The sequence below is a fragment of the Bombyx mandarina genome, chromosome 23 (genome assembly GCF_030267445.1).
Source record: "Bombyx mandarina strain Sakado chromosome 23, ASM3026744v2".
NCBI lineage: Eukaryota > Metazoa > Arthropoda > Insecta > Lepidoptera > Bombycidae > Bombyx > Bombyx mandarina.
Genome location: NC_143229.1, coordinates 7,058,671 through 7,130,759, shown reverse-complemented (window position 1 = coordinate 7,130,759; position 72,089 = coordinate 7,058,671). Strand labels below are relative to the sequence as shown.

At 39.1% G+C, this 72,089-nt stretch overlaps 1 protein-coding gene, 1 long non-coding RNA gene and 1 pseudogene across 2 annotated transcripts; 2 read left to right on the top strand and 1 right to left on the bottom strand.

Annotated features, from left to right (window-relative positions):
• Positions 1-11,656: 11,656 nt before the first annotated feature.
• Positions 11,657-57,621, bottom strand: LOC114245633 (uncharacterized). The gene is made up of 5 exons (XM_028177877.2): positions 57,435-57,621; positions 26,815-26,941; positions 21,736-21,881; positions 20,072-20,213; positions 11,657-13,602 (listed from the first exon to the last, which is right to left on the bottom strand). The coding sequence occupies exons 1-5, from the start codon at positions 57,469-57,471 to the stop codon at positions 13,389-13,391; spliced, it is 666 nt and encodes a 221-aa protein (XP_028033678.2). The 5' UTR covers positions 57,472-57,621; the 3' UTR covers positions 11,657-13,388.
• Positions 19,524-20,357, top strand: LOC149500141 (uncharacterized). The gene is made up of 2 exons (XR_016325150.1): positions 19,524-19,647; positions 20,149-20,357. It is a non-coding gene; the product is annotated as an uncharacterized LOC149500141 (long non-coding RNA).
• A 1,262-nt stretch (positions 57,622-58,883) lies between the features above and the next one.
• Positions 58,884-64,342, top strand: LOC149500140 (uncharacterized; annotated as a pseudogene).
• Positions 64,343-72,089: the final 7,747 nt, after the last annotated feature.

Genomic DNA, 72,089 nt, shown 5'->3' with positions numbered 1-72,089 from the left:
TGTCCTACTTCACAAATTGGAACTTACAACTCTTTCACGAGAAAAAGGCAGGATCTTTTTATCTATCCGCCTGGGCTCACAAAATGCCTACCCACTCTGCGTTTTTTGATGTGTGGCGATGGCGACTCGAAAACTTCGACCATTGACCTTCATTTTTATTTTTTTTATTGCTTAGATGAGTGGTCGAGTTCACACCCCTTGAGATATGAGTTCTAAGGTCTCAGTATAGTTACAACGGCTGCCCCACCCTTCGAGCCGAAACGCATTCCTGTTTCACATAGGCGGGGCGGTGGTACTTACCCGTGCAGAATCACAAGAGGTTCTACCACCAGTAATTATGCAAATTATATTTTTGCGGGTTTCATTTTTTATACACGATGTTATTCCTTCACCGTGGAAGTCAATCGTGAGCATTTGTTAAGTACGTAGGTATTTCACTAGAAAAATTGATAATCGCCTGCGGGATTCGAACACCGGTGCATCGCTAATTTTTTTCCCTTCCCAAGCTTTAGTCTTGAGAGGCTATTTCAGCTCCTCCTTGACATGTAGGCGAGCTTACGGGGCTCAAACCGGAGTGTTGCTAACATTGGCCCTGGCAAGAGCAGTGCTTCGCAGAATCTAGTGGAATCTACCACCGGGTCGGAAGCGCGACCCACTGAGAATTTTCGGCGAGAAACTCAGTGGACTGTGTCTATGGGTTAATTTAGTCGCCGAGCCCTTCATCCCAAGCGACGGGCTCGGCGAGGACGGTAACCGATGCTTGAGGTACCTAAAAGCACCTTTAATGGATCGGGAGGATCCGTAATGACGTGCTTAGGGCGACGTCGACTGTTTACCATTTGATCCACAGGATCGGGTATGTAATTACCTGTGGCCACGTCAAGAGGGTTTTTATGTCGTGCCGCCTTGTCAAAGTGGCGCAATGTAAATACGTACCGACTGAGTCAAGCTCCAGGTCATCGTGGAATCGCTAGACACGAATGCACCGGACGTCTTATCCTTTATGCCACGACGATTTCAAACTGATTCTTCGAGCAATGTGCCCTACCCACTGGCAACTTCAATCTCGCAATCCTTCCGGCTATATCAGTTGATTCTACGAATCTCAGGTTATTCTCGAGATGAAAACGATTTAAACATGTTGTAATCATATCAGATCAATATTGTATATTAGATAGACTACGAAAAAAAAAAACCAAATTGACGTATTTTATCATGTGGCTATTACGGGAACCGCTTTTATTCGATCTTTTTTACCTTAATAAAATTTCACGTAAAATTCGTATTGCGAGCTTTTAATTTATTTATATATTATACTTCATGTTTTTATCTGAATTGGCGGACTTGATTCCTAAGGCATTCTCTACCAGTCAACCAAAGATATATTTGTAAGGAACAAGTCACACTGGGTCATCTGGCTCTAAGCTACTAAATAGATCATGAAATAAATAGAGCCTTAATACATTTAGAATTAAATTGTGGTTATCCGTTTTACCGTACTCAGTTGTGCTTGGACGTGGAAAATATGCTTTTATTATTTTTCTTAGGTTTCATCATAAAATGTAATGTAAAAAAAAAACGAATCGACTTAGAAGCTTTTACACGACACAAACAAACAAACCTATACAAATCTCAAGGTCAGTTGTTTTAGTGGTACATACACCTAGAAATCATCCTCCTTTGTGATATTTCTCTTACGGTAGTTTATAACAGTATAATAAAACTTGCATGGAAACAAATTCCGTACAAAGCTTTCTCAATACCCGTGTATTGTTTAAACTAAAATAAAATACTAATAACTAACTTTTTGCATGAATTTTGTACACACGTTTTGAAATTATGTTCCAGTGTATCAACAAAATTAGCACTAAGAATCAACGCCATGCGAACCTTTTGTCTTGCTTTTATTGTTCGAAGTATCTCCTTTGTATAATTTAAATTAAGGTCTGATTTATTGTGAAAGGGTTCTGTATATTGTAATAATTCTATAGCACCTGTTTTTAATTCATAAAATATAAGATTTATTTAATTTAATGCATGGAGATAGTGTCACAAGTAGTAGCGATGGATGTTAGATTTAAAATAGTAAGTCACATTTATTAATATTGCTTAGTGAACGAGTTCACAGGTATCACAATATCAATTCCTCCACCTATCTTAAGACATGAGGTCGAAGTTTCAGTTGTGTTGTATAACATATGTCTCATCCTCCAAACAGGAAAACATTACGGCTTAGCGCTAAAAATAGGCAGGATGGTGTCACTCTCTCAGACAAGGTCATCATTCCGATAGAGGCACCCGTCACGTGCGGACGTGCTCATCGACCACTCGATTGCCCGGCCTTTGTTCGCCCGGCTTTTGTTAGCCCGGCCATTGTTCGCGCGGCCTGTGTTCGTGGTACATCTGCCGACCAAGTGTTTTTTCTGGAAGTTTTTAATTGTTTTGTTTCCTTTTGTTATTTCTGTGTTCGTGGTACATCTGCCGACAAACTGCTTTCATGGAAGTGCTTAATTGTTTTGTTTCTTTTTGTTATTTCCGTTTTGTTGTGTTTTTTCTTTGTCCTGTAGTAATCGTGCCGCATCGCCACCTGTGTTCAATAGAACCGCTCAGGTCCGAGAAGTTGGGGCCTCGCCGCAAGGCGAGTGTTTTCTAAGACCCAGGGTAGCCCCACCTGGGCACGTAGCCATCATGGACGCTGTATTTGCGGAATTTCTCCGGCTTCGCTACCCAAAGCTCACTTCCGAGTTTCAGGCCTTCAAGGCCGATCACACCGCGAGCCCTCTCGTGGACTCCGCCGAGCTCGCTGCTCCTGCGTCGCCTGTACCTGCGTGCAAAGCTTCTGCATCGAGCACCGCAGCCTCCGTCGTGCCTGCCGTTCCCGCGTCGCCTATACTGGCGAGTAAAACTGCTGCGTCGTCCGCCGTGGTCACCGTTCCAGCAGCGCGATCATCCGCGGCCTCCTTCGCACCCTCCAAAACACCTACTCGTAGGTCACCTGCGCCCGCCTCCTCGTCCTCCGACTCTGACTCGGAGATGGAGGTCGACCTTGCCCCCGCCTCATCGACGGATGGATTCACCCTGGTGCAAAAGGGTAAGAAGCGTGCCGCGGAGTCTCGAGCTCCCGCGGCCGCTAAAATTAGCAAAGCCGCGAACGCGTCGCGCCCCCGCCCTCAGACTCCCGTTGCGTCTCCAGCCCGTGCCACTCCGTCGCCGCGTCCGGTGGCACAAAATAAAACCCAGACCCCTCCCCCGGTAATCCTTCAAGAGAAGGCAGCTTGGGAACGAGTTTCCCTGGCCCTTAAGGCCAAAAATATCAATTTCACGAATGCCCGTAACCTCGCGAACGGCATTCAAATTAAGGTTCGAACACCCGACGACCATAGGGCCCTCTCTTCTTACCTCCGTAAGGAGCGTATAAGTTTCCACACGTATACGCTCCAGGAGGAGCGCGAACTCCGTGCCGTTATACGTGGCATCCCTAAAGAGTTGGATGCCGAGATCGTTAAGGCCGACCTTCTCGAACAAGGCCTACCGGTTAACTCCGTACACCGCATGCATACAGGCCGCGGAAGGGAGCCATATAATATGGTTCTCGTCGCCCTCCAGCCTACCCCCGAGGGTAAGCAAATATTCAACATCCGAACGGTCTGTAGCCTTTCCGGAATCGCAGTCGAAACCCCACACAAGAAAGGCACACCTAGCCAGTGCCATAACTGCCAATTATACGGGCATTCTTCCCGTAACTGTCACGCGCGCCCCCGATGCGTCAAGTGCTTAGGCGATCACGCCACGGCCCTATGCACTCGCGATCAAAAAACCGCGACGGAACCGCCTAGCTGCGTCCTGTGTCGAACACAGGGTCACCCCGCAAATTACCGCGGATGCCCCCGAGCCCCTAAAATAAATCGACGCGTCGCCCGCCAAAACCGCCTCCGAGCTTCCGGCCCAGACATCAAAGCCTCGGCACCCTCTGTGTCGCAGGCTAAGCCAGCGTTCGTTTCGGCGCCGGTGCCCAGTGTCTCGGCCTGGGCGAAACCGCTGCCGTACACGAACACGGCTACAACTCCCTCCTCCGCGATTCGTCCCGCCCCCGCGACTCGTCCCTCTCCCGCGACTTGCCCTCCGACCGCGTCCGACAATCTCGCTTTAGCGATCGACTTCTTTCAGTCGATCAACTTTGAGCGCGTTAACGCTTTGGGCGACGCCATTCGCGCTGCCTCCACTGCACAACACTTTATCGCCGTTGTGCAAGAATACGCCGACGTATACGCGTCATTAAATACGTACGTCCTCCCCTCACTCCGCCGGTAATCAATGGCGTATATAAGTAGATTAAAGCCCCTATCCGTAACGATAGGATTTTTTAACGCTTACGGTCTCGCAAATTTAACGTGATCAGGTTTCTGACTTTTTGCGTGACCATCAAATTGATATCTTTTTAGTGCAGGAGACCCTACTTAAGCCCACGCGCCGTGACCCTAAAATCGTGAACTATAACATGGTCAGGAACGACAGGCTCTCTGCTCGTGGTGGTGGTACCGTCATTTACTATAGAAGAGCCCTGCATTTCGTCCCGCTCGATCCTCCCGCGCTCGCTAATATCGAAGCATCAGTATGCCGAATCTCACTGACGGGACACGCGCCGATCGTTATCGCGTCCGTTTATCTTCCACCGGATAAGATCGTTCTAAGCAGTGATATCGAGGCGCTGCTCGGCATGGGGAGCTCTGTCATTCTGGCGGGCGACCTAAATTGTAAACACATCAGGTGGAACTCACACACTACAATCCCGAATGGCAGGCGGCTTGACTCGTTAGTCGATGATCTCGCCTTCGATATCGTCGCTCCGCTAACCCCGACTCACTACCCGCTAAATATCGCGCATCGCCCGGATATACTCGACATAGCGTTATTAAAAAACCTAACTCTGCGCTTACACTCGATCGAAGTAGTTTCAGAGTTAGATTCAGACCACCGTCCCGTCGTTATGAAGCTCGGTCGCGCTCCCGATTCCGTTCCCGTCACGAGGACTGTGGTGGATTGGCACACGCTGGGCATCAGCCTGGCTGAATCTGATCCACCATCGCTCCCGTTTAACCCAGACTCTACCCCGTCTCCTCAGGATACCGCTGAAGCCATAGACATCTTAACGTCACACATCACCTCGACATTAGATAGGTCATCGAAACAAGTTGTAGCGGAGGACTTCCTTCACCGCTTCAAATTGTCCGACGATATTAGGGAACTCCTTAGAGCTAAGAACGCCTCGGTACGCGCCTACGACAGGTATCATACCGCGGAAAATCGTATTCGAATGCGTGCCCTACAACGCGACGTAAAGTCTCGCATCGCCGAAGTCCGAGATGCCAGATGGTCTGATTTCTTAGAAAGACTCGCGCCCTCTCAAAGGTCTTACTACCGCTTAGCTCGTACTCTCAAATCGGATACGGTAGTAACTATGCCCCCCCTCGTAGGCCCCTCAGGCCGACTCGCGGCGTTTGATGATGATGAAAAAGCAGAGCTGCTGGCCGATACATTGCAAACCCAGTGCACGCCCAGCACTCAATCCGTGGACCCTGTTCATGTAGAATTTGTAGACAGTGAGGTAGAACGCAGAGTCTCCTTGCCACCCTCGGACGCGTTACCACCCGTCACCCCGATGGAAGTTAAAGACTTGATCAAAGACCTACGTCCTCGCAAGGCTCCCGGTTCCGACGGTATATCCAACCGCGTTATTAAACTTCTACCCGTCCAACTCATCGTGATGTTGGCATCTATTTTCAATGCCGCTATGGCGAACTGTATCTTTCCCGCGGTGTGGAAAGAAGCGGACGTTATCGGCATACATAAACCCGGTAAACCAAAAAATCATCCGACGAGCTACCGCCCGATTAGCCTCCTCATGTCTCTAGGCAAACTGTATGAGCGTCTGCTCTACAAACGCCTCAGAGACTTCGTCTCATCCAAGGGCATTCTCATCGATGAACAATTCGGATTCCGTACAAATCACTCATGCGTTCAACAGGTGCACCGCCTCACGGAGCACATTCTTGTGGGGCTTAATCGACCAAAACCGTTATACACGGGAGCTCTCTTCTTCGACGTCGCAAAAGCGTTCGACAAAGTCTGGCACAACGGTTTGATTTTCAAACTATTCAACATGGGCGTGCCGGATAGTCTCGTGCTCATCATACGGGACTTCTTGTCGAACCGCTCTTTTCGATATCGAGTCGAGGGAACCCGCTCCTCCCCACGACCTCTCACAGCTGGAGTCCCGCAAGGCTCTGTCCTCTCACCCCTCCTATTTAGCTTATTCGTTAACGATATTCCCCGGTCGCCGCCGACCCATTTAGCTTTATTCGCCGACGACACGACTGTTTACTATTCCAGTAGAAACAAGTCCCTAATCGCGAAGAAGCTTCAGAGCGCAGCCCTAGCCCTAGGACAGTGGTTCCGAAAATGGCGCATAGACATCAACCCAGCGAAAAGTACTGCGGTGCTATTTCAGAGGGGAAGCTCCACACGGATTTCCTCCCGTATTAGGAGGAGGAATCTCACACCCCCGATTACTCTCTTTAGTCAATCCATACCCTGGGCCAGGAAGGTCAAGTACCTGGGCGTTACCCTGGATGCATCGATGACATTCCGCCCGCATATAAAATCAGTCCGTGACCGTGCCGCGTTTATTCTCGGTAGACTCTACCCCATGATCTGTAAGCGGAGTAAAATGTCCCTTCGGAACAAGGTGACACTTTACAAAACTTGCATAAGGCCCGTCATGACTTACGCGAGTGTGGTGTTCGCTCACGCGGCCCGCACACACATAGACACCCTTCAATCTCTACAATCCCGCTTTTGCAGGTTAGCCGTCGGAGCTCCGTGGTTCGTGAGGAACGTTGACCTACACGACGACCTGGGCCTCGAATCTATACAGAAATACATGAAGTCAGCGTCGGAACGGTACTTCGATAAGGCTATGCGTCATGATAATCGCCTTATCGTAGCCGCCGCTGACTACTCCCCGAATCCTGATCATGCAGGAGCCAGTCACCGTCGACGCCCTAGACACGTCCTTACGGATCCCTCAGATCCAATAACCTTTGCACTAGACGCCTTCAGCTCGAGGAGCAGGCTTAGGTACCTCGGTAACCGTACTCGTCGAACTCGACAAAGAGTTCGCCGTGCAACCTAACCCATGAATCAGCTCGCTGAGTTTCTCGCCGGATCTTCTCAGCGGGTCGCGATTCCGATCCGGTAGTAGATTCATTCGCGAAGCAGCTGCTCTTGAGTTGTTAGGTCTCCTTCGGAGGCGCTCGGGTAGCTGTTAGCAAATCCCACCCCTCCTGGCTGAGCCTTTGCTCGCCCACCTGTCTTGGTGAAACTGGAAAGGCCTCCGGGCCACCAGTAATCCTTCAATCATAAAAAAAAAAAACAAGGTCATAGCGCGCCTTACCATCAATAAATCGTACAGTCAATATAATTTTTTACCTACTTATTCGTTAAATATATTAGTATTTGTTATTGATTCAATTTTAAGGAACTTCCGATGGAGCAACCCTGTTTAAATGATTACATGAAAATATCATATTTTTTAGCCCTTCAAAAGCACAAATTTATTCCATATAATTTTAGTATGTGCTTGTGAAAGGTTCAGTGATTCACAAGTTATATTTTAGCCGAATCATATGTTGGATAAAAAGGTTCGTTTAAACTTTTATCTCGTAGCTTTACGTAGAAATAAAAAAAAAATGTTTTTTCAAACTGTCAATTTGAGATAGAACCTTCATGGTTTGAGATTTTTGAGTAAAACTTTTCAAGTGGTAACTAGCCTCTAAACCTAAACCTCTTCTTTTAAAAAATGTACTACATTCGATTATCGACTTTTAGTTGTTTTGTTTCTTCAGCTTAGACAAGAAAGATGGATACATCGAAAATTCGAGAGATTTTTGGATACGGGTTCCGACGCGGAATTATCGCTGCAGAAACAGCTCGCAATATCAAGGTTGCGTTTAGAGAACTGCTAATAAACGCTTTCGTGATGTAAATTTTGATTTGAAGAACAAACCACGTGGAAGATGTGAATAACAATGAACTGAAAGAGATGGTGGAAGCCGATCCGAGGCTAACTATCCAGGAATTAGTGGCATGGCTTAACGTTACCTTACCAACAATATTGACTCATTTGCGTCAAATCAATAAAATTAAAAATATGAAAAATGGGTGCGTCATCATTTGACTGATCTGCAGAAAGATACGCATGTTGAAATTTGTAAGTAGATTCTTTACGATAACCATGAGCGAAAATTGCAATGGTTGACCCCAGGCTAAACGCCGCAACAGTGTCCTAAAGCAAAACTTTGCAATAAAAAGGTAATGGTAACTGTTTGGTGGTATCTGCATGGTGTTATTCACTATAGCTTTCTCCGATCTAGTCAAACAATAACGGCAGATGTCTACCGTGCTGAACTCCGAACAATGATAGCAAAACTTGCAGTGAAACAGCCCCGACTCATGAATCGATCTTCACCATTATTGCTGCATGATAACGCGAGATCTCAAACAGCACGAGAAACCGTTTTAACTCTACAGGAACTGCATTTAAAAACCATTCGTCACCTTCTGTATCCGCCTGACCTTGCTCCAACCGACTACCATTTTTTTCGTGATTTGGACAATTTTCTTCCTGATTAAAAGTTTTCTTCCCAGGAGGCAGTACAAAATGCTGTCACACAGTTTGTAGAATCTAAATCACCAGAGTTCTACCGCAAAGGCATAAATGACCTTTCTATTAGATGGTAGTAGTGTATGCATGGTATATATTTTGATTTAATAAATGTCTTAAGTGAAAAAAAAAACAAATTTCAATTTTTCAGTACAAATCGGAAATTTCATACTTTAACCCCTAATAAAAATAATTCAGTTCAAATTGAATTCATGGGTATCATAAGTCAACTATTAGGTATAGTTAAGGGAAGGTCTGTGAACCCTTTAATTTCGGAGATTCCGCTAAGGGTTTCAAACTTTGATCCCTTTCAAGAGCAACACTCTCATATGTTTTATTCATAACGTTACCCGTACACGTTCTTTGGAAAATGCCAACTTAATATTTAATTAGTAAAAAACTGGTTTATTTATTTATTTCGTCTTATACACTAAGACTTCAACACAATTATCATAATCGCATTATCTGTTGCAGGCTAAACTCTTCTTCAAATTTCTTATTCTAAAATTCTTCGTTATTCTATTTTAACTTGAAAATTTTATCAAAGTTACAACTATGTACTTAGCGTAAATTACTTTTATAGTTTGTGTATGGAATTTAAACGTTATGGCCTTTCGGATTCTTGATAATCCCGTTCGAAATGTTTGGAACGTCTGAGTCAACGCAGGGAGTTTAGTTTCTATCTATGTTTAGTACCGTATGTTTCACGGAAAGTACTCTAAGAAATTGTTAGAGATAATCCATGAATTCTTTTTACCAGCGCACTTCCAGCCACCACAGCAAAGTTGATGCTATCTGGAATCGCTGCGTTCTTTTACAGTGTATTTGCAGATATCTTTTCACCACGTACGATCCTGATCTAGAATTTACTTCCCACTGTGGTGTTCCCAGAGCGCTATAACATGTTTTTTTTCAAACGAGGCGGCTAGCGGAGAGTACTTAGTTTCAGACAGTGACTCAGCTGTGCCCCTGTCATTGTCATTGCCAACGTCCAGGAGCGGTAAACACTCACCATCAAATGGGAAGTATGCTCGTTTACCTACAAAGGGAATAAAAATAATTACATTAACAAAGTAAACACGCACTCTGGAATTTAAATAAAACAAGTAAAAGCGTTTTTGTACAAAGCAATTCTTCGATTGTATTAAGCACTTTTTTGGAAAGAAGAAAAAATCGGTAATCCTGATTGTTCTACTAAGGATAACAGGCTAACTGTTTAATATATTGAATTGTCATGGGTCCTTTATAAGTATGCTAAATTTCGAATTAGTGCGACGATTTGAAGGGTGTCACATATTATGTCCGTTATATATGTACCTACCTACTAACACACGTATGAAGCTAATAAAAGTTTTAAAAATAAGTATTGTTAATTATAAAATTTCTTAGTTCAATAAATGTAAGCCGTGAAACGAATAAATTAGAAAAATACGACGTCAGTTCAGGTTACGTGATCCAGGAACCAGGACTTTGATATAGTTCCAGTTTAAAAAATACATTATCATACAAAGTAAATATGTGGCGACGATATGAAGCCGCTCGTATATCTACCACCAACAATGAAAGCTTACAATTTGGTTGGATTCTTATGCCAGTCGTAAGTTTTAATAACATTATTTTTGATCTTTTTTTAATTAATTTTTTGTATTGGATAGTCGGCAGTGCTCACGGTGCTTACTTGGTGCAGCCTATAAACTGAAAGGCTCACGGTAGAAATAAGTAGGATGGTGGTACGGCAAACGCATTTTGGTTTGAACGATGGGGTAATCGGTATGTTATTAAAACATCCACCTTGTATGTCAGGGCGGATGGCGGTAATCGTTTTGTAATGTGTAAAGAATACTGCTGTATTCTTACCTCTTAAAATCATATGGGCCCCGAGCACTTCTGCCTATCTACAGTAAATTAAGTCAGGTTCCCTTTTAAAAGATTTTTAAAATAATTAAACACATTGTCACGATTATTTCTCTCCTGAAATGAGTTAAATTTAATTAGGATCAAAAATAAAGTTCGTAATTGGACATTATTAGCATAGAAACTTTACAACTTGAACGGCACTCATCTTTCTGTTTGTACCTACTAGTTGAAATCAGTATTAGGCTTAAGCCGAATGCCAGCCTTCGTTCGTTTTTTATGGATATGTATCTCTCGGAAATTTAAATTAAGTTGTACTTTACAATTTAAAACAGGTTTATTGACTAGGTTCGGTTTTCTATTGTATTTTTTTTTAAAAGTACAGTGAATAATTTATCGTGTTTATTTTATACTATTATATTGAATACTTTTCTTACATAAAAACTGACAATAAAACTATTTTTAAATAGTAAAAAGATTCGTACAACATAATTCGATTTCTTCTCTCAATTTAACTGTAAGCCGGAAATTCAAATTACGGACTAGTTCATTTCTACCATTTTATTATCTAAATTAATATTTGGTTATTTTTAGTTTCTGATAAAACAAAATAACATCATAATATACGCAACTAGCACTACTAAAAATAAACCTGAAAACCAATATAGCGTGATATTTACCGAAAACGAATATTATTGTCCACAGTTACAACAATAATATCCTTAGAATCACTACCAAGATCAGTTCCAAGAAGATTATTTGTGCGATTCATGGAAATGTAATAGCAGAAACGATGCTCGTCTTTGTTTTGGGCAAGTTTTCAGATAAAATGAATATTTCACTTCAGCTCGATTTGATTAAAATCATTGTAGATCAAAATTCTACAAAGTAGACTAGCACTTCGGCCTGGCTAACCATTTCAAGAGCGTCTTGGGAAACTTTAAAGACACTCAAAGAATATTTCAGTAAAACAAAGTTTGATATGTGTACATGTTTCATATATGTCCTTCGGTCCAAGCATTTTGGTTGGAGCAGAGGTATCATATTAAAAATAAAAACACGGCTTAATTTCCTCTTTAGTTTATTCGTGTTTCGAATTCTGTTCCTTCGAAAAATAACAATTTTTGTCCCAACGGGCGAGAAGTCGTCTAGATAACACTTTTGGAGCGTTTTTAAACAATCATACAACTTACACAAATATTTCGATATTATCGTGATCAATATCAATTTTAAACAGCTTAATATTTATTCTTTTGGAACAAATTCTACAAATGGCAAAAGTCGATAGAGTAGTTCTAAAGTACATAGCAAATTTTGCTACATAAGAAACAAAACAAATTGAATTTACTATCTTAATCTAATATTAATAACGAATTTATTACATGTTTTCATAACAATCTTGAATCGCATAAATGACGACTAGAATCCAATATGTTTGAACATTACTAGGCTGTATAAATACAAAACCTTAGCTGGTAGAAAGAACAAGTATAATTCAATATAGATCACTATCGGAGAATCGGGAGATAAAACATTTCCACTAAGTAAAGTTAGCAACCGGCCCAAAATTGTTCTGCAACTTTATCTAAGGTTTCAGACAAAAAAAATCAGATAAATTCTATATATGCTGACTATATAAGGGCAAAAGCAAAAGCAAAAAAAAAAACTACCAGTTTACAAGACAATAAGAGCGGGAATACTTTCGGAAAAATTAATATGGTAGGGAAAAGGATTTTTATGTCAAGATTGTTGAATCTACAACCTAATGACTGATTTATGTTTTTATAACATTTAATTGATTATTTCATAAGTTAGGCTTGATAATCAGCATTGGGAAATATGTAATCTTCTTAATATTGTTTTATGTAAGAAGAATATAATAAGAAAAAGGTAAAATAAATAATAATAGCCGTGAGCTTTTTCACCCATCAAAGCAATAAAAAAGGATGTGTGGTGCCGTGGGATACCGAATAGGAACGAAGCTCCTTATTATAAAAATATTAATTTTAAGTTCTATTCAAGGTATAAAGAAAATAAAACTGGAGGTTTCGTTACAACCTACCCTCATTCGGTAGCGTGCGAACTTATTGTGGTACACTTCATTCACGGTTGTTTGCATAAGAGTTAGTGCACTGCGCAAACGAACGTTCTGAAATCATGGTCAATGAATGATAAAAAAATATGTTATTTTTTGTACGTTATTACAAAGTTAAGTCGTACACTATGTGCATTACTAATAAAAATCTTACGTTACGGACGTTTTTTCTCGGTTAGGGTACCCCTCCGCATCGTCCCATAAGGAACTTCGTTCCAAAATGCGTGTACTACTGCTGATTGATCTATATATTCGTATCATAGCACTAATAATAAATAAGAAACACATAAATCATATGACTAGAAATATTTTGTTTTGCTTTACATATTTAAACAAACTTTTTTTTCCTGCAAATTTGCCTCCGAAGTATTCTGTAAGCTTACCATAATAATTAGACTATACGACTAGTGATTGATAAAAATGCACCCTTAGTGGGAATACATGAAATAACTTTTTAAATTGATGTACACACATACATATATGAGTATTAATTTGATCTAAGTTTTTGTAATTCATTTTAACAATATATTTTCACGCCTATTATACATATTTTTATATGGCCGCCAACGGAATGGGGCTCTAACGTTCAATGACGATATCATACGTCACAGCTTACAATTTGCATCTTTAAAAAATTGCTCCCATCTTTTCCGCATTCATCCCTTTTAAACCCACCAGCTGCTTCTGATAAATCATGGATTTCCTCAATGTTTAAAATTAAAATATTGGAGGGTAAATTAAGTAACTTAAGGCGGTGAAAAGTGGTATAGAAAATGACGGCGCTGAGGCAGCACAGCGTGCTCTGGGTTGGTAATTGCAGGCCGCTATGTCCTGGGCTAAGACCCACGCCATCCGTCTAAGTAAGGTGCTTCCTCCTGTAGAGCAAACACGGGCCGCGTCTGCTACGCACATCACGAATGCGTCGCGAGCACTGCAAAGAAATATTTAAATCGAAAATTACACCAATTACTACAATTATATATTTCTTTTTTTTGTGTTCTCAAACAATAAGTATCCTTGAATTTATATACGTGTGTTTTCCAAGGGTTATCAATCAGTTCTAATAGGGAATTCGTGTTTGTAAGTAAACCACTCCAACTACAAAAAGCGGAGAATCTCAAAGACGATGTAACGACTACAACAAGGATTAGAACCTATCATTTGATCTAAGTTGGTACGCTATCTACTCGGATCGCAGTTAAATATAGACTAATTAAATAAGTCGTAACACGCACGACAGAACTTAACTCGTGAGAACTCAGTGTGTGTTTGAGTGTGTTTCAGTCAGCTAAAATCACGTGTATATTAGCATTGGTTTAAGCCGACTAGTTAAAATGAAACGGGTTCATATGAGTACCTATACGGTTTTAAAAAAATTTATAAGAAAATGTTTATTAATCGATGAATAAGTAAATCAATGGATTTATTCATAACTTTTGTTTACAAAACAGAGTTGATTCTCTGCAATGCTCTTTAATATGCTTCTGGGCAACGACAATAGCCCGACGTCGAGAACAAATACTGGGAAAGCACAAAAGATGTTGGCACTTACTTAATAAAATTGAAAATCCTTGTTGAATGAAGTCAAAGTCCCTTTCATCGACTATCTAGCAATACGATTTGTTTGTAATGTATCTTAACGATAATTGTATTCGATTTAAACCAAGAGAATGGTTAAGTCAACATGAACACTCCGCCCGCGCCTGTAGTCAGCAGAAACAGCTTCTTTTGTCTTTGCAATAAAGGTGAAATTTATGAAGATTTCATTTTTTGTTGTATTCATTTGTCGAAATAAGTTGAACAAATTTTTTATTGCTTATCTTGTTCTGACGTATTTAACTGAACGAACAGCCCAAGGACACTTTTGTTGAGTAATTTCCAGGCTGTCATCGAATATTTGAAACAATTAATAAATTTCTTTATGCATGAAACTCCTAAGGAATTAGATTTTTAAGCTATCTGTATGGAGTCAAATGGATGAAGCTGGTATTTGGGAGCCCCGGCCCAGAGATGGGAGCAGTACTCCACGCGAGGCCATACTTGTGCTTTGTAAAGCAAAAGCCTTTGTCCAGGCGTGAGGTACCGCTTCGCTCTGTTGAGGACTCCCACCTGATGTTAAGTGGTTACTTGAGCCCAGATACATTTACAACTTCTTTATTTGTTTGTTTTATTGCATAGATGGGTGAACGAGCCCAAGGCCCACCTGATGTTAAGTGGTTACTGGAGCCCAGATACATTTACAACTTCTTTTTTTTAGATAGATTTTATCGCGGGCCTTGAGCGCGGCGATCGAATCATGAAATTCCGTAACGAAAAAAACCTTACACCCATCACTCCGCCTACCATGTAGCTCGCGTTCAACACATTCACACGTTGCGCTTGTGTAGTGTTTGTGAATAAGCGCGTGGCGTGACGTCACACTGCATGCGCATCATGAAAAGTCTACCCATCTCTCTCTCGCGCGGTCTAGCTTATGAGTGTGAAGGGGACAGTTGAGACAGTGATAAAAAATACTATGCAATAGCTTTACCGCGGCAGTTCCCGAGTGCCACACGTTTTCTTATTGTGATTTTTATGTATCTTTAGCTTGTGATGTGTATTGTGAGCCTAATAAAATAAATGAAATAAAAATGAAATGAAATAAATAACGTTACAATTTTTAACGTTATCTACTTTTTTTTTTATATTACATGTTGCGGCTTGTTATACTCATTGTGGGACACCGTGTGTATTAGTGTCCATAAATACTCATGAAACATCTAAGCATTTAAGTACATTAATAGGCAATCCAAGTGATTTCCAATAAATTTAGAACTTTTCACGATAGTAGTATGAAATTTGTTAGGACGTGCATAATTAGAAACAATTTAGTAGTTCAATAGTATTTTATAATTTTCAAATTAACATTATATTCTGACATATATCAGTTCGCACAGACTAATCATAGATAAGTTTGCTCATCGAACTTTACCTTATTAACACCTCCCCTCAAAGTCGTGAGCTCTTAACTACAGACATCACAGACAATTATGATTATTCCATCATTCCTAAATTGTTCATGCATTCATAATGCTTCGTCCCACACAAGCCCTTGGTCAAAATATCAGCAGGCATTTTGTCTGTACTCAAGTATTTCAAATCAATCACACTCTGTTCACACATATCTCGAACAAAATGGTGTCTAACATCAATATGCTTAGTGCGAGAATGATAGCTTCTACTCTGTGCAAGCTTCATAGCACCCTGGTTGTCATTAAATAATGTCACACAACCACATTTTACACCAATATTATTTACCACATTTCTGAGATACATAGCTTCCTTAGTTGCTTCAGAAAGCGCCAAGTACTCGGCTTCTGTGCTCGATAATGCAACGGTACGCTGTTTTCGTGCTTCCCAGGTAATTGGGGCACCTGCTAAAATAAATGCAAAACCGGAATATGACCTTCGATCAATCGTATTTGCACCCCAGTCTGCATCAACTACACCAAACAATGGTACACCTGTCCTCTCATACATTAAGCCGAAAGTTGATGTACCTTTCAAATACCTCAACACTCGCTTAGCTGCCTTCCAATGCTGTACATCATAATTAGTGTTAAATTGGCTTAAATAATTTACAGTATAAGCTATATCCGGTCTGGTAGATACAGCCAAATACATAAGGGCACCTATAAGGTTCTGGTAAGGGTACTGACTCATAACATCATTGTTTACACTGTTGGGTTTTTCTAGTTTAACGTTCACATCCATAGGTGTTGATATAGGTTTACAATCACTCATACCATAACGCTCTAATACTTTATCTATATACGCACCTTGCTTTAAATACACTCTATGCTCCTTATCACGTGAAAATTCGATACCCAAACAAGTACTGATTTTGCCCATATCCTTCATTTCAAAGGAATTAGATAACTGATGCTTAACATCATGCAACCACACCTCATCATTAGTAGCTAGGATAATGTCATCTACATAAATAGCAATTAACATCATTTTTTCATCCCTTTGCGCAACAAACACACAAGGTTCTTGTGGTAATGCTTCAAAACCAATATTCTTCAACCTTCCTACTAACTTTTTATGCCACTGTAATCCTGATTGACGCAAACCATACAAATACTTCTTTAACAAACACACATTATTCTCACACTCATTCAATGTTTCGTTTCAGCGTTTAGCTGTATGAAGTATATTCTTATCTCTTATAATATTTCTTTTTGATCCAATATTTTGGTTTGCTAGTACACTTTCTAAGACATCTGATAGTTTATCTGGTATTTCCATGAATACATTTTCTTCGAGAGTAACATTCAAGTAAGCTGTTACTACATCCATTTGATGCATCTCTAATCCTAACTCAGCTGACACTGCAGCTATGAGTCTCACAGATGAAGACCTAACAACAGGAGAAAAGGTTTCGTAAAAATCCTCCCCTGGCCTTTGAGAACATCCCTTTGCAACAAGCCGTACTTTCTTCCCTGTATTCTTTGTTTGAAATACAAATCTGCTACCAATCGCTTTTCTATTTTTCGGTCGTGGGACTATTTCCCATGTAACATTCTTTAATTATGCCAAATACTCGTCTTCTAAAGCCCTTCGCCATTCAGGTTCGTCATCAGTCTTTTCTATTTCTTTCCATGTTTTAGGTTCCATAATCGCAATTCCAGCTGTCGTTTCTTCATTATCTACTTCATACTCCGATTCAGTTTCACTCTCTGTACTGTTAGTAGCTGGTTTATACTCTTTGCGCGGTCTTCCCACTAAGCCAGTACGAACTATCCTTGGTCTTCCTCTCCCTCTCATGGGGTTTGTTTTTCGATCTTCCTTCTTCTGATCATGTCCTTTCAATTCAACGACTATCTTCGAATCATCAAAACTCTCTTCTTCATCATTTCGTATTTCTTTATACTCATGACAGAATGCTGTCTCGTTCATAAACTTCACATCGCGAGAAATGACGATCCTTCTAGTCTTAGGATCATGTATTCTGTAAGCTTTAGACTCAGTATCATAGCCCATAAATATTCCAAGCTCTGAACTTGATTCGAATTTTCCCTTCTGCGTTCCTTTGTTTTTATAATACGCTTTCGATCCAAACAAGCGCATGTAGATTACGGTAGGTTTCTTTCTTTTCCACAGGGTAAATGGTATTTGACCATCAAGAGCTGCAGTTGGGCACCGGTTCCTTATGTAATTAGCAGTATTAATTGCTTCAGCCCAAAAAACAGGAGGGCTTCCCGCCTGACGCATCATAAAACGGGCCATCTCTAGCAGTGTCCTGTTCTTTCTCTCCGAAATCCCGTTCTGCTGAGGCGTATAAGGTGCCGTCAACCTCCGTCTTATTCCTTCTTTCTTCAAGAAATCATCAAAGTCTTTGTTAATGTATTCTCGACCGTTATCAGATTGTAGATTTTTGATCTTCTTTCCTGTCAATTTTTCCACGTAAGCCTTGTAATCTTTGAAAACTTGAAGTACGTCGCTTTTATTAGCAATAAAGTATACTTCACACCATCTTGATTTGTCGTCGATGAACGTGACAAAATACTTTTTACCGCCCATAGACTGTTGTCTCATTGGTCCGCACACATCAGTATGCACGATCTCCAATAGTTCACTTGTACGATCTTCGCTTCCTTTAGAAAAAGGCGTGCATGTCTGTTTTTCACTTATACATATTTCACACTCTGACAATTTTTCGTTGTCCTTCAATGATAGGCCATGGACAAGGCCATTTTTCGCCATTGCCTTCAAATCACGCTCGTTAAGATGGCCGAGGCGCTCGTGCCACAAATCTATAGGTTTTTTCACCATTTCAACATTATTGACATCATCTTGGCTCATTCGAACGTGGTATAAGTTACCAACTCGATCCGCTCGCATATGAACCTTATTATTGTCATCTATGACAATTGCATAATTTTTATTGAAGCGAACTTCAAACCCGTGATCTGTCATCTTCGCAACTGATAATAAATTGGTTCATAGATCCGACACGTAGAACACTTTTTTAATATCAACATGGCGCTTTTCGCTGCCTGTGTCTACCATAATACTGACTTTTCCTGAGCCGCTAATTTTTGTAGTTTTACCATTAGCCAAATTCAAGTCTGTATCAACTCGAGTAAAATCTTTAATCAATTGTTTGTTGTTACACATATGTCCCGTACATCCACTGTCAATACACCATACAGGAGCTCTCTGCTCGGCTATCATCACCTCTTTGGTGGTACTTACTAACATATTTGTCTTGTGCTCATCATCACTATTACATTCTGCTTTATGTGAGCTTTGTTTAAGCTTACTCACGTTTTTAGTTCTGCACTCTCTCGCCATATGCCCAAGACGACCGCAACGATAGCACTCAATGTTTTTATTTGTGTGCTGTTCGAAGTTCTTCTTCGGGTTGGCATTTGATTTAATGTTGGTACGCTTGACGAACATAGCCCTCTGGTCTATTATCTTACTCTTCTGACCTTCATAATCCTCGATAATCTTCACTTTCAGTATCAGTTCGCACAGACTAATCATAGATAAGTTTGCTCATCGAACTTTACCTTATTAACAAAATTTATGATCGGTAAACACAAATAAAAAAAAGGCGATAATAGTAGAATTTATATAAAAAGGGGAAATGGAAAGTCTAAATGCTAACAGCTTCTATAGGAAACATACTATGCATGTATATTATTAAGTATTAAGAGTATTAAGCGGTAGGCAGCGGCTTGGCTCTGCCCCTGGCATTGCTGAAGTCCATGGGCGACGGTAACCACTCACCATCAGGTGGGCCGTATGCCCGTCTGCCTACAAAGGCAATAAAAAAATAAAAAAAAAAAAAAAAAAATAGAAATTGTTCCTAGTGTTAAAAAAAACGCACTGAAGTTAGAAGCACTTATTGGAAAGTATTTGATTCCGGTTGACAAAATGTCTAGGAAATACAATGACTGAATTCCCTTTCTTGTGGCTGACAAAGGCAAAGTATACGGCTTATATTAAACTAACTTTTGCCCGCGACTCCGTCCGCGTGGAATAGTTACTTTGGCAGAACACTAAATTTTACCCCCACTTCATTTACGTAGAAAGTGAAAATATATTTGAATTATATAATGTTAAGGAGCTATTTAAGCCCTTATTTTGAAACATTCGTTATTGGTGCTCCTCTTGTATTGGCCTTACCGTGATGTTATATAGTCCTCCTCAATAAATGGGCTATCTAACACTGAAATAATTTTTCAAATCGTACCAGTAGTTCCTGAGATTAGCGCGTTCAGACAAACAAACTCTTCAGCTTTATAATAATATTAGTATTGATAATGTTTGTTATACAATAATATATTGTATTTAGAAATGCAGATGTTATTATTCAGATGTAAGTCAATAGAAAGATTCAAAAGTACCAGCACAGTTCACCATTTCTGTAGAAGTACGTGAGTTGTTTTGACCGGTCGGTGATCTCACGGACATCCTCTTGCAGCTCGTTAACACACCTCGACCAGTTCGGTGAAACTACGTTCCAGCATTTGTGTTCTTGTAAGAAATCTAAAAAAAAAATGAGCCGTCACGGGACGCCTGGCAGATGTGAAACATCGACATTATTTTGTAAAAGTAATATGCAGAAAAGAACAGATTGTGATAGGAACTAAATATGTCATAATGATAAAATAAAATATTACGAAAAAATAATTTGTTTTCAAGTAAAACACAGGTTACAACAACAATTCGGGTTTACAAGGGGTCGCTCTACAACTGATGCAGGTGCTTATCTAATCAAAAATATATTTCAATCTTGGGAGGAATCGCATGATTGTCTTGGAATTTTCTGTGACTTATCCAAAGCATTTGACTGTGTTGAACATGAAACATTGGTGAGGAAACTACATCACTATGGTATTAGGGATGGTGCATTGGAACTTATTACTTCCTATTTATCAGGAAGGATACAAACAGTAGATGTGAAAGGAAATAGATCTTCAGGCACCACGTTGAAAATGGGTGTACCTCAGGGTTCCATTTTGGGTCCTTTTTTATTTCTAATATATATAAACGATTTGCCTAGTTTTATTGAGTCCCGACACGAGGTCGTATTATTCGCAGATGATACATCTTTATTATTTAAAATTATACGACAATTACAAGTCTATGACGAAGTGAATGATGCGATTTCGTGCGTGGTTCATTGGTTCCGTATCAATAACCTATTATTGAATAGTAAGAAAACGAAATGTATTAAATTTACTTTAAAATGTATTAAATCATCTTTAAATGTGAGACAAGTAGATAGTAATGTAATTGTTTCTGAGGAATCATTGGAGCTTGTTGAGTCAACCGTATTTCTTGGTATAACAGTGGACTCCAAACTGCAGTGGGGACCTCATATTCATAAATTGGCGAGTAAGCTTAGCTCTGCAGCATACGCAGTAAAAAAAATTAGAATGTTAACAAATGCGGACACGGCTCGTTTAGTTTACTTTAGTTACTTCCACAGTGTCATGTCCTATGGCATTTTGCTATGGGGCAATGCGGCCGATGTAGAAATGATATTTATTCTGCAGAAAAGAGCTATACGTGCTATTTATAACATGCACTCAAGGGAATCCCTGAGGGAAAAATTTAAAGAAATTAAAGTTCTCACTATGCCATCCCAGTACATCTTTGAAAATTTTATGTATGTTCGTTTAATTAGTTTGTATCTGAATAGGCAATTATAAGAATGAAAGACTTAACAAATCATTATATAAATGTATATAATATATTAATGACAATATTGCTCTTATTTACTAACTATTAAAAATTTAAAAATATATTTTTTAATTGTGATTTTTTCGAAATTTAGTTATGATCTTTACTTTGTAAACTAATATAGGTTTTTTTTAAATACGTCCCATTCGGTTTTGGTACAATTGAAATGCGAAATTAAATTAAATAATTTTGGAACAGAATCCATTCAGCCTTATAAAATTTACAGATTGAAATATACGTAGATCAAAATTAACACATCACGAGGGTTCTAATAATTTACGTACAACGATTTGTTAAATGAAACTATTGGATTATCACAAACCTCTTCGTAGAGCAGTTTCATTGGTGCAGAGGAACCTCATGAGCGCGCGTGCTCCTCCAATTTGCTGCTGTAGTATCTTTTGTCCGTCAGTGGGCAAGCACTTTCTAATCCAAGCATCCATACATCGCATTCCAATGTGGTAGGCTCTAGTAGTAGTAAATAATAAAAATTATCTTTCACTGCCACAACTAATTAAACATCATATTATTGTTTTTATTTTTTTTTATTTTTTTTTTATTGCCCTTGTAGGCAGACGAGCATACGGCCCACCTTATGGTGAGTGGTTACCGTTGCCCATGAACTTCAGCAATGCCAGGGGCAGAACCAAGCCGCTGCCTACCGCAAAAGTTGTTACAAGACTACTACACTATAGACAAATCTATATATTAATACGTGAAGCAAAAACTTTGTATCCCTTTTTACGAAAATTGCGCGGACGGAGGAGTATGAAATTTTCCACACTTATAGAGAATATAGAGAAGAAGTGCACAATGCTAATATATTTTTTAAATAATGCATAAAAGATACATTAAATCAATAAAGAAAACATTAGACACACTACCATGTATTTGACACACACACATATACTATTTGCTTATTGTCAAACTTTTGTTATTGCTTAACGTCTGTAGTCAAATTGAGAATAGGTTAGTATTGTTTATCTTCAATATTACGTATATTTGTCTATAGTATAGTCTTGGCGAAATCTGTAACAATAGGACCATAATAATGTTGAAACTTATAATTTCAATTAATTATAGTTGAATTTCGACTACTGCGGGACCACTAGTAATATTAAATACATACAAACTATATTAATCTATTCTCAATTTGACCACAGACTTAAAACAATAACATAAGTTTGACAGTAAACGAAGCGTGTGTTGAGTATGTGTTGTGTCAAATATACGGAGGTGTGTGTAATGTTTTTTTTTTATTGATTTGATGTATTTTTTATGCATAATTCGTCTTCTTCCTGCGTGCAATTTTCGTAAAAACGGTTACAGGGTTTTTGCTTCACGTATTAATATAAAGATGACAATCGATTCGTTTTCGCAAGCTTCAGGTCTTTAATTGAACCTAAAAAGTTTGAGTAAACTGAGAAAATACTATATATCCCTAAACGGTGTTTTGTACTTACCACTTGTTCAATGAATGCGCAAAATATGTTAGTGATTGCTGATTGTAATCGTTGTAATCCACTGTAACCCCGTATGGGTAAGTACCGCCATCTTCCCTATTTCTAATGTGAAGTAGACGCTTCCCGGTCAGAAGATTTAAGCAGCTAGTATACAACACAGCTGACCTCATGTCTCAAGCTGAGAGACGGGATTCATTGCTATGGGCAGTAGTAACAACTTAACACATTTTGTACATTAAAAAAATTCTGATTCTCTCTCCTGATTGCATGCATTAAAATGATCCTGATCCTCTAAGGTGTCCCTACCTCTTATCTTTAGTGCTGATTGTGGGACATGATACCAAGAATCAACTAGAGTTTTCATTTATAGGCTTAAATTAAACCAATACAATAGAGATTTCAAGTTTAGGTCGCCTAATACTATCTGGAACATAAGCTCAAACTAGCTACCTTAGATAATAACAGAAAAAGGTAAAAAAAATACATAGCAGCGGACTATTTTCGATACACACGTCAAAAGTTTTGAAACTAAGGTGGTAGTGTCAGTAACTTTGTTCTTAATAATTAATGTTCGAAACTCCTTCGAGTTATTGAAAAAGTATGCTGCCCAAGAAACTTACGTTGTTTTTTCACAACATGCTCTGCAGAGAAGTGGAAAAGTGAAAAAGTGAAACAGAATAGACATAAACGACTAAATACGGTGTTCGTAAATATTTAACAATAAACTTGAAAAAGGCATCGAGCTGTAATTATAAATGTAAAAAGAAAATTCACGTTTTAGCGTAAATTTAGCCTTGAATGTAAAATAAACAATAACATAGAATTTGGTGAAAATCTGAATAGGTTGATGATTATCAGATAAAAATTATCGCCGAAAAGAAAAATTCAATTTCAAAGTAAACAACGAACGAATTTTATAAATTCAAAGCATGCGAATTGACAGCTCACGTAATCATGAATACAAAACTCAGATTCGTCCTAGAATGTGACCTTTTAGTAATAACTACAGATAGCCCGGAGCGGAGGTCCCCTTTTGTCCTCCGAGTGGAAATGGACTCGTGGAAACTTTAAATGTCAATTAATTAGAAACCCGCTAATGCGTGTGTGTACGAACTCTTTGGAATGTTTGTCATTTCATACATTGTTCGCAATAGAATTAAAATGAGACATCAAAGAAACCTATCGGTCAACGAATAGCAGAGAGAAGCAGCATCGCATGTACACACACACGTCGATTACAAACGGGAGTTCAGCAACACACTAAGCAAAATAACTTTACGAACATAACAGAATTGAATGACCGTTGGTGATACCTAGACTATTCGCTAACGGATATAGAATCAAGGCTTAGTGAATCCAGTTCACGCGTCGAGAGACTCCGTGTAGCAGTCCCAGGTGCTTATTTACTTATTCTTTGAATCTAGTGAATCTAATGAAGTCGTCGTGGCCCAAAGGATAAGACGTCCGGTGCATTCGTATGGAGCGATGCAACGGTGTTCGAACCGATCGATCGATCGATCGGGTACCAATTTTTCTAATGAAATACGTACTTAAAAAGTGTTCACGATTGACTTCCACGGTGAAGGAATAACACCGTGTAATAAAAATCAAAACCCGCAAATTATAATTTGCGTAATTGCTGGTGGTAGGACCTTTTGTGAGTCGGCACGGGTAGGTATCACCACCCCGCCTATTTCTGCCGTGAAGCAGTAATGCGTTTCGGTTTGAAGGGTGGGGTAGTCGTTGTAACTATACTGAGACCTTAGAACTTATATATCAAGGTGGGTGGCGCATTTACGTCGTAGATGTCTATGGGCTCCAGTAACCACTTAACACCAGGTGGGCTGTAAGCTCGTCTACCCATCTAAGCAATAAAAAATTAAAAAATCTAGACGTACATCGAGGACCTAGGATATCCTGCTGGGCATGCTCCGTATCCTTCCTCAATTAGAGATCGATTGGTGTGTCCAGACTCCAATGTATTATTATGTAGAATCAAGCTAAGCGGCCAACCGATTTATTGTATCGGGACGGAACGAATTAATCACATAATATATACATTACATGGATAATTATGCAATGTTATAATTGCACACTTTCAGACAATAGATTTTAGTTTCTCCAAAATCGAATGAGTTTTATTGCTCGCAAATACAGTGTTCATATTTCATCAGTTGAGAACATTTCAGAAACGCATAAGCTAAATTACAATAATGTCTCTAGTATGAAATTTTCCATCAAGCTTTCGGAAATGTTTACATAACATTAATTAAGCTTTGTTTATTGTTACTTTTACTACTATTAATATTTAATACAGATACCCAATAGTTTAAATAAAAACCATATTTTTTAAATAAAAGCATATTATTTAAATATATAATTTAAAGGATATTATTATTTAGTATTTTCTTTCATTATTTAATAATTTGCGTAAATGTTTAATCTTTATTTGATAGATCGTTCTTAATATTGTAATGCAAAATTACACCGCAACTTATCTGCCGAATTTCTCTATGTAAAATGGTTGTCTGGAAGACAGCGATTTTAGAATTAAGATCGCTTATTGTACGATTATACCATTTTTCCTTGGGGCGGGAGGATCTTCCAGCGAGGTTCCCACGCACGGGTACCCAGGCAAGTCCAGTCGATCTGCAGATGTTGGGAGCGGACCGTGGGCCCAAGGATAGTATGTAGGGCTCTACCCACGAAATTATTCCACCGCATTCTTACCCAAGCGTCCAATCTTCCCCGAGGTCAGTACCCGGCTCTGGTAAAGGGTTTACCCCGGTTAACACTGCAAGATGACGCGCGACTAACCCCAAAACGCCCGGTTGACGAAGCCTTCGAGGCAAAGCGAAGGTTCTAGAATGGCGGCCGTCTTGGTGTCTTGGTATGGCGGCCCATCAGGCTACCCAGACGAGGCCGCTGGTGTCTCGGGATACCACACTGGATGGGAATCAGCCTGCCAGGTCGGTAGGCGATATGCCGCCAAGTAGCTCTCATGATGATGTAGCTCCTGGGCGGCGTTCTAGAGTGCTAGTAGCGCACGGAGCGGCCGCGACCCCCTATATAGGCCGCCCTGCGATCTTCAGCGGGGGGAGGCTGCCGCCTATAGGGGCCGGGACGTACGTTCGTACTGTCTCTCCCAGTCCCCGGATCGACGGCCACGGATTGGTGCGGAGAGGAAAGAGCTCTTCCTCTCTCGTTCCACCGCCTTCTTCTACAAGATGATGGACTCACAGAAGTCAAGAATTGCCTTTCAGGAAGCGTCGGTGCCGAGCAACGTAGCCACGACGGTCGGAAGCGACAGGACCTCTTCTATGACCGCGACGAGGGTGTATTTCACAGTTTCCTCCTCATAGCGGTCGTCGCAGTGGTGGCAATGCGCCGTGGCTCCCGGCGACACGGCGCATGCACCGGCCAAAACAACCGTGGCCGTAAGCACTTGCGTCAGCCGGAAGATGAAACCTCGTCGGTCGCGACCCAACCAGTCCGTGAGGAACGGGCAGACAGCCTCAGCGGTCCGTAAGCGACGGATAGACGGCGCTATATACGTCCTATATGTATATATATATAGTTATATCTACACATGTTAGAATAGGCAAAACTATTTAGTGCCATTTTCTCCTGTGTTTGTTAAATGAGGATCTTTAGTAAAAAAAATATTTAATTTTATTGACATCTTGAACAAATAATGAACCTAAATATTGAGGAGTGCGATTATCGTTAAACTTTGACTGTTGGGAAATAATTAAGATGCTCTGTCTAATACGAGTATACCATGGAATATTGATCTTGCGGCACTCTCATTATGATGTCTGCAATCTCCTGTCATCGCTAGGCCCCAGATGTGTCGTGAGTTAATTAATGCTCCTATCTACAGCAAAAGCAATAATAATATATCTATAAAAACTTAATAATTTTTCATAGAAGCTCACTTGCAATGTGCGTCTAGTTCGTTTTTATTTCTGGGTAATCCGACAGGCGTCTTGGGGATCAGTTCTACACAAACGTTAAGGTCGGCAGAATCACAACTGTCGGTTTCCAGCTGCGTGCCTCCGCTACCTGTAACAATACAACATAAATATTCAATGGAGCTTTTTTCATACAAACTTTTATTGAATTGTTAGCCCACACCTGAGCTGAAGCTGAAGTAGATAAGTTCTACTGTATTTCAGTTTAGTTATACTTTAGTTAATTGCAGACTTACTTAATCTGATTTAAATTTAAATTTTTCGTTAGTATTAATGGCAATAGAAAATTCGAGTGTTAATCGCAAAATGTAGGTGTAGTATCAAAGATACCTTTTTTTTTATTGCTTAGATGTGTGGACGAGCTCACAGCCCACCTGGTGTTAAGTGGTTACTGGAGCCCATAGACATCTACGACGTAAATGCGCCACACACCTTGAGATATAGTTCTAAGGTATCAGTATAGTCACAACGGCTGCCCCACCCTTCAAACCGAAACGCATTACTGCTTCACGGCAGAAATAGGCGGGGCGGTGGTACCTACCCGTGCGGACTCACAAGAGGTCCTACCAGTACCAGTAAAAGTACCAGTACTTCCAGTTACTTCTGCTATTTTCCTGCCCGATATAGTAGTACTGCTATCTGCAGTAAGTATATCTCATCTACATTCTCATCTGAATCCTTATTGTTAAACACCGTATGGGTTTGTGGATTGGTGGATATGTTGAAAGCTTGCACGGATGAGCGTAATCATATTGCTTTTCCCGTCACGAATAATGGATTCATATCCAATCGAACCGATGTTTGAAGGGTAGAATGGCTGATATAACAAAGTCATTCAGATATTTTAATTAATGCATGCATTCATGTTGTACTTTCTGTACCTAAGGTTAATTGAGCAGAAAATGAATGACTTTATTAGATAGTAAAAGAAAATGTGTTCCTTAGAAATTCTGCAACAATAAAATGCGATCAAATGCAAGATCGCTTTGTAAACTTATATAATATGTATATCGGCGCGATGGATGATTCACGCATTTAAAAGAATCACTTTTAGTTTCATAAGTCAAACAATCAATCAAGAAAACATCTTTTAACTGCTTAGAATCAATTGTGATGTAATGACACTCATTGTAATGTAAAACAACACGTGATTTATAATCACCACGTGTTATTTCAATACTTAACCTAAAAACTCATACACGTGTTGATTTGCAAAAATCACTATAAATACCGGCCGCTCTGCTGAACGACCAGCCACTTCGACAAAGCGGCACGACACGAGAACCCTCTCATCGTGGCCGCCGGTAACTACATTCCCGATTCTGCGGACAGAATGGAAAGCAGTCGACGTCGCCCAAAACACGTCATCTCGGATCCTTCCGATCCACTAACGGTGCTTCTAGGTACTTCAAGCACCGGTCACCGTTCTCGTCGAACCCGTCGCTTGCGACGAAGGGCTCGACGAGTAAATTAATTCTCAGACACAGCCCACTGAGTTTCTCGCCGGATCTTCTCAGTGGGTCGCGTTTCCAATCCGGTGGTAGATTCTGCAAAGCACGACTTTTGCTAGGGTTCGTGTTAGCATCGTCGTCAGGTTTGAGCCCCGTGAGCTCACCTACTAGTTAAGGTTCCGCTGGAATAGCCTCTCTAGGCTACCAGCTTAGGTAGGAAAAAAAAATATGTGTATTTTTTATTATTTATTGATTATAATTTATTTATTTATAATGTATTTTTTAAGATGGAATCAAAAATTAAAAGTATTTTTTAATATTTCCTTCTAATATAAATAAAAAAATAAAAAAATCCTTTTTAATACTTCCTACAATATTAAAATGAGTCTTTGTTAGGAGAACAAGGAAATAACATCAAATCAATTATACTGAAACAGTCAAGAAACCAAAACAATCTCTCGTTTGTTTACCACGAAACTTTTCGCTTGTTGTTTGTTTGAAAAACCGAGTCAAATTAAAGCTCTTGTTATATGCATAATTAATATGCATATGTACGAGTAGTTGGTAGCTGTCATAGAACCTGAATAGATGCCGGAATTTCAAGTTCGGAACAACACAATCTGGTCCCAAAACGTAACGATGAACATTGGCACATTTTTTTTTCTCCTACCTATGCTGATAGTCTTGAGAGGCTATTTTAGCTTCTCCTTGACGTGTAGGTGAGCTCACGGGGCTCAAAGTGGGTGTGTTGCTAACACTGGCCCTAGCAAGAGCAGTGCTTCACAGAATCTACCACCGGATCAGAAACGTAAGCCACTGAGAAGATCCGGCGAGAAACTCAGTGGCCTGTGTCTGTGGGTTAATTTACTCGCTAAGCCCTTCGTCACAAGCGACGGGCTCGACGAGAACGATGACCGGTGCTTGAAGTACCTAAAAGCACCGTCAGTGGATCGGAAGTGTCCGAAATGACGTGTTTTGGGCGACGTCGACTGCTTTCCATTCTGTCCGCAGGATCGGAAAGTTTGGCACGCTGACATGCCAAACATTAGCGAGAAGATTCTCGGCAATCTTTACGCACGTGAGGACAGAGAACGGTAAAAACACTTGGTTATAGTTGCATTAGCCCCTAGATGGCTATCTGTGCCGACTTTCAACTACACCTCCGTAATGAATTTATAATAAAGGGTTTCGGTGAGTAGGTGCTGATGCAGGTCGGTCGGAAACTGGAAGATGTATTCAAGATGACGGAATCGACAAGAGTTTTTTTGCGTTCGCTGAAAACGAAACTCAGCGGCTTGTGTTTGGTGAATACAATGAATTCTCACCTCTAACATATGAGGGAAATACTTTATACCTTCTTAATTGTCTTTTTTTTTGTTGATTAGATGGATGGACGAGCTCACAGACCACCTGGTGTTAAGTGGTTACTGGAGCCCATAGACATCCCAACGTAACCACCAGTGAGAAGGGCTCATCTTCTGAGAGAGAAACGCGAGTGGTTGCCACTAATTGTTCTTACGTTGCTGTGGTACCACACCCATCGCAGTATCGGACGCATCTGTTACCAGGCCTAGTTCGGTCTCATTAACTGGGTGCGCGATTAATGCAGCATTTGCAAAGCTCCCCTTGCGGTTATTGTTTACGCTTACGCCGTAACTTTGTGTGGACATTTATTGTTGCTAATGTTACTAAACCTATCATAGGCGCAGATTGTCTCATTTCAATTTAGTATTGCCAACCAACGCTTGATTGACACTGTAACCCCTTAATCGACCACTGTATTAATTGGCGCTAACAGTTTTTTTTTCTGTTAACGTTTCGTCAAGCGACAGTCGCTAGCACTTGCTATTGAGTAAGTTCACCCAAATTATAATACATGCAAATTATTTTACGATTGAAATGTTCGTTGTCTAGCACTATTATTTATTAATGCTTTGTCGTACATATAACTTTAACAGAAAAGGTATAATTAAAATAATGTTTAAAAAGAGCTTCTTCTTCTCAGTCACATGCGCTCTTGGCAGAGTGGTCGTGGTCATCACTTCGGGTGGTGGTGCGCTTCGCCATCCCTCGCGTACCGCAAGCCCTTCTTGTGCACTGCATAAAGAGCTTATCGAAGACATACCTAATATGTATTTCTGCTAATATGGTATTGGTGCAATAATATGATTTTTTGGGTTTTTAAGTTCTTTAATAATCGGCATATAATAAGCATATCAGGTACAACATACTGATTTACGAGTATTCAAAAAATATTGTTGTTTTAACCCTGTATGCAGATGCTTCAACAATAGCTTTTTTTTTCTTTTTAAAATGGATGGATACTTTTTCCCAGTGAAACACAGCAGAGTACATGGAAAAGTAAAGCTTAAAATTACAGCCAGCAGGCAGTTTAAATGTCCAATAGGTTAGCTCTACAAACAGAATAGGAACTAAACCAAACTAATCACAGCTTTGAAAGTACACGAAAAGTCGTAAAAGTAACTCGGTTTACCAAACTCTCCGAGATAACATTAGATTCTCTAATACTGCCTGTAAATTAAACTTGGATATGTGGAGAAAGTCTGCTTATTTTGGGTGTTATAAGTGTTTCAATAAACATACTCTCTATTGATTACAACCAATGCTAGTATTGTTAATTTCTGAGGTTCAATTAATATTGTAAATTTTTTTTTTACTTTATGATATAGGTACAAAGACTACACATTGGCTATAAATCATTCCTCACGTCGTAGAAGCTTAGAATTTCCATATACGAGGGCTGCACTAAAAGTATCGGGAATGGAATATTTCCACTGTTCCTGTCATATTAAAATCTTTTTATTAGAAAACTCCTTGGTTTTAAAAATCGAATACCATTTATTTATTTAAAAAAAGATTCTCAGTCTTGTCACGAGGTTTTGTCAAACTTGTTTAGTCGTTGAGAAAATGGAATTGACTCGACAAAATTCAAGAGCGATGATTTATTATGACTTTCGAAGTGGTTTAACACAAAAACAGTGTGTTGACCGGATGATTTCTGCATTTGTTGATGAAGCCCCATCCAAAACCACAATTTATCGCTGGTTTGCTGAGTTTCAACGTGGGCGTGTCAAGCTCAGTTATGGTCCCCGTCAAGGTCGTCCAAAAACTGCAGTCACCCAAGAAAACGTTGATGCTGTGCGTAAGCTGATTGAGGAAGATCGACATGTGACATACCGCGAAATTCAGGTAACTTTAGACATTGGCATGAGTCAAATACAAATAATCTTGCATGAACAATTAGGTGTAAAAAAGTTGTTTTCCCGATGGATACCGCATTCGCTCTGTGAAGAGCAAAAAGCGGCTCGCGTTACTTGGTGCCTCAGAACTCTCGAAAGATTCCACGCAGGATCCTCAAATGCTGTATACAACATTGTATCAGGTGACGAATCCTGGATATATGCGTACGAACCCGAAACAAAAAACCAGTCACGAGTTTGGGTGTTCGAAAATGAGTTAAAGCCAACAAAAATTGTTCGTTCACGGAGTGTTGCAAAAAAAATGGTGGCCACGTTTGTCTCCAAAACCGGCCATGTTACGACTATTCGTCTTGAGGGACAAAGAACGGTTAATGCAGAATGGTATGCTAGCATTTGTTTGCCACAGGTCGTTTCTGAACTCCGTAAAGAGAACTGCAACCGCCGCATCATCCTCCATCACGACAATGCGAGTTCTCACACCGCGCACAGAACAAAAGAGTTTTTAGAGCAAGAAAACATAGAATTATTAGACCATCCGCCGTACAGCCCCGACCTAAGCCCTAATGATTTCTATACTTTCCTTAAAATAATTTGGGCTACGATTACTTTCATAACAGAAATAGGCAGCGTGGTGGAGTGGTACCTATCCGTGCGAACTCACAAGATACCCGAGCAATAATCACCAGGAAGTAAACATATTTGATCCTGGTCGTAAGAATTGTGTGTGCACACTGAGTACGTGTTTCTCCACTAAATAGGCACTGTCCCTGTGACTTTGCTTTCATTAAGCTCTCATTGACACGTGATGAATAAAATGTATGTTCTTAGTCGAAGTTACGTAAATGCTTCAAAGATTTATATTCGTAAACCAAGTTCAACACACGAAAAATATTGTAAAATTCTAATTAATGTAAAAAATATTGAAAAATCGCAACAGAATATGACCTCTCTCGGAAGTCAGTGTGCTTAGTGCGAGTTTTTTAAAGTTCTCTATGGCGTAAAAATTAACTCAAATTTGTATGAAGTTGGAACGTTTGCCGACGTTTGCCGCTAGGGGCGCTGTTTCAATTGCAAACAAATTTGAGTTAACTTTTACGCTATCGAGAACGTTAAAAAGCTTGTACTAAGCACACTAAGGTTAAACGAGAACACAGCAAACGCAGAAATGGTACCGGCCGGCCTAATTAATCTGGTTATCGGAAATAAAAAAGGCATGTGATGTCATCTGATTGAAATATACAGATAAACACTCCGCCGATGTAGCTAGTCCACTCCGACTGTGACGGAATATCAAACAGTTTCTTTTGTCTTTGCAATAAAGGTGAAATTTTAATACTATTCGCCATAATAAGTTTTTAAATTTACAGAAGCTAGTAACACTGTTGTATTTTTGTCGTATCCATTGCTAGAAAGAAACATGAATAATATAATAGTCGAACGAATATGTTATTGTTTGTTGTCTGTCTCGTTCTGATGCGTTTAACTGATTAGTGCTTTTGTTCCATAAATTCAGGACTGACATCGAAACGTGTGCGTGCAGTGGGTATAAAACAAATGGGTAGCTAAGTTTCGTCTTTTGTTTGTTAACACAATGCTTATTACTATTCACAAACAATTGATCTCAGCTATATTAAACAGAAGGGGTACAATATACCTACAAAAACAAGCACAGAAGAAATTAAAAATGTCCGAGCACACGAAGTTGGGGGACAAAAGGATAAGCTGGCGTTATGTATTGTAGGTAGGCTCTGACTCTTAAATATTAAGCGTATTATCTATGTCTCTGACTAATGTCAGTGCGGTACACTGGACGCTATGCATGTTGGAGTATTTCCACTTTCGGGTAGCGACATGGTAAGCGGGCGGTCTTCGTAAGTCAATAAAACTAGAAATGAACTCAGAGCGTATATTACGGCCTGGCCACGGAGATCGGCGGTGCGAATAGCGAAGCGGTGGACGAGGCGACCATTCGCGCAGCACCGTTTGCAGGCCACGGGTACTCACGTTCGCCGCCGCGACTAGTAAGGAAGTCCGACAGCGAAATGTCTATATCGAAATTATCTCGATATTGCTTACAAATTAATAGTTTTTTGGTTCAGGACCTATTATTTGGAAAAGATTGTGAAGTACATGATTTGAATAAGAATCGGAGTATACCTATAGATGGAGAATTCCACAAGAAGTACGAGAAATACTTTGGGTGGCTAGACTTCCAAATAGCTGGTCTAGCTATTCTATTTCAGCTATATATTTTTTTATTGCTTAGATGGGTGGATGAGCTCACAGTCCACCTTGTGTTAAGTGGTTACTGAAGCCCATAGACATCCACAACGTAAATGCGCCACCCACCTTGAGATATAAGTTCTAAGGTCTCAAGTATAGTTACAATGGCTGCCCCACCCTTCAAACCGAAACGCATTACTACTTCACGGCAGAAACAGGCAGGGTGGTGGTACCCACCCGCGCGGACTCACAAGAGGTCCTACCCCCAGTAATTACGCAAATTATAATTTTGAGGGTTTCATTTTTATTACACGATGTTATTCCTTCACCGTGGAAATCAATCGTGAACATTAAAATTTGTTGAGTACGTATTTCATTACAAAAATTGGTACCCGCCTGATATTCGACTACCGGTGCATCGCTCAACACCGGACGTCTTATCCGTTCGGCCACGACGAGTTTAAAAATATAAAAAAAACAATTTAATAAAAAATATAAAAATTTCGGCGTTCATTTTTCGCGGCGAAAACAACTAAACTCATTTAATCACTGCACTATTCGCCGCGACTACCGCTCGACTCCGTGGCTTGCGCCGTCCTTATTCATGCATTTGTTTTGCTCGCCCGCCGCATCGTAAGTCGCCTGCGCGATTCGCTCGGTACATTCCGCCGGTCGCCGGTGCGCGTGGCTTGTTAGGTACATTTCTATGATCTTATTTTAGTCGCTAGACGCTTCGCCGTTCGCACCGCGCGAATATTCGTATCGGCGAATGTCCCGTGGCCAGGCTGTTACGCAGGAGCGCTCCGTCCGACACGGCGACTCGCTCGCTTCTGAGCTCGAGAGACAACAACGGAGCGTTTTTATAGCAAGGTATCGTGGTGGGACGATGTTTTTTACGATTCTTATCTTGCACGTGTTGTTTTCGATGAATGCTTGCACGTGTTGTTTGTCGTCCCATCTTTATTAATCTAGAGCTACCAAGCCTCGACGCTGGCAGATAGATTCCAGGCTCTAAGGCCCTAAGATGTCAGAAGAGCTACCAAGCCTCGACGCTGGCACTCAAATTTCAGGTCTCGAAACCCTAGAATACCAGAACAACCAAGCCTCGACGCTGGTGTTCAGATTTCAGGCCTGGAAGCCTTAATAATCTAGAGCTACCAAGCCTCGACGCTGGCAGTTAGATTCCAGGCTCCAAGGCCCTAAGATGTCAGAAGAGCTACCCAAGCCTCGACGCTGGCACTCAAAGGGGATTGCCCACTCTCCATAGTGTGCTAGGCCCAAGATGGACATCAAATATTACTATAAAAATGTACTGATTCAAATTCTTAAATGTATTGGATATCTAAAAAATATATTGAAATTGACGCCACTATTATAAAAAATATAATAAAAATAAAAACTCGTTTTGAGGTTAATTTTCTATATAAATAAGTGTGGGATTGTGAGATACTTCAAGAACTTTTCTTTTCTTAATGTTTAAGATGTTCCTAATGTATTTTTATCCAATAGGGTATAAAAACACACTTAATTCTTTAAATATCTATATTTTCTTCATCTTCATACACAATTAGTATCATCTAAAAATAGGAAAGCAGAGCATATACAATACACGGTTTTAAATCTCGGTCAGGGTAAAACCACAATTCACACAATGTTTTTAGTCGTAGTATGAAACGTTATTGATAAAAGTAAAATAAATCGAAGAAAAATCAAAACACATCCATTTTGTACGCAAGCACAACACCACAAGCAGCAAGCGAAGTGTCAGTCAGTCAGATTAAATTCAGTGTTGTCAGTATAAAGAAAAATAATACCGATAATTGATTTATATCTTAATCTTTTTTTTACGAGTACACATTATTTTTTATGTTTTTGTTTTAGTTGTACATATTTAAATAACAATACTAGTAAAGTTTTTTTTATTGCTTAGATGGGTGGGCGAGCTCACAGCCACCCTGGTGTTGCTAAGTGGTTACTCGAGCCCACATACATCTACAACGTAAATGCGCCACCCACCTTGAGATATAAGTTCTAAGGTCTCAAGTATAGTTACAAGTTAAAGTCCAATGGGTATGTCTTCAATGTTATTTTATGTGCATAAAATCCATTAAAATCGTTTGATTAATAATAATACTTAAAATGATTTATTTATATACTCAAAATATTTACTTCATACGTAAAAGGATTTGAAGCTGGCAATATTTTTCCCGCAAAAATAAAAATCCTTGTTTTTTCAATAGAGTTACTTTTTTTAAACTACTTATTGTAAACTATAGTGGCGCTTATTTGCAAGAAAGTAAATGCATATTTATTTATGACAAAATTAATGCACTAAGTATTTTTTCTATAATCTATTGTCCGCTTTGGGCCGAAAATGGGCCATCCCCTTTCAGGTCTAAACGAGCATTGCATATAAAATAAAAATAAACATGATAAAATAAATAGAAACATGATAAAATAAAAATGGGACGCATGATAAAATACCTCCCGTAGTACTCAACGGAACGCCATTGACAAGAGTTTATAAATTTAAATATCTCGGCCATGTGTTGACCCCTGATCTCAAAGATGATGAAGATATTGAACGAGAGCGGAGAGCGTTGTCGGTTAGAGCAAACATGATAGCTCGCAGGTTTGCACGGTGTTCACTTAAAGTCAAGGTCACCCTCTTTAGGGCCTACTGTACTAACTTTTACACGTGCAGCTTGTGGGCTGGATATACTCAAAGATCGTACAACGCTCTCCGTGTTCAATACAATAACGCGTTTAGTGTGCTGGTGGTGCTGCCCCGCTTTTGTAGCGCATCAGGGATGTTTGCAGACGCGCACATAGATTGTTTTCACGCTACCATGCGTAAGAGGTGTGCATCTCTGGTAAACAGAGTGAGGGCCAGCTCCAACAGTATCCTGAGCATGATCGCAAGCAGGCTGGACTGTATATACATGGGTCGCTGTGGTGCCATCTCCCATGGGATGTTACCACAGTAATTCATTGTGATGTAAATATAACTACTAACATAGGTCTAAGTCTTATTAACAATTTATATGAGTCATGGTTACTTGAAATAAAAACATTATTATTATTATTATTATTATATTACGTAAATTGAGATAAATTGGGATATACTTAACTTGGGTATCGACACCATACATTGCAACAACCAAGCCTCCACGCTGGTGTTCAAAGTTAGGCACACAAAGAGAAGCCTCATTCCAAAAATTGTATCTCATTGATCTCTTCTAATGGAAATTCATACGATGACACGGCAATCTCATTATGTTTTCCATAGTTTGGATTACGTCATTAGGCCGTTTTTCGTCACGTGATTACGTCATTAGGCCGTTTTTCGTCACGTGGTTATCCCACTTCTGATGTTGGAGTATTTCCACTTTCGGGTAGTGACATGGTAAGCGGGCGGGCGGTCTTCGTAAGTCAATAAAACCAGAAATGAACTCAGAGCGTATATTACGCAAGAGCGCTCCGTCTGACACGGCGACTCGCTCGCTTCTGAGCTCGAGAGACAACAACGGAGCGTTTTTATAGCAAGGTATCGTGGTAGGACGATGTTGTTTACGATTCTTATCTGGCACGTGTTGTTTTCGATGAATGCTTGCACGTGTTGTTTGTCGTCCCATTTTTATTAGTCATGAACTAAAGGTTTATAAAAACACGCGCCGACATGCATGGGTCACGACGTATCGACCTGGCGTCATAGCAAACTGGTTTTCAGTCGTTTCGGATCCTCCTCGGTACCTCAAGCACCGGTCACCGTTCTCGCAAGCGATGAGTTCGACGAGTAAATTATCCCACAGTAAAACAAAATTGATGACAAATTCAAGGTAAATAGACGTTATGGTAGATGGCAACAAGATGGAACATGTCAAAGAATATATTTACTTAGGCCAGATTATATCCCCTTCAGATGAAATGACAAAGGAAATAATCAGGCGAATAGCCCAAGGATGGATAAAATACTGGTCACTGAAAGAAATAGTGGAAAGTAAGGATTTAGGCAATCACATAAAACAGAACTTATGGCTGCGAAACTTGATTATTGACACTTAAACAGGGACACTTAAACAGGACAGGGAAATGCTTATAAAATGCCAACGTGCCATGGAAAGAAGCATGCTAGGGTTAAAAATCAAAGATAGAGTCAGGAACGTAGACATAAGAACAAGAACGAAACTCACAGACATTCTGACCCGTATAGACGTCCAAAAATGGAGATGGGCTGGCCATATGCTACGCTATCTCATTGACAAATGGAGCAAGCAAGTCACTCTCTGGCAACCAAGAGACTGCAAACGAAGTAAGGGTCGTCAAGTCAGGAGATGGGAAGATGACTTGAAACAGACAGTCGGATCATTCTGGCTGAGAGTAAGTAGCAAGGGACAGGACCCACTGGAAGGAAGTGGAGTAAGCCTATGCCAAAAGGCACACCGAACTTAGGGACCTCTTGTAATCCTATGTTTAGGAATAAAAAGGCTATTATTATTATCATTGAAATATTGAAGATTTAATAGCTACATTTCGGTTTGATATACTACTGTCGGAAACTTTGTACATGTAATGTACGAGTAAGCTAGACTTCAATATATTATTTCAAAGACATTCACATTGTCAGTAACATGCTTGCAGATCTGATCGGTGAAAAAGAATCCTATATTCTAAAAAAGCGCAGTGTTTCCATTCAAGGGTAAATTTGTGGCTACATACCATTTTGGAACATTATTCAAACAGACGGAAGATTATAACGAGCAAATACGTGCTGTTCCCCTCAGTCCTGTATTAATAACATCCCTTTCAGGTTCGTTAATTGATGTTCCATACATACAATACGTAGGTGTACTCGAAACAGGATCTGGTTGAATTTGTAAACTAAGTTTGATTAAAGGATCTTAAATTTATTACTTAATAAATTATAGTTGTCAAGGAGAGACAGCAGTTATGGCTTACAATAAAGGTTAAAGTATGAAATTGCCGATTTCTAGTGAAAAATTTCAATTCGTTTTTTTTTCATTTAACATATTTATTTTATCAAAGTATCTACCATTTAGTAGATGAGGTAAAGCGGCGTATGGCGATCACAAGAAATGCAATGGACAGTCTGAAGAAGATATGGAAGAACAGAAGCGTTACCAAAGCCACAAAGATCCGGCTCGTACAAACTCTTGTTTTCTCCATATTCTTATACGCTGCGGAGACGTGGACTTTGCGGCAGGTCGAGACTGTTAGGTAAATAATGTAATCTATGGCAATACGGCCAGACTACTTCCGCCATTAAAACAAGTCACACGCAGAGCTCGTCGTTTTATTATAAAGTATAGTTATGCCACAACCCGGCCATCCTATCCGACTTCACAGAGAGAAAGAAGGTTGATGCTCTGAAGATGCGGTGCTGGAGACGTATGCTTGGTATTTCATGGACCGAACTTCGCACCAATATCTCCATTGTTCAAAAACTCGGCATTAAGCAGCGTCTTTCGGCGCTCGTGCATGGACGCATACTATCATTTTTTGGAAATGTCTCACGGCGAGATAATGACTCCATAGAGCGCCTTGTCGTTCAGGGCAAAGTAGAAGGCACCAGACCGCGTGGAAGGGTGCCCATGCGATAAACCGACCAGATCAAGTCGGCAGTTGGCGGCTGTTTGCATAAGCGTGCCAGGCTCACCACAAACCGGGAGGAGTGGCGATTGCTCGTGAGGCGCATAACATCTGCCCACAGCAATGATTCTGGATGACGACCACGACCGCTCTGACAAGAGTGATACGATATACGAATACAAATCTACCACTATTATCTATACATTGCTGCCATCTAATGGGAAGGTAATTTATGCCTTTGTGATAGAACTCTGGTGATCTAGATTAGACAAACTATGTGAAAGCATTTTGTACTCCCTACTGGGAAGAAAACTTTTTATCGCGTAGAAAATTGTCCAAATCACGAAAAAAATGGTAGTCCGTTGGAGCAAGGTCTGGCGAATGCGGAGGGTGACGAATGATTTCTAATTGCAGTTCATATAGAGTAAAAACGTTTCTCGTGCAGTATAAGGTCTCGCGTTATCATGGAGCAATAATGGTGAAGAACGATTCATGAGTCGGAGCCATTACATAGCAAGTTTTGCTATCAGTGTTCGGAGTTCGACTCAGTAGACATCTGCCGTTATTGATTGCCCAGATCGAAGAAAACTCTAGTATAATACCACCATGCAGAGACCACCAAACATTTACCATTACCTTTTTATTCCTGAATTCCAATATTCCTTCATTTCTGTATCGATTAAACAAGACAACATAAGTTTCAACACGCTTTCTTTCTGCAGATCAGTCAAATCATGAGGCACACTTATTTCATAAAACAAAAATATTATTTTAACGATTTGACGCAAATGAGTCAATATTGTTAGTAAGGTAACATTAAACTATGCCGCTAATTCCTGGGTACTTTGGCTCAAATCGGCTTCCACCATCTCCTTCAGTTTATTGTTATTCACATGTATGGGCGGTCTTCCACGCGGTTCGTTCTTCAAATCAAAATTTTCATCACGAAAGCGTTTAACCAAAAATCGAACGATAAGTTCATTAGCAGTCCCCTCTCCAAATGCAACATTGATATTGCGAGCTGTTTCTGCAACGATAGTCCCGCGTCGGAACTCGTATTCAACAATCACTCGAATTTTTTAAGTATTTCTTGTTTAAGCTGAATGAAAAAAAAAACAAATAAAAGTCGATAATCTAATGATACACTTTTTTTAAAAGAAGAACTTCATATAATAGGTAATCATTTGAAAAAAGTTTCACTCAAAAATCTCAAATCAAGTTCTATGTCAATACGAAGTACTATTACAATAAAACAGCAATTTCATACTTTAACCCCTATTACTTATTGTAGTAATAATTGACAGCTGAGTCTGACACTGTACCAATTTTTTACTAATTTTTTTTAAGGGATTTTATGACCTGGTAACTGAGACCTTTATTAAGTCATGTCTTATTTTAATTGATGTTCATATTTTTATGAAAAATGATATTATGGAGTGGAATGAAATGAAGATGATTAATTTGAGACATTAATCAACTGGGATGAAATTAAATGAAATAAAATAAGATGATGTGGGATGAAATATTATCTCAGTAAAATGGTGGTCATTTACTAAGATTTTTTCAGTGGACTTTTTGGAGGATCCCAAGAAGTTACGTCCAGCGGCTTTGTTTCATTTTCCCACATTTGTGCACTTTCACAGATCCTCCTCCTCGCGTCGTTTCCTCACTGCTGAGGGTCGTGACCATTATAATTCGACATGATTTTACTCCTTGTGATGTCCCGCCAGCGCCTCCGATCATTGAACTTTCACAGATATTAAACAGTTAATAAACCACCATTATTACACATTTAAACCCGAAGAAACACTAAATAGACAAAATAAAACAAATCACACAACTTCACTCCTCGCGTTTCCGCCAAAAAGTCTACTGATAGGTAAGTATTGACACAGATTACACAATATAATGCTTTCATGAACAGATTTAGAGGGACCCAAAAAAGTTTTTTTTATAATTATCTTCTGTTATAATTATCGTACTGACTATCTAAGCGCGTAAATCTTATTCCAGCTTAGACTCTGGGTCAAGAGTAAAAGCACCATCCCAAAAAAATTTGTGTTTTTGGGAATGGCTCACTAACAATGACACGATATGTAACTGGGTTTTGGGAAGATGTTTTCGTGCAATTCATCTCTTGCAGTCGTAGTTGTCGGATATCTGCGAGACGTTGAAATCAATATTTTGCTCAACGAAATTAATTCCCTTACGAGTGTAATAGAGCACATATGGCATGAGCTTGGAAGACTAATTAAGAAAATATATTGAGTTCCCGTTAATTTGAGAGAACGTAAAAGGGAATTATAGAAAGAACGGAGCGTAATTAATCAATCGAGATCATTAATTACTTGATTATAGTACGCCAAGGATACTATAAGCTGTTAGGAAATCTAAATGAACTAACACCAAATATTGATTATAGCCCATATTATATATAGCTTTTCTTAAGCATTAATGAAAGAAAAAAGAAATAAATGCTAGCTAAAAGAAGTCCTTTCTTGCAAAATTTGTCGTAATAATAAATAAAAGTTCCTCTCTGGCCTATAATAAAATTTAAAGGCAGAGCACTGAGGGAATTCAAGAGTTTTATATACCTATACTAAATCAAATAAAGCCAAGAATAATAATAACATGACTGTTTTCATAAAAACCTTTCAACATATAAAGCATCAAACAAGAACTAACCTAATCTTTACAAAAGAAACAATAAAGATCTCCAAAAAGACAATCCAAGATAATCTAAGCTTTCAATGATAAAATCATTTTATGGAAACTAATAAACATGTTTGTATAACCTTGAATTTTTTTGTAAAACTGTAAAACACTTTTTTGTGGTTGCTTTTAAATATAACAATAGATGTTAAATTAAACAGTGTCCTAAAACATGTGTGTCGTTAAGGTAAAATAATATAAGACCACCTATAATCATTGATTATAGATTGTGGACATTAATGTATATGTCGCCGCAACGATTTTTAGAATGTCGCCGCAACGATTTTTAGAAACTTGATTTTAAGTTTATTCATTATAAAATTATTGTTTAAATTATTTAATGACGATTTGTTGATTTGTGAACAATGTCGCAATGTCAATGTCGTTAATAATTAGGCGATGTTTTACTACGAGGCCGAATTTCTTTAACTACTTCCATTTTTGTTAAAATGGTGGTAGTCACATTTATTGTGATTGGTCAAATCTAAGACATGAATTACTTTCGCTGATAGATTATTTTAGTGCTAATATTTTAAAATCAATTGTAATAAAATCAAATCAATTTAACAAAGTAAAACTGCATCGATTACCTTAATAATTATTTTGTAAAAATATTGTTAAAAATATTGTGGGTAACTCTAAATGTTATGGTGTTGAACAAATGGTATAAAAAGGGAGTGACCTGCGTCACACCGATACTTTTGCTCCAACTCTCGGAAAGGAAACATTGTGAGTACAATCTATGTCGGTTTGCATTTAAAAATGTTTAACTAGGTAATTCTTGTGAGTTCAAAATTAAAAGTTGTGAAATAATTATGACTTACTTCTCATTAGTAAAATTCATTTGCATACCTTCCTTCCAAACCACGATTTAGTGGTTTGTATTTCATGTAAATTACATACATTGAAATCACGTCTTCCCTTTTATTTACACCCATAACCTCATTTTATTCGACATCAGAAGTGGGATACGAATTCCTTTTTCTGCTCGTAAAATTTTCTATTTCAGTACTTTTCAAGTTGACCTACAGCAATGGAAGAACGGAACATACCCGTGGCATCGGGCTCGCCACCACGCACCACGCGCGGATGGGGCGATCCTGAACAAATGAATCTGAATCAACATATCACTGCTGCTACAACAGCGTGGCGCTAACGTTCTACCGCTACTAGAACAGCGTAGTGGTAACGTACCACCTAAATTGTATCTTAATTATGCAATGCATGAGTGAAAACCTTTCAAAGGGATCTGATAAGGTTAAAATCTGACGTATTTCTACCCTGCATATGACCCAGACGGAAATGTTGAGTTCGGGAGTGGTATAATCATATTTCTTTAGCCAAGACCAATTACGCGACTGTGATATTCATATGAAAGTAACTAGTTTACTGAAAGTTCGGGCTAAAATGTGGGCTGATAACTAGCTTGTCACAACGTCCACGTGAGATGAACTACGCCAAAATATCATTGCTACATTTAAAACCTGAAAGCTGTTATTCAGGGAACATAATTATGACCATACAAAAAACATCGTGGAATTTCTTTCACAATCACGGATCCTCTGGAGGCGTGTGACCAGAGATAAACTCAATGATAGTGACTCTGTAGATGCAGTGATAGGAACTATTAGCAACGAACGCCTTCGGCACTGCTTACTCGGTACCAGAATTAATATCCGTTGCTTCCTATATTCGTAGTACTAAACTTCCTAATTTCATTCTCATCCACCTCTTAAGCGCTTAAAATACTACATAACCGAATGCCTCATTTGCAGTTTTTGTAAAAAAAAAAAAAAAAAAAAACGGACATTCTAGTCATGTAGTCATGGCTGTCGGTATAAAAGTACGGTAGTAGATTCCGATAAACGGCCAAACGAAAAAGTATTTCTACGGCACCGGCGTTATTATCTAGACCGAGCGATAAATTTTGTCATACGTTCGACATCTGCTATCGCCGAAAAAAGCAAATTACTTCATACGTTAATTTTATTTCAAAGAACTAATGTAATTTAAATACTATGCGCATGAGGGTAAATGACATAATTATTGATACAGCCTTTGACAGCAGAACAGAATATTGTTGAGTGATCTACTGCGAATTCCGGGTAAACGATATACGGTTAATTACCTACGTGGAATGGGTCCCTCTTCGGTAGTGTCTACTAATATGTTAAAAACAGTGTATTATTGACGACATAAATGTTGAGATTAAGTCGTATCTTACCGGATCACGAATTGACTTTAATGTTTTAATAAGTGCAAATTTAACATTAATTATGCAGAACGGGAGTAGCTGTAGTTGTAACTGAGCAAAGCGTACGTTTGTTTTCTCAACCCTGTGTCGTGCACATGCAATCGAAAGCCGGTTTGTTTGAAAATTTGAATAGTGATCTAAATAATGAATCAGATTAATTAATTAATAACGTTACTCAATAAATATTCCGCTATTTTTACACGGGGTTCCGCAGTAATCACCTTACTCTAGCCCAATCATACTTGTGAAAAAGAAAAAAAAAAGAAAAAAAAATTGTGATGATCGCATGTGCGTCGACTATCGCGAGCTTAATGCAAATAGATTCATGATCATTATCCTCTCCTTTTAATAGGTAATCAGATCAACCAATTAGCAGGTGGTCTATACTATAGTTCACTCGATATGGCATCGGGCTTCCGCCAGAAGTCCTGGTAGTGCGGTTCAAGTTCATAATGATAGTGTAGCTCAAATGTGTACGGATCAAATTCATAAGTCATGATTTTGGCATGTGGTCTTCAATACCTAGAGAGAATACTAATAACATTACGCGATTCAGGATTTTCCATTAACATCGATAAATGCCTCTTCGTTAAAGGATCGATTGAGTATCTCGGTAATGTAATCAAAAACGGACAAATCGTTACTGAAGGCCCCGATACAGACTAATATTAAAAAACAAATTCGCCAATTTAACGGTCTTGCGGAGTATTTTCGTCGTTTTAAGCTCTGATTTCACGCGTACTATAGCTCCCTTATAGTCTTTCAAATGGCAATGGACTCACGTACATAAACAGGCTCGTCAGATCATTATTCACCATTTAACTTCTCACCGGTCCTCACAATATTTCAAGTAGGTGAACCCATAGAACTATTTACTGATTCAAGCAGCATCGGATTTGAAGCGATTTTAGTGCAGATTATTAACAAGAGTCACCATGTGGTGGTCTACTTTAGTATGCATACAACAGACATAGAAATTAGGCTGTAGTTACGAGCTATAAAACATTTTCGGCGTTTTCTTTATGGGTGCCAATTGAAAGCAATTCCGGATAGCAACAAAAGAGACCTATTGCCTCTCATTCAAAGGTGGTGGTGGCCTTTCTTCAAAATTTCGAGTTTGAAATTGAATATAGGATGGGCGAGCGGATGCAGCACACGGATTTCCTAAGCAGAAACCCGAACCCATTGACAGTCAATTTCATTTCCAGAAACTTGGATTGGCTAAATATTGAACAACGTGATAGCCAACTGTGATCTATTATGATCTATTATAGATGCTCTGCACAGTGGTCAGGATACCAATTCGAAGATAATATCCTTAAATTTAAGAGTAGAGATGTCTTGGGTGCAATGAAACTAATTGTTGTACCAAAGTCGTTTCTGTGGAGCCTTATTAATACCAATCATACTGCTCTTAAGCATTTAGGGGAAGAAAACTCTTCATAAAACTAAGGAAGATTATTTATTTTTTTCGATAAAATGAGCTCCACTGTTATAGAGTTGGTAGATAATTGCATGATATAAGACATCAAACATCCGGAGCTACTCAGGTACAGTTGCACCTTATATCGAAGCCAACCCTTCCGTTTGAAGGAATACACATAGACATTACGGGTAAGCTGGAGACTCCTAATGAGCAGGAGTACGTAGTAGTAGACTCATTCACCAAATATGTTTTGCTCCGTTACACCGATGACAAGTCAACATAGCACTCTTCCAGCTTTAACGCAAGCTGTTCACCTGTTTGGAGCCCCGAGGCAGATCGTCGTTGATGAAGGACGAGAATTTTTAGGCGACTTTAAAACTTAATGTTAATCTTTTGGTATTGAATTACATTCTATAGCACCAGGCGTAAGCAGAGCTTAACGGCCAGATAGAGCGGGTGATTGCAACATTAAAAAATTGCCTCATCATAAAATGATTACGAGACACCAGAATGGCACACGGCGTTAGAAAATTTTCAGCTAGCTTTAAACTGTACTGTCCACAGATTCCAATAAGTGTGCCTTACGAAGTTTACAGGATTTTAGAAAATGACCGCTACCTTGTGAAAAAGGTAATGGGGCATCGTGGGCGACCACACAAGTCGCGCATGAACAATTGTGTTGTGCACCACTACCCGGCTGTGGTGATCGGACGACCGTGTCGCCGCTACATGCAGCACCGAATGTTGATCCCTCCCGCAACGCGGCAACATCGCACCAGCCAGCTGATGCCGTACTCTTGCGGTGTCCAGCGCGTCCCATAGATCGCCAGACTATTAGGAGATGAGTATTAATACTACCCACTTTTCTTATTTCAACTATCATTTAATGAAAAATTATTAATAATAATTACTGGTGATAGGTGCTTACTGGTGGTAGGACCTCTTGTGAGTCCGCGCGGATGGGAGCCACCACCCTGCTTATTTCTGCCGTGAAGCAGTAATGCGTTGGTGTGAGGGGTGGGGCAGCCGTTATAACTATACTTGAGACCTTGGAACTTGTATCTCAAGGTGGGTGGCACTTTTACGTTGTGGATATCTGTGGGCTCCAGTAACCGCTTAACACCGGGTGGGCTGTGAGTTCTTCCACCCATCTAAGCAACAAATCTGTTTACGAACCGTAGTAAAGGTCGAAAAGCAAGGTAATGTAAGTGTGCTATTGACGCGTATAGATGTTCAATAAGACAAAAAAAAAAAAAAAAAAAAAGTGCTATTGACACGCAGAGTTGTTCAATAAGCCAAAAAAAAAAAAAAATCAAAAGATGCTATTGACGTGTGGAGCCGTTCAATAAGCCAAAAAAAAAAAAAAAGTGCTATTGACACGCAGAGTTGTTCAATAAGCCAAATCAAAAGATGCTATTGACGTGTGGAGCCGTTCAATAAGCCAATGTCCTGTCCTGAAAGAATTATAGTCCCCTGTGTACCACGGCGTACGAGACCGCCCAGAGCACAGCATCGACCCTTCACTCATTCCTTTAGGGCCCCTGTGTTCAGCAGCATCAACCCATCACCGCCCTATCCTTTCCTAAGCCGTTAAATAAGGCAAAAAAAAAAAAAAAAAAAGAGAAAATCAAAAGATGCTATTGACGTGTGGAGCCGTTCAATAAGCCAAAACAAAAGATGCTATTGACGTATGGAAGCGTTCAATAAGCCAATGTCCTGTCCTGAAAGAATTATAGTCCCCTGTGTACCACGGCGTACAAGACCGCCCAGAGCACAGCATCGACCCTTCACTCATTCCTTTAGGGCCCCTGTGTTTAGCAGCATCGACCCATCACCACCCTATCCTTTCCAATTACGATAACATAACAATATGCTAGTGCTGTTGTCATGTGGAATGAACAGTGCAAAGATTATACGCGCTGGTTAAGTGAACTGTGGAAGTTCTTGACCTCAGTTATTACAGGACATACCAGAAGCAATGCAGAGCACGCATCGCGCATCAGTATGGCCGTGTCGCCGCAACGATTTTTAGAAACTTGATTATGCAAAGATTATGCGCAATGGTTAAGTGAACTGTGGAAGTTCTTGACCTCAGTTATTACAGGACGTACCAGAAGCGATGCAGAGCACGCATCGCGCATCAGTATGGCCGTGTCGCCGCAACGATTTTTAGAATGTCGCCGCAACGATTTTTAGAAACTTGATTTTAAGTTTATTCATTATAAAATTATTGTTTAAATTATTTAATGACGATTTGTTGATTTGTGAACAATGTCGCAATGTCAATGTCGTTAATAATTAGGCGATGTTTTACTACGAGGCCGAATTTCTTTAACTACTTCCATTTTTGTTAAAATGGTTGTAGTCACATTTATTGTGATTGGTCAAATCTAAGACATGAATTACTTTCGCTGATAGATTATTTTAGTGCTAATATTTTAAAATCAATTGTAATAAAATCAAATCAATTTAACAAAGTAAAACTGCATCGATTACCTTAATAATTATTTTGTAAAAATATTGTTAAAAATATTGTGGGTAACTCTAAATGTTATGGTGTTGAACAAATGGTATAAAAAGGGAGTGACCTGCGTCACACCGATACTTTTGCTCCAACTCTCGGAAAGGAAACATTGTGAGTACAATCTATGTCGGTTTGCATTTAAAAATGTTTAACTAGGTAATTCTTGTGAGTTCAAAATTAAAAGTTGTGAAATAATTATGACTTACTTCTCATTAGTAAAATTCATTTGCATACCTTCCTTCCAAACCACGATTTAGTGGTTTGTATTTCATGTAAATTACATACATTGAAATCACGTCTTCCCTTTTATTTACACCCATAACCTCATTTTATTCGACATATACAGTATTTAGTATACAGAGAGCTAGTTGTTTCTTTTATAAATAATTTTTATTGCTATCAATATGCACCTAAAAGATAATGAAACTAGATCTGAGAGTAAGCCATAAAAGTAGTTTTAACTGATAAATTCCTCTAAATACAAAATTTACTCATTTTTCTGAAAAAGTCCACAGATAAATGTTTTATTTGTAACACAGGGGAATGAAGGCCGTAAACATTTTATTGGAATTTAAGTTAACATTACTATTATGTTTCCAATCATATGTTATTCATGTATTTTACCTTGCCTAAATGTATAAAATATAAAGTATCTTCGACACGTCAGTTGAGCTTTAGCTGAAGTCTTTTTTTTCTTCTTGCCCTTATTCTACTATGTGAATTCAGCGCAACATGTCTTCTTTTTTTTCTTCAGGCCTATTAAACGTCATTTCTACCCTCATACCCTTCGTTCGAATATCCTCCTTAACAAAGTTCATCCAAGTCTTTCTTCCAAGTCTACTTTTAGCTAGAGTCTTAAACCAATTTTTATAATTTCGCATTTCGACCGAAAAGTTATTATAACATGAAACTCAAACTTGAGATTTCAAAAGCTGAAAAGTCAATTTTACTTTAACCGACCCGAAATATTGTATATGACATAATTAAATTGAAAGGTCCTTCTCGGTCTCGGTGAAACACATTAAATTTTCCACATATACTTTTCAATACTTTGAAATCATTTATCAATTTATGATAAATAAATTCCTGGAACAGAAAATATTCAAAATGATCTGTCGTGATAGTATAATTAAGCAGAAATCAATTTTTTTCAAAAACTTAATTCAAAAGCTCTCTTTTTTGTTTTCTACTTATTGTGTTAGTAGATCAGGTAGTAAATTATTGAAATGTTGTGCTAATTAACAGTCTGGTTACCAAATTATTAAATGAAATTGTGCTACAGGGTCCCCGAAAATTAAATATATTTGTGTTTTGTAGAACAAGCTTCTCTCATTTTATTAAGTTTTATAAACATAATAACGAATAACTGGAAATTGTTATTTTTGGGTCTAGTTTTAGACGCACTTCATTTTTAATATTATTACTAGAGTCAACAAATGTGATCAAACATGCTCAAAACCGATACCTAACATGAATACTGCCTTAAGATTGGAGAAGCCTCTGAGAACGGAACGCGTAATAAATATAGAGTAATAATTTAATATATTAATTATAATATATTTAATATTAAACTGCGTTGTACGTTTGGGTGTTGATTGCTTCCCGCTTCCGTAGGTTTAACCTGCGATTCCCTACAAGTGACCTCTAGGTGGTGCTAAACGGGAGCCGAAAACATAACCGGTGGTAGGACCTTGTCCGACTGGCTGGCGACCACCCTCCAACTAGAGTCCGCCGCCAAACAGCCTAGCTGTGTTCCGGCGTGTGGGTTGGAGAGCCAGTTTTATTCCTTCCCTTTCCTCTTCTTTGTTGGGGTTGAATCTTGATGAAACCTGGAACATGCGAAGCAGACATGCGTGCGAGCTCGCGGGACGTGATTGTTTGACGGGGGTATAGGGAGACCCAATGAAATGGTGTACGCCGCTGCCCGCCAGTCAGTAGTGGACCTGAACCCGGGTCTTTTTCTTCTTTTTCTCCACTTTATTCCACTAGGTGGGGTCGGCACAGCTAATTTTTCTCTTCCATTCTCTTCTATCAGCCGTCATCTCAACACTCACTCCTCTCTCTCATATCGTCATTCACACACTCCGTCCATGTCTTCTTTGGTCGACCTCTTCCCCCTTTTTCTTGCACTACCATTTCCATACATCTCCTAGTCACATGCATCTTCTCTCTACGCGTCACATGTCCATACCACGCTACTAACTATTAAAGTGTGTCACTACTAAACTCCGCCTCGGGAAGCTGTCCCGCCAACCGGTGTAAAATCCTGTCGTGCGGTGGTCGTGCTGGAGACGGAGACCGGAGTGGATCCCGGCGATCGAACGCAGGGTGGACTGGGGGCCCTTCCATGCCCTGCGTCAGTCTCTCACGCAACCCGTGGTCGAGCACGGACTGTGTTTTATTCAGGTATGCACCCTTTCTCACGGATCATTGGAGCCTCTGGGTCTGCGGAGGGATTTCGGTTCCCTCTGTATTTTGTACCGTATGTTCCATGGGAAGTTCTCTGAGGAACTGTTCGAAATAATACCTCCATCTCGCTTTTACCATCGCACCGCCCGCCACCGGAGTAGAGTTCATCCATACTACCTGGAGCTACTGCGTTCATCCACAGTGCGTTTCCAGAGATCTTTTTTGCCACGTATCATCCGGCTTTGGAATGAGCTCCTCTCCACGGTGTTTCCCGAGCGCTATGACATATCCTTCTTCAAACGAGGCTTTTGGAGAGTACTTAACGGTAGGCAGCGGCTTGGCTCTGCCCCTGGCATTGCTGAAGTCCATGGGCGACGGTAAAAACTTACCATCAGACGGACCGTATGCACGTTCGCCTACAAGGGCAATAAAAAAAAAATATATGTCGTGGTTAACGACTTTTAGTAATATTAAGACGTTATTTTGACTGTTATTTTAAATGATGAAATAAATGTTGTTTTCATAAATATCACAAAATGTAGGGTAGACTCCATAACGCCACAGTATAAAATGGCGGTACGTGGACAGAGTCGTGGCATTCCGTGTCAGACAGTCATACAGTCCGTCTCAGTCAGTGAGTCTCTGGCAGTCAGTCAGTCGGTCTGTCGGTATGTGGAACGAAACTGTCGGTTTACCCTGTCGTTGTGAAAGTCGTGTGTGTTGAGTTTCAATAATTACTATTCAAAAGGTTTTATTGACTTTTTATAAAACTGAGTTCAACCAAATACGAGTGATTACGGAAACTACCGCTCAGCCATCCCTGGCGCCGCGCCGACATATATATATAGTTATACCTAGTCAGGTCATAAGTATTGTCACACAGTAAAAACTTTTCTTTTAGAATGCTGGCCACAAAAAAGTTTATTGAATTCGAATTTCGAATTGTTCATGAAAATAAAAATGTATACTTTTAGAATTTTACTCATTTTTAAATATGGAGTGGACGCTTAAAGAAGACCGTGTTGCAGTTATTGCGTTGCATCGTTGCGGTTACGCGCCAATTCAAATTTTTAACATTCTGAAAAATTTTAATATAACCAAAAGATTCGTTTATCGTACCATCAAACGATACAATGAAGATTCTAGTGTAGATGACAGGTCAAGAAGTGGTCGCCCTCGGTCTGTTAGGACTCCAGCAGTGATAAAAGCTGTGAAGGCGCGAATTCAAAGAAATCCCAAACGTAAGCAGAAACTGTTAGCCCTTCAGATGGGGTTAAGCAGAACCACGGTGAAAAGGGTGTTAAATGAAGACTTAGGGCTTCGGGCATATCGAAGATAAACAGGACATCGTTTGAATGCTCGTCTAATGGACCTGAGACTGAAAAGATGCCGCGCTTTGTTGAAGCGGTACGCGGGAAAAAAATATCGGGAAATTCTTTTTTCGGATGAAAAAATTTTTACCGTAGAAGAGAGCTACAACAAACAAAATGATAAGGTGTACGCACACAGTAGTGAAGAAGCGAGCAACCGTATTCCGCGTGTCCAACGAGGTCATTTTCCATCCTCGCTCATGGTATGGTTGGGAGTTTCTTATTGGGGCTTAACAGAGGTACATTTTTGTGAGAAAGGTGTAAAAACGAATGCAGTTGTGTATCAAAATACAGTCCTGACGAACCTTGTGGAACCTGTTTCTCATACCATGTTCAATAACAGGCATTGGGTATTCCAACAAGATTCGGCGCCAGCTCATAGAGCGAAGAGCACACAAGACTGGCTGGCGGCGCGTGTAATCGACTTCATCCGGCACGAAGACTGGCCCTCCTCCAGTCCAGATTTGAATCCGTTAGATTACAAGATATGGCAACACTTGGAGGAAAAGGCGTGCTCAAAGCCTCATCCCAATTTGGAATCACTCACGACATCCTTGATTAAGGCAGCTGCCGATATTGACATGGACCTCGTTCGTGCTGCGATATACGACTGGCCGCGCAGATTGAAGGCCTGTATTCAAAATCACGGAGGTTATTTTGAATAAACTTTAGTGTCATAAGAATCTATGTGTTGTTAAGTTCATTTTGGTATATGAATGGTTTTATAATGAATAAACTTGTTTCAATTATTTTACATTAAACATGTGACAGAATTTATGACCTGACTAGTTATATACGTAGTCTGGCCATAAATACTGTTACAATAAAATAAAATAAAAATCTATTGAAAATAACATTTATTACTTTTACAGTGTGTTAGTTTAATGCATAAATATAAAACAATTTAAAGTATAAAAAGCTTATTCGAAGTGGTCTCCATTGGCTGCAATACAGTCCTTTAAACGTTGAGGCCAGTTATCAATAGAAGCACGCACTCTTTCCATAGGAAAATTTTTCACTGCCAATCTTACGGATTGTGTTAGGGACTCAAAATTATGATGGCGTTTAGAGCAAGCCGTACTCTCTAAAACTGACCATAAATTATAATCCAGCGGATTAAGATCGGGACTAGGCGACGGCCAGTCTACAACTCTGATGAAGTCCGAAACGTTCGTTTCCAACCAAGACTGCGTAGACCGAGCTTTATGACCTGGCGCCGAGTCTTGCTGGAAAGACCATTCTTGATTATTGAACATGGTGTTGTTAAGGGGCTTCACTACCTTCTCAATAATGATATCTTGATACGCTTGTGCCGATGTTTTGATACCTTTTTCACAAAAGTATGGCCCAGTCACTCCTTCATAGCTAATACCCCACCAAACCATCACCGAAGTCGGATAGTGCTCACGTTGCACTCTGTCGACTAATTGTGAAGCTTCCTTAGAGCTTTGAGCATAAATATAGTCATTTTGTTTGTAAAAATGTTTCTCAATTGTAAAAAATTCTCATCCGTAAACAAATTTTTTCCATGACCTCCCTTTGCGTACCGCTTCAGTAGTTGTTTCGATTTTACCACCCTATTCTCTTTTAAATTATCAGTTAAGAAATGACCAGTACGTCTCTTATAGGCTGCAAGTCCTAAGTCATCTTCTAAAATACGCGACATGGTTCTAGGTGCTATCTTCATCTCCCGAGATAAAATATTTTACTTTCGGACAGGATTTCTTCGAAATCTTTCCCTTAGTGCTTTGACCACCTTTTTCGTACGAACACTACGTGGACGGCCAGATCTTTTTCTGTCACAAACAGAGGAGGTCTCATTGCACATATTAATAGCCCGGTACACAAACATTTTATTAACACCAAGCGTATGGAGAGTTTAAAAATTTCATTTGGCTCCATACCTATGTACTTTGTGTAATGCAATCACAGAGATTTGGTTCTCTTTATCACCCCACTCCATTTTAATATCGCAAAATATTGTACAATGTATTGGCGCCAAAATGAGAAAACACAATGAGCAATCATATAAAAATGACAGTTTCCAAATTCTAATGTAATATTTTGTTTATTTTTAATTGTAACAGTATTTATGGCCAGACTAAGTATATATAGTTTAAAATGGCTGATTTAAAAAATATCAGAGACAACTAGGACCACGACTAAGGCGAAATTAAAACTAATAAAATTATCTTTTGACAAAATAATGAAGAAGGTGAAAACGTTTTTTTCCGAGGGAAAGTATAAGTGGAATGGTGCATCGATAAAAATTATGTGCATTACACGATGTGCGTCAACATTTTGACGTCAACAACGTTTTGATCACAACTTAATCGTCCGTCAAAACTATAAATAACAGAATCTTTAACTCCTTTTTTAAAGGTCTATTTACCAAAGAAGTACTTACTGTAAGTATGTAGTTTTGAGTACTTGTTTACTTATCAATTAGTCATTTATAAAGAAAAGATCATTCTTCTGTGATATTCAATTATCATTTCAAAATTTAATGAAAGAATATTACTTAAGTGCTTGGTGGGTAGAGCGTGATAACAGACAAACGATCAAAGATTATACAGTTAAAATCTGTTTGCGTTTTTGGTATTCGGAAGACGAGCTGTTTTCTTTATGAATTTTAAACGGAAATCACGATAGTTTCACAGTAGCAATTAGCAGGATAATGGCAACACTTCATGTCCATTGGTAACTACTTAAAATCATCAGCTCTTCTGTCCATTTGTAATAATTACAGACAACTGCGATAAATACAAACATTATTCTGATAAATCAATACCTTCATACGAAATTTCTGATTTACCAATAGCAATGTTGACAATCGTATATTGATCTAGTGTCACCAAATCAAACACGCTCAAAGGTCTAATCAAATTCTCATGAATAAACTACATTGCAAATGCTGTATTTGTGTATCTACCCGTAAAACCTCGCAGTGTGTTTTATTTATTGTTTATCCACAAATAGAAATTTCCGAAAATCGTAAATAATGACAAAGAAATTGGATAAATAAGGTCACATCAATTTATGAACGTTGCGTAAGTAAATCTTTCATTTATGTTTGGCTAGACCGCTTCGGAGGGTTTGGCATTGCTAGCTTGTGCCAACAATGGTTACGAATATTGATTACGAATAGACAGAATATGCCTAATTAAAACTACTTAGATGATTGTGGAAATAACGACGAAGCGACGTCCACAGAGCAAGTGATATTATTACTCGGTAGACCGACAGTCCGAATGTCATTGTTCGGAACTTGTTTATGTATACGCAAGCTTATCTTGAAAATGTCGTAAGCGAGATTCAAACACCTGTCAAATATCTTGTGTTGTATGATGGCTACCCGTCCGCCACACGGTTTCATCTTGCGAAAATATCTTATATATAGTACTGTAGATCTTGTTTCGGTTTTCAATATTAGTTTGTCACTATCCTTGCAGTAAAAAAATGTGAGTCCGCGCGGGTAGGTACCACCACCCTGCCTATTTCTGCCGTGAAGCAGTAATGCGTTTCGGTCAGCCGTTGTAACTATACTTGAGACCTTAGAACTTATTTCTTAAGGTGGGTGGCGCATTAACGTTGTAGATGTCTATGGGCTCCAGTAACCACTTATCACCAGGTGGGCTGTGAGCTCGCCCACCCATCTAAGAAAAAAAAAAAGGCTACGACAAACGAAAATTTAAGAATAGCACGCGCTTTCATATTTACAATATATTAATGTGTGTAAAATTTTAATATTTAATTAAAAAAATATACTCACAAATATTTCACTGTAGTAAATTCGTTTAAAACGTGAAGTTTAAGTATGATTGTGAAACATAATACTAGCTTTGATCGTTAGTGCGTTCGTACGTTAACTACAAAAAGAGTCGAAAATTTTAACAGGTGTTATTATTTCAGGAAATATTTCTGACATAATACCATAGGATTCTGAAGAATTACTTATCTATCTATATATATATAAAAATGAAATGCTGTTCGTTAGTCTCGCTAAAACTCGAGAACAGCTGGAGCGATTTGAATAATTTTGGTCTTTTATTATTTATGAAAGTCCAGAAAAGGTTTAAAAGGTAGATAAATATGAAAATGCTCGGAATTAAATATAAATAACATTTTTGTTTTTCCTTTGATGTGTCATGATTCATTAATAAATTTTCGTCCACTATCTGTCGATAATATCCTTTCCTTCTTTCTAAAATCCATTCTACAATACCTTTTCAGCTGGTTCTTGTCAGGACTGTGTTTTTCGAGTGGAACCCGTGATAGAATTTATTTTAACATTTAATAATTACGTTACAAAGCATCGCATTAGAAAGAAATAATTTTTAATTAGTGTTCCAGAAATCAGGTACATTTTTTTAATTCACACTTCACCCGTTTTATTAAAGACTTCCACAATGCACGAAGAAACTTTTGTAATGAAAAAGAAGCCTGTATTAGTAAGTAAGCCTGTAAGTCTGTATTATTTCTGTAGCGAAGTAGTAATGTATTCCAGATTTAAGGGCGGAACAGCCGGAACGCAATACAACTGAGAATTTGATCTCATGCCTTTAAGTCTAGTTTCCAGTTACAACTTAAAACCATGTGAGCTCATTTACCTTTTTGTCTAATAAATGAAATAAATTAGTGTTGTCGATCTTGTGCACTTTAAAAATATATTATGCAAATTATCAATTATATTTCACCTTATTCAATAATGAAAAGTAATAATTTTAAGTATAAGAAATACATTATATCACGTTCTTTAGCAATAATGTGAATATCTTTGATACGCATCGTTTGAAACTACACGCGGGAAACAATTTATAGCTTTGTCACAAATTCGTAAATAGTATTAGAACCAAACCCATTGTGTTTATATGCATGTCGTTATGTTTCGCGGCTTATACTAATAAGAGTATTTTTCAAAAGCTTTTTTTTTAATTCCGTAAAATGCACGAATACATCTACTTACAAAAATTCAAACGTAATTATTTATACTAATATGAAACTAAAATAAAAAAGCTTTGTTATTTCTGTTCTAAACTTGCAGATTTTGTGCACTATTTTCCCTAATATTCAAGTTAAAGAGTGAAGTAGTATTAGTATTTCCGACATTAATTAATACTATTTTTCGTGAAGCTCTTTAAAAGCTACCAAACAAATAACAGAAAAAAAAAAACAGGAAATAAAGTTTTTGAACTGCGTTTATCTAGTTATATATGTGTCGTGTAGGATGTTTAATTTAAGACTCTTCTTTTTTAATGGAAATGAATTTAATAATTGCAATGACTAAAACCATAGATGTCAAAATTCAAATTTGAGTACTTAAGGTACTTACAGGTACAGCACTTTAAATTTTTGGATGGTATTAATTGATTGCTACCACTTACTTGCTATGAAAATGGCACTGAGCACTAAGAATAACATGTTGATGATGACACCACAAAGATAATACAACAAAGCTGACAATAATTTAATGAAATTATTTTTACTTATTAATTAAGCAAGTAAACTTTTGAAGTAGGTTAAATTGGTGTGAACGCGTCTGTTTCGATCGTGATCCCGCGTGAGACTGCGAGATTCAATGGAAAAGCGAAGGCTTGAAATCTGTTGGACAACGAGTATATGATTTTTCCGCACTTTCAATAATATGTATCTATATAATATATCTAAATGAATTGCTGTTCGTTAGTCTCGCTAAAACTCGAGAACGGCTGAACCGATTTGGCTAATTTTGGTCTTGAATTATTTGTGAAAGTCCAGAGAAGGTTTAAAAGGTAGATAAATATGAATATGCTCGGAATTAAATAAAAATAACAATTTTGTTTTTCGTTTGATGTGTCCCCCATCGGACGGATTCCTTTTGTTTGATTTAAGTTTATTTTATACAAAAAGTTTAGGCCTTTTATTTATCGATTGAGGCACTACGAAGTCTGCCGGGTCAGCTAGTATTAAATAAAAATTGCTCGGTAATTTTTATTGAAAGTTTTTTGATGATCGTTTTAAGGACAGGTTAAATGTAGACGTGGACGTTTTTAGCATCTCATTGCTAACACCCTAATCGACATCGAAAAGGCTATGTATTGTATTGTTGACTTTATTGTCTCACTCGTTTAAAAAGCTATAGCTTTAAATAATCAGCATGGCTGACTTGACTGATGCCATCCTCTCAAACAACATAAATATTTTAAAAGCTCATTCATTACGTGTGACGAATTTCACTGTACAGCTTCGATCAACAATAGTAGCTACTATAGTAACGTAGCAATGTACGAGTATAACATATTGATGACAATGTGAACAATACATTCCTTTAACCTATATCAAATTCTGTAAAGCAATCGATATATCGAATATAATTCAATAAAATCTTATTTGAGATTACGTGACAATGAAATCGCAGCGGTCTTTTGAGAATGTCTTTGGTCGGTCTTTGAGATGTTTACAAAAATCTTTACTTCTCCTGGGATACGTACTGTAAATGAAGACATTCTTTTTCATATACTTGGCTTAAACAAAATTATATTACGGCACGCGTAAAACCACAGAACAACTTGATATTACGAGGCTCTAAATAATGTAAATTAGAAGGATATGACTGCTTCGCGACTTAAATAGGCACCATATAGGCACCATAGGGGCTCCGTGCAGTATCATGAGTTCCACCACACCCACATAGAGGAGGCGCACCTTCGTGTTGGGTCTCAAATCAAATCAAATCAAATCAAAAGTCTCCGGACTTTTGGCAAGAACCGGATCAACGAGCCAGCTTTTCGAAGTGAGCGCGGAAGTTTCAACGATCGTCTAATTCAAAGCCGCGGCACTGGTACAAAGTCACCATGACTCCGACGCGGACGCCTCCGATCATCAGATGGGCCTCGGGCGGTGACTTTCTCCCGGTTCAGTGAAATAGCAGGGCCTGGGACTTCTCGAGTGCAACTTGGAGACTCAACCTGCGGATTTTACATATGACGAATGCCTACCCTACGCACGCAAGACTTACGGTAGTCTTTTCCTCTAGCTACGACCAAGAAGTCGGCCGCGTCACACACAACACGTAGGCCCGGTAAAGAATTATGTACGCGGGGCGCCCTACTTTCCTGATTAAGACGAGTCTGCGCGTCTTTGACTGGGTCAAAAACCGTCCGTTCGAGGCAAGGTTTGAAAAGCCGGACGAGCCGGTCCCCCAAAGCACAGAAAGCTAGATCTGTTTGTTATAGATTACATAAGCTGTTACTAAATAGTAAATGATAAATTACCACGAAAAGTAGGTACTCCCTATATATTAACGTTTTATAAATTATATTCATAATGATATCATCATTGTAAATTTTAATACTAGGCTGCACTAAAAGTATCGGGAATGGAATATTTCCACTGTTCCTGTCATATTAAAATCTTTTTAATTGAAAACTCCTTTGTCACGAGGTTTTGTCAAACTTGTGTAGTCGTTGAGAAAATGGAATTGACTCGAGAAAATTCAAGAGCGATGATTTATTATGACTTTCGAAGTGGTTTAACACAAAAACAGTGTGTTGACCGGATGATTTCTACATTTGGTGATGAAGCCCCATCCAAAATCACAATTTATCGCTGGTTTGCTGAGTTTCAACGTGGACGTGTCAAGCTCAGTGATGATCCCCGTCAAGGTCGTCCAAAAACTGCAGTCACCCAAGAAAACGTTGATGCTGTGCGTAAGCTGATTGAGGAAGATCGACATGTGACATACCGCGAAATTCAGGCAACTTTAAACATTGGCATGAGTCAAATACAAATAATCTTGCATGAACGATTAGGTGTAAAAAAGTTGTTTTCCCGATGGATACCGCATTCGCTCTGTGAAGAGCAAAAAGCGGCTCGCGTTACTTGGTGCGTCAGAACTCTCGAAAGATTCCACGCAGGATCCTCAAATGCTGTATACAATATTGTATCAGATGACGAATCCTGGATATACGCGTACGACCCGAAACAAAAAACCAGTCACGAGTTTGGGTGTTCGAAAATGAGTTAAAGCCAACAAAAATTGTTCGTTCACGGAGTGTTGCAAAAAAAATGGTGGCCACGTTTGTCTCCAAAACCGGCCATGTTACGACTATTCCTCTTGAGGGACAAAGAACGGTTAATGCAAAATGGTATGCTAGCATTTTTTTGCCACAGGTCGTTTCTGAACTCCGTAAAGAGAACTGCAACCGCCGCATCATCCTCCATCACGACAATGCGAGTTCTCACAACGCGCACAGAACAAAAGAATTTTTAGAGCAAGAAAACATAGAATTATTAGGCCATCCGCCGTACAGCCCCGACCTAAGCCCTAATGATTTCTATACTTTCCCTAAAATAAAGAATAAATTGCGTGGACAGAGATTTTCATCACCTGTAGAAGCTGTGGACGCCTACAAAACGGCCATTTTGGAGACCCCAACTTCCGAATGGAATGGTTGCTTCAATGATTGGTTCCATCGTATGGAAAAATGTGTCAAATTTCGCGGAGAATACTTCGAAAAGCAATAAATACATTTTTAAATAGTAATCTTGTGTCACTTCGTTAATTCCTGAAATTTTCAGTGCCGTCTTCGTTAATAGAACTTTGCAAATAACTGTCAGCTTATTTATTCATTCTTGATGAAATTCAGCAAAGTTTTAATGAAAGTAATGTTTTGTGAGTATCGACTTTCGACTTCTTACGAATAAAGAGAGCCGAAGCATATTTTGTATGAATATTTTTCAAATACCATCACGAGTACAATCCATTGAAACCTCCATTAAACCTAAGGGATTAGGTGTACGTGCGAGTATCGATATGTGCTATCGTTGATATCGCTCTATTTAATGCATTCAACAAATAGACCATTTCCCGATACGGAAAACAAATTTAACTAGACGCCCAAAACAAACCGCCTGCTCAATAATAAACATGGTTTGGTACAAACTGATATATTCTATCGTTGCTCCTGCGTTTCTTTACTTTGGAATAAGCAATGTGAATTTGCTTACTTAAAGTACTAAGCGTCTATTGTCTAGTAAATCAGACGATCGGTATGTTCGTGTCGAACAATGCGACTGTACCGGAATTGGAATATATCTTTTTAGTTTAATATCACCTAGTTTTGATCTACAAAAATGACGTTACGCAAAAAAGCTTAGTTTACTGGTAAGACGGTGTATCACCCTCATGCATAAATTTTCCACTTAACAGACATGCGTTCAATCGAGATTTCGACCTAGCAACTCAATGTTGGTGACCGCGTTTACATAGCATCGTCTAATAAATCAATCCGCAAATTTGCGTAATTAGAGTACTGTCCACGAAAATGGAAGCCTACGTTCTATGATGAAAAATACTGAACGACTCTCCCACCTTATCCCTAATCTTACATTATCTAATATTATTCAGTACAGTTGTGGGCTTTTATAAACAATATCTTTAAATTTTTCAACAACTCATCTAATGAATGCATATTAAAAATTCACATAAAAGTAATAGAATTACTCGATAAATTAACAAGAAGCAGCTTTCTTAAAATGTATTTCCATTTCATAGTCAACAAATTCGTAATCTTATTATAAGACTAATGAATGAAGCGAACATCGAGCAATCTTATAAAGCGTAATTTTGCAAGCAACGTAGCTGTTGGATTATTTCCAAAATGAAGAATTACCTACACGTGATACTTACTGTGTATGTTTGTATGCAAGCATATATCAGCGTATTTAAGACAATATCATCAAAGTAGCCACTGGGAATTATTTGGTGCAGGTAATTACGGCAAAAACACAAATGCTGTTACAAGTTGTTACTTGATTTACGATCGAAACCGAAGTTTCCGTTACCGATGTGAAGTTTTAGGTCGGTAAAGATATTGTTTCATGGGTTCGTATTTATAATGATTTATGTGTAGGTTGGTAAATCCGTCCGCCGGAGTCGTCGCCGCGTCGTGGCCTAAAGGATAAGACGTCCGGTGCATTCGTGTGTAGCAATGTACCGAATCCGTGCTCGAATCCCGCACGCAGGTGGGTACCATTTTTTCTAATAAAATACGTACTTAACAAATGATCTCGATTGACTTCCACGGTGAAGGAATAACATCGTGTAATAAAAAATAAAACCCGCAAAATTATAATTTGCGTAACTACTGGTGGTAGGACCTTTTGTGAGTCCACACGGGCAGGTACCACAACCCGCCTATTTCTGTCGTGAAGCAGTAATGCGTTTCGGTTTGAAGGGTGGGGCAGGCATTGTAACTATACTTGAGACCTTAGAACTATATCTCAAGGTGAGTGGCGCATTTACGTTGTAGATGTCTATGGGCCACTACGCAACATGTCGCAATAAGAGCAACAGCATGTCTGCAGAGGCGAGGAGGTAACTTCGAACAGTTTCTGTAACTTTTTTGCCAAATTAAATGCAATCTTATCAATAATTATTTTTTTATTTCATTTCTCAGGAAAAACATGCTTTTGAAGTGGCTATGTTTATACTATCATAGCTACTAAACTATCTAGCTTAGAGATAAGATTTTAAATGTGCATTTTTGGCAAATATCCTGTATTATTCAAAATAAATAAAAAACCGATACGTAGCACATTGTTTGTTTTTATAGTTAATCGTAGCCGAAGTTCTTGATGCGCTGATGATGAATCAGAAGGTTGCGTGTTCACATCACGTCGGGGTCACCAGTTTGGGGAAGCTTAAACGACGGAGGAAAGATCTTCCACCGAGCGGGTGATATTGCTCGGTAGACCGACGGTCTCAATGTTGTTGTTCGGAACTTGTATATATGCAAGCTTATCTTGAAAATGTCGTAAGCGGGATTCAGGCATCTGTCAATTATCTTGCCTTGTATGATGGCTACCCGCCACAGCACTAACAGGGTTCTGTCTTCATGGAAGACCGCCCACGTCCACCCTATCCCCAAGAAGGATGACCGGTCGGACCCATCGATCTATAAGGCCTATCGCGATAACTTCCTTGCTTTCCAAGGTGATGGAGCGAATAATAAATACACAACTCCTGAAGTATCTTGAAGATCGCCAGCTGATCAGTGACCGACAGTACGGTTTCCGTCACGGTCGTTCAGCTGGCGATCTTCTTGTATACCTTACTCACAGGTGGGCTGAAGCCTTGGAGAGCAAGGGCGAGGCTCTTGCTGTGAGCCTTGATATCGCGAAGGCCTTCGACAGGGTCTGGCATAGGGCGCTTCTGTCGAAGCTACCATCTTACGGAATCCCCGAGGGTCTCTGCAAGTGAATCGCTAGCTTTCTGGATGGGCGGAGCATCACGGTCGTTGTAGACGGTGAGTGTTCTGATACCATGACCATTAATGCTGGTGTTCCACAAGGTTCGGTGCTCTCCCCCACGCTTTTCATCCTGTATATGAATGACATGCTGTCTATTGATGGCATGCATTGCTATGCGGATGACAGCACGGGGGATGCGCGATATATCGGCCATCAGAGTCTTTCTCGGAGCGTGGTGCAAGAGAGACGATCAAAACTTGTGTCTGAAATGAAGAACTCTCTGGGGCGAGTCTCCGAGTGGGGTGAATCGAACTTAGTTCAATTCAACCCGTTGAAGACACAATTTTGCGCGTTAACTGCGAAGAAGGACCCCTTTGTCATGGCGCCGCAATTCCAAGGAGTATCCCTGCAACCTTCCGCGATTATCGGGATACTTGGGGTCGACATTTCGAGTGATGTCCAATTTCGGAGTCATTTGGAAGGCAAAGCCAAGTTGACGTCCAAAATGCTGGGAGTCCTCAACAGAGCAAAGCGGTATTTCACGGACAAAGACTTTTGCTTTATAAAGCACAAGTCCGGCCTCGCGTGGAGTACTGCTCCCATCTCTGGGCCGGGGCTCCCAAATACCAGCTTCTTCCATTTCACTCCATACAGAGGAGGGCCGTTCGGATCGTCGATAATCCCATTCTCGCAGATCGTTTGGAACCTTTGGGTCTGCGGAGGGACTTCGGATCCCTCTGTATTTTGTACCGAATGTTCCATGGGGAGTGCTCTGAGGAATTGTTCGAGATGATACCTGCATCTCGTTTTTACCATCGCACCGCCCGCCACCGGAGTAGAGTTCATCCATACTACCTGAAGCCACTGTGGTCATCGACAGTGCGTTTCCAGAGGTCTTTTTTGCCACGTACTATCCGGCTATGGAATGAGCTTCCCCTCCACGGTGTTTCCCGAGCGCTATGACATGTCCTTCTTTAAATGAGGCTTGTGGAGAGTATTAAGCGGTAGGCAGCGGCTTGGCTCTACCCCTGGCATTGCTGAAGTCCATGGGCGACGGTAACCACTCACCATCAGGTGGGCCGTATGCTCGTCTGCCTACAAGAGCAATAAAAAAAAATACACCTGTGCTTCGGCTACAAAAGTTTTCAAAGGGCTGCCATTTTTTAATAGTTGGATATAAAAAATATTTGATGGCTGATTTGTCGATGAAATTGATTGTATTTTAACCTCATAAATTCTCCGACATCGAAGTCTGGACACAGTGAAAGTCACGTCAAAATCGGTTCAGCCGTTCAGATTAGCCGAAACAAACAGACAGACAGACAAAAATTGTGAAAATTGTTATTTTGGTTATGTTACCGTATATATATTCATATGCATGTAGTAAAAAGCGATTATTTCAATATTGCCGGAGTTTGAAGGAGTGCCGAATGCTAATATTTTTTAAAATTATGCTTAAAAAATACATTAAATCAATAAAAAAAAAACATTACACACACTACCATGTATTTGACGCACACACGCATGCATCCTCCTCCTTGCGTCGGTTTCCTCATTACTGAGGGTCGTGGTCATGGCCTTGAAACAGTTTAAATGTTTCTCTGTCCATGACTCTCTTGGGATGTAATTGTGGTGGGTTCCCACGTCCTTCCACATCAGTTTTACATTAATGCATACTATTTATTTATTATCCAACTTTTGTTCTTGATGTCTGTGGTCAAATTGAGAATAGATTAAATATTGTTTGTCTTATTTAATATTTTTCTATAGTGTAGTCTTGGTGAAATTTGTGATTATAGAAGAATAATAGTCTTTGAAAATAAAATCATAATAGTGTACGAACTTATAATTTCAATTAATTATAGTCGAATTTCGACAACCGGGCGACCACTAGCAGACTTAGTTACACTGCGTCCAATGCACAAGCATTAGAGTAAAACTTATTTTTCGGTTGTGATAATTGTCAATATGAATTCATTCATCGTTTTTACTACTTTTATGTCTCAATATATACTGTATAGGTAAAGTCTGTTATCACCATTAAAGATATACTAGATGATGACCGAGCTTTGCTCGGTTTTTTTTTGATAACGCCATCTTGGTTAGTTGCCCTCAATTAAGAAAAATAGTATTATTATTCGCCAATAGATGTCGGGAAGAGTTGATTATTGAAAACACGAATAAAACAACATTTTCTGAAAATAAATCGTAGCTAGATCGATTTATCGCCCCCGAAATCCCCTGTATACAAAATTTTATGAAAATCGTTGGAGCCGTTTCCGAGATTCAGATTATATATATATATATTAATATACAAGAATTGCTCGTTCAAAGGTATAAGATGTATGTTTTTTCTTCAAAATTCATAATTTAATCGCAACGAAACTAAAATACATTTCATTCTTTTAAGGTATTCCTAACTTGTTTAATTTGCATTTACTATTCAACACAACGGAGTTAATAGAATACAGCAGTCCTTTTTTATGCGTACAGTCGCACAAAATCTTTCCGAGTGAATTAATGGATCACGTATTTCAATTGAAGTCTAAAACCAAACCGCCACACCCAGTCACCTTCTCGACTTGACTTAAGGTTATTTATTCAGTTACCACAATACTGTGAACGAATTTGTTCAAATCTTAGATATTTATTCAGATACTCGCTTAATTGTTTGTTGAAATATGCGTATATTTACTGATGTAGTTAATGGCAATTACGCATATAATTAGAACAATAATCAAATTATTTCACAAAGTTTTGAGTAGTTATATCAAATATACCAATACCACTATCATGTCGTAGCTTTGCTGTCCTCCTTGATAAGTTAGAGAGTGCGTATTCCAATGGTTTTGTTCCATTTAAAAACAATATTCTGGCAAAACAACTCTTTTTTTAGATTTATTGTACTTTTGTAGGTGGTTTAATTAGGGCAGGAGGATCTTACATTCCTGGGACCTGAAAATGGAAGTGCTCGCCGCGGATTACGCGTGGTGATGCGACCTCAGCTACGGAGGGGAGCCGGTTCACGATCACGCCGAAGGGGGCGAAATGGGAGATGGAGAGCTCTTCTTCCCTCTCGAGGCCGTCGCCTCCGAGGCGGGAATTGGAAGCGGGCATCCGCCCCCTGAACCCTGTGAGAAGGCAGGCTCTTCCCAGTGATAGTCACGGGGCGACCTGAGGGAATCGAAGCTGCGCCGCATGCTACCGTTACTCTAGCGCGCTGGCACCAAGAGGATGGGACAATGCATCGTTGGGACGTGCTGCGAAGAGAATCCGGTCGGTAGTGTATTGCGTTCTGACTCGGCAGACTGGTTGTGACCCAGCGGAGTATCTCGAATCGCTAGTGGCGCCGTCTCAGTGACCAGACGCTGGTGTGTCCTCGAGGTGGCGCTGCGAATCTGGTTGTAGTGTAAATCGTGGGAACCCCCCTATTGTACATCAGACGACGGGTGAAATGGCACCGGACGACTCTCGTTGCACTTGCGAGTCGTTTGGTGGGTAGAGCCCTAAAATATTTTTAGGCCTGCAACATCTGCAGACCGTCAAGTCTCACATACCCCGAGTGTACTCTACGCGCGGACACCTTGTATAAGGTTTGGCCCCCTGCCCGAAGACAAAGGAGAATCTTACATAATATAATTGCGATGCATAAGGGCCTGGCCACAGCTACTGGCGGTGCGTTTTGCGGTGCGTTGCGAGGCGCGGCGGGCGGCGGGATTTGCGGGGGTATGCCACACCTAGACTAGTTGCGACGGCGGCGGCGTCAGAGGTGTACGTATTTAGAGAGCCCTATCAAATGTCCCATCAAAAGAAGCACGATATTACCTTGAAATAAGTGCGTTCTTAGCAGAAGATATTATTCAATCAATAATAGGAGCGCACCCACTTAGAAAAGGAGAGAACTTGGCGGATTTCACCTATTTATTAGGAATATAAGAACTATCCCGATAAATAGATTATTAATAGAAAATAGATTCAACCTTCACAGACATTACCAGGTTCAAATCTCAATTTACCATACGTGTTAATTGGCGATGAGGCCTATCCTCTTTAAGAAGGCATTGACGATCGTGTCTCTAACGAATCCTCACCCTGCGTCTCGCACTGTAGATTGCAATTGTTGACACTATGGTTCGGCGAGGTAAGCTCTTAATAAAAAAGGCTACCTTTTTCAAACAAAAACCTATATAATACATGTTCATAAACTACTTATAGAACAGATATATTTAGATCAAGACTGAAATTAGTATCAAACCATAGCTATTTATAGTTTCTATACTCGTGGGAATTTTGCTATGTACTATAGTAGAGTTATTTTGTCGCTGCAGTTTTGGTCATATAAAGTCGGAGCGGTGACACGAATATTTCGCTCTCTCTTCCACTCACAAGCCTTATGGACGGGCATAGTGATGCGCATTAGTGTTGTCGATAAGCATTATCGATAGTGTATTTAGTTTTGTCATTTTGTGGGTTAGTGATAAAAATGAAAGAAAAAAATTGATAAAGCAACGTATAAGTACAAAAGTTTAGAATACAACAAGTCACAGTGGGTTTCATTAATAACGACCTCGGTTATAACGACTTTTTGGTTATAGCGAAGACACACTTACGTCCCTTGAATTTAAAGCATACTTTCTTAGAAAATTCATTCGGTTATGGCGACTTTGGATATAGCATCAATTTCGGGTATAGTGACTTGTTTTTATAAACCATTTATGCCAGATTCCCAGAAACTCCTTACGGATATTAGTATTGAGTCGGCAAAGGCATAAAGACTCTTTCATAAAACTATTAAGCTTTCTCATCCTTTGTTTACATTCACAGATGGTCAAACAAATGCTTTGTTTGTTTGTATGTACATACAAACAAAGCATTTGCTTGACCATCTGTGTAGGAACATACAAACAAAGCATTTGCTTGACCATCTGTGTAGGAACATACAAACAAAGCATTTGCTTGACCATCTGTGCTAAGTAGTCCTCTACTGAGCACGGGAAACTTATGTGAATATGCTTCAAACACAAGAAAAGGAAGATGAAGAAGAGGAAGAAGATTGCAATCTAAATGAAATTGCAACAACTATAGATGCATTATATGTTATAACAAAGCTCAAAAAGTACTGTTTATTTGGTGAAGATCAAAATAATTTAGATATAGGAGGCGACCTCCGGATATAGCGACGACATTAAAGTGCCCCCTCCGCCGTCATTATAACCTAACTTCACTTTATATTAAAAATAAATATAAATAATTATGTTTAAGTTTAAAATTAACAGCAAAAAAGATAATAATGATATAAAAATAAATTATTAGTATACTAATACATCAGAATCATCAGAGTCATCGTCATCCACATGAATTACGAATTCTTCTGCCAAATGAGATCTCTTCAAGTCTACCTCTTGGAGTTTTTCTGCATGCTTCACACAATCTTCCCAGTTCTTTTGCGAAACGTTCGAAATTGCTTTATGCACTAACACTTCGACGTCTGCAATTTTAAAAGTTCTATTTTTGCTGGCAACTTCATTTTTTGCTTGAGCCCATACCAACTCAATTGGGTTATATTGGCAGTGGTAAGGTGGTAAGCGAATCACTTCGTGTCCTGACTCCAAAGCTAACTGATCCAATTCGTATATTTTTTCTGGTCGGTTCCGGTGTACCTGTAAATATAATGTTGTTGGTATATTCCACTAAATACTTAAAAGAAAATAAATGTGTTGCAAACTTTAAATAATAAAATCTGAAATACCTTTTGTAATAGTTCCGGCTTGAGCTCACTCTCACTAAACTCAATCCCGTGTTCGCGGAGCCACTCCTGAATTTCATTCACTCTTTTTGTTAGCTGATGTTGGTGCCCGATTTATTTGCTGGGAGTGGTAGGGTGCGTTGTCCATTATGATGACTGATGGTTCTTCAAGACTCTGCAGCAGCTTTGTAAGCCAGTGTGTGAAACCTTTGGCATTAATTTCTGAATGATAGTCCTCGTTCGGAGACTTCACAGCGCGGAAGACCCATCTGGCTTCGAGTATAAAACCATACTTTGCGCAGCCTGCATGACAAACTGAAACAACATAATAAAGTGAATATCATATTTTGTCTTAAATTATCATTAAGTCAGATTTCTTACATAAAAGATGAAAGAATATTTACCAATTAGACTGCCCCCCCTTCCCGTTTTTGTATTTAAGCCACCTTGTCCATCCTTGTCTAGCCAAATTCGTTTGCGGCTGTGATTTTGGTTCACCCAAGTCTCATCTAAATAAATTTTTGGTCGAGTGTCTTCACTATCTCTCAGGGTCTTGAGTTTTCTCAGGAATTGTAGCCGCGCACAAACGATGTCAGTCCTTTCCATCAATTTTTTACGATCATCTGAACCTTGTATGTACTTGTACCCAAGTTCTATGAGTATTTTACGCATAGAAGAAATAGAACACTGGAATCCGTCAATTCTTTCTGTTGCTCTACTCAAAATTTTAGCCGTGGAAGGATATTCACCGTCGCAATAAAACGATTACACTATTTGTTTAATTACACTTTTGTCAAAGTCGTCTAATGCAGTTACTGTACAAGGCCGATTGACGCTTTCTCGTGGAGAGCTAACTTCTCCCTTTACACACTCATTTTTAATTTTGTCGACCGTTCTAACACTCACACCACATATCGCCGCAGCAAGTTCACGAGAACGGCAGAAATTAACACTTTGTAACTTTTTAGGATCTATTTTCATTTCAGTGAAAAACTTTAAAACATTGTTGATAACAACACGTGCTTGTGCTGGTATATTGATGGCAACAGGCAAAATATTATTTTGAATAAATTGTGCCGTTTTGGTACAAAACAAAGGACTAGCCATTGTGTCACTAAAGAAATTCAGAGAACGAATGCACAAAAACAAATTTCTCTTCGACATATATACTATGACTGCCTTCGATGACTCATTTGTTTCTATCGATAATGGCGTTGCGCCCGCGCAACATGCTCACCGCCCTAGCCCGGCTGTGTTTTATGACCCAAACTGCAACGACAAAATAACTCTACTATAGCGACTTATGTGACTATCGCTAATAAACCAAGAACAAGGTGACACTTTACAAAACTTGCATAAGGCCTGTCATGACTTACGCGAGTGTGGAACGTTTCTCACCGGATCTTCTCAGTGGGTCGCGATTCCGATCCGGTAGTAGATTGATTCGCGAAGCAATTGCTTTTGAGTTGTTAGGTCTCCTTCGGAGGCGCTCGGGCAGTTGTTAGCAAATCCCACCCCTCCTGGCTGAGCCTTTGCTCGCCCACCTGACCTGGTGAAACTGGAAAGGCCTCCGGGCCACCAGTAATCTTTCAATCATAAAAAAAAATGAACCAACTCGCGCGCCACCTGCCGTACATTGAAAACAACAACTGTACCAAGGTTTATCACAATCAGATGAATGGTGTAGGAACGCATGGAGGATAAATATTCATATTATATTAATTTTCATTTACACATTTAAATAGACAAATTGTAAGTAAACCCAGCAGCTACGGTATGAATTTTGATTCTTAATGTAATGTTTTTTTGAACTTGAATTGTCACAGCTTACATACGTTATCAAACATTGACCACTCTCTACAGCTACCACCGTAAAATATGTATTTACTTTACGTTAGCAAACTCAACGTTTCAGCAGTAAATTTAAATTTTTGTCCACTAATACGTGTTATTTGTATATTTACGTATTATATTCATGACTCCTACATTTTTATTTATGTAGCATAATAGAATATATTATATATTTGTGTTGTGTAGAGTTTTTTATATAGTTGTGTTTGGGAATTCTGAATACATTCTTAAAATAATGCAAATTAATAAAACGGAATAACTGTACTTACGTTTGGCTTAATTTTATTATTTGGTAGTATCAATAGATAGATTTGTTTCATTTTAATAAAGTAGCTGTTAATATATTGCCAGACAGCCATCTAGAAATATCCACTGTCTTAGATTTTGATCACTTTCACTTAAATTTTTCTTTTGTTTACAGTTAATGAGCGGACAAGCTACCGACAATTTTAGTGTGTGAAGCTATTAAAAAATAAAAGGCTTTGCTTTGATCGCAAACCTTTCATTAATATTATTTTATATTTCTGAAACGTGGCCGTGTTTCACTTTAAATTCAAATCAAGTAATTTAACACTAAAAATGTTATCTCTGGTATACAACTTAATAGCGTATTCTAGATAACTCAAGTTTCAAGTCACGTTTTTCTTTCAAGACAGTTCGTATAGGGTCAACGTAAAATTAAAGTTTCTTTGAAGAATTCTTATGAGATACCTAGAGATTGTCCCCTATAGTTTTCTATATCTATACTATATTATGTACTTATTTGTTAATATTTTTTAAATACCACAGAAATGCATTAGTTTCACTATTTATGGAAAATTCAAATCAACAAATTTAATGGATAATTAATATTTTGTTCATTTTAAGCAAACATCGTCGTCTTTGTTCCGATATTCCCCGATTGAAATTACCTGCTATCTCATTATATTCAATGTTCTTAATCAAGTACGATAACGAGTAAAACAAAACCCTTTGAGATCATGTTAATAAAATAGAATTAACCCTTTCCGAACACGACAAATTTCCAACTCCTTTGCGCCTCTTTGTGAATTACCGAATTAAAATCCTTTCATAGGTAACTAAAATCACGCCTTCCCTAATTTATAGCTGTGACTGTGGTTTGGCCTATTTATATTGTATCAGAGAAAGTTTTTTTTTTGAGATATTCTTTTGTTTTAAATTTAAGCACAGATATTCCTTTTTTGAGATA

Excerpts from the sequence above, each read along its gene's own strand:
- LOC114245633 (XM_028177877.2), bottom strand. The coding sequence starts at position 57,471 with ATGTTATTCTTAGTGCTCAGTGCCATTTTCATAGCAA. Across the intron at positions 26,942-57,434 it reads CAGTGCCATTTTCATAGCAA|GTAGCGGAGGCACGCAGCTG; the intron begins GTAAGTGGTAGC and ends GTATTGTTACAG. Across the intron at positions 13,603-20,071 it reads AGAAATGGTGAACTGTGCTG|TGCTCGCGACGCATTCGTGA; the intron begins GTACTTTTGAAT and ends ATTTCTTTGCAG.